The following is a 72,089-nucleotide window of genomic DNA, read 5'->3' as shown; positions in this document are numbered from 1 at the left end:
TTTTCTTTCTAGCAGTTTTCAGTGTTGTTAGGACAAAGATACTATAAACTAGATGAAGTAATGGTTTGCACATATTTTGGGCAATTCTGCCCAAGGTGATTCTAAAATGCTAAATGCCAAAATGCGGAAGAATTGAGCTTCCTTTAGTTAACAAAGATACAATCAATACAATATATTTTTAAAATGAAGACTTTTTTGGTTGAAAACTGAGAAAATCAACTTTGTGATTTTCTAAATTAAAAGTAGTCAACAAGATAATGGTTTTTGTTGTTGCTGTTACAACTAATAAAGTTTTATGCTTGCCTTTGGTATCAAAACTGACATGATCTGATATTTAACAGAATTTCAGCTGAAATTTTCTTTCCTTCTAAATCCTCTCTATTTGCTTCTTCACATCTTTGTGGCCTCTCCAAAAAGACTACTGTAATAGCCTTTAACTTCTTGTATCAGATTAGTTCTAATTTAATATTCCTTGTAGCACTTTGCCTGGTTCCTAGAGTATTTTGAAAAACATTCAAATGCAAATATAAAACTATGGCTTTATTTTTGGCATACAAAATCATTACTATAAAGTGTTATCATACTTTTATATTTTGACTGAAAAATTTTCCACACAGCCAGGTATTTATATTTAATTAAAGCATCCCTCTTATACTAAGCCTAAAATATATTTCATGAAAGCTTACAATCTAAGGTATAATGAAAGACTAACCTCCAAAGGTAGGATAAGTTCAGATAAATTCCAAGTCACCCAAATCACCATTCCTTTTGGGGTGATTCAATAAACTTCAATCTCGGGTTTACTTACTTTGTTTCCTTTTAAAATAAAAAAATAACACATAGAATAATGCTATAATTGGCAAACAAGCCAGCCACAACTCATAAGGTTTTTGTTAAACCAATGCAAAAAGTTGAACTTGTATTAGAGGAGGAATAAACTAAACTGGTTGTACAATGCCAGACACAACTGACTTCAAGTTGATTTCATCAGGCCCAATATTAACAAAACAGTTCAGACGCTCCAGATTAAGAACCCCTGATCTAAGGAAATGCCTACTCAATATAAGTATAACAAGGTGGTGGTAGTGGGTATCTCAAAGGGTTTGTAGTATTTTTCCTTCCTACCAACAAGGACAGTCAAAGACAGGTCAGCCTCGATGGTGATGGCTCAGTTACCTTGTCCAGATTCTTCTTGGAGGGGCACGGCACCCATAAGTAATAAAACCCCTATTTGCATTAGGGGAAGCAAGTAGGGTGTGTATGATGGGGAAGTGGGAAAAGCCCCAGAATAAGACAGGAAGGTCCTTTAAAGATGAAGCCTGGCTCATGAGCTCAGTGAATAAGCCCCAGTAGCACTGTGAACAGACATGGCAGGCAGCCACAGGTGCATCAGAGTTGAAGATCTCAGGTCCACCAGGAATGGAGGGCAAGGAGCGACCTGAAAAGAATGTACTACATTTGTGTTCTACTCTACCAATTAATTGCTATGTATACTCAAAATGATGGCTGGATTCTCTACCACAGGAAGTAAAAGGACTGGGAGGAAAATCTCTCTACTTTTAGGTTAATAGAGAGAATGAGGGTCTTCTTAAAAAATAATAATAATGATAGCATTTACATAGTGCTCTAAGGTTTGCAAAGCTCTTTACAATACTACCTCATTTCTTAGGTGCTACTGCTATCTCCATTTTACAGTACAGGGCAACTGAGTTAGATAGAGGTTAAGTGATTTGCCCAGGACCACACAGCTAATAAGTGAGAGTCTAGATTTGAACTTGGTCTTCTTGACTTGACTTGACATTCTATCAACTGAGCCGCATAGCTGCCTCTGTATTACTACTTCTATGCATTACATCTGAGCTCTTTCAAGATGCTTAGGATGATACGGCACAGGTTTAGAATAGGTGCTGTAGAAATATAACCATAGGGCAGCTAGGTGGCGCAGTGGATAGAGCTCTGGCCTTGGAGTCGAGAGGACCTGAGTTCAAATCTAGCTCCAGACACTTGACACTTACTAGCTGTGTGACCCTCGGCAAGTCACTTAACCCGATTGCCCCACCAAAAAGCAAAAAAAAAAAAAAAAAAAAGAAATGTAACCATAGTTCTTTCTCTGAAAGTCCTTCTCATCACAGACTCAGTTCTGGATGGAAAATTGACCTTTTTTGGGTCAATTTTCTTTGACTACCAGAGGACACCAGGCATCAAGGAAAGGGACACATAGACCCATAAACTCTCCCCTACTTGATTTCTAGCTAGTGAGTGTATTAAGGAAGAAACACAATAATATTACTCAAGTAGGGAAATATCCAACCTGCTTTGTTGACAGCTATATGTGTCACTATCAATATGCTGATTTTGTTCAGAGTATGCACTGCAGTTTACCTTTATTGCATTTATTTTTTTATTTATTGCTTTATTGCTTAGTCTGGATGATCACTTTTTGTAGAGAGAAATACTGCTTAGGTACAGGTTGGAATAGATGACCTCTGAGGGCCCCTCTAACTGAGATCCTGGAACCTCATAAAAAGAATAACTGTCCAAACCTCCAACATTCTCCACTCCCAAGACATTGGGCAGCTTACAGTGCAACCCAGAACGCAAGACTTCCCCAGGGACGCATATAACACACTGAGATAAGCACAGAGACACACAGGGATAAGCATCCAGAACAACAGATTCCTGGAACTTGATACTACACTGTGAAGAGGTCTCATGTAGTTCTTTAACTTTTCCTCCTTATATAATTAACTCTGCGACTATGGCTTAATGGGCCAGTCTCAGATTGCCTGTGAATGTTGATACAGAATTAGAGCATCCTTCCATGCTTCCAACAGTCTCCTTTCATTTTGGCTTATTCATAAGAATTGAAAAATCTTAGTTGGAAAGAACCATAGAGATTCATCTAGTTTGACCACTTCTACCATTCCCCTGATTTTCATAGGATATTACTTCAAATTCCCTTATTTTCCTTGTTGCCCTCCTCAGGGTATGTTATAGTTTATCAATGTCCATTTTAAAATGGGATTCTCAAAAATAAATGTGATCCTTGGGTAGTCTCCGGTCTAGTAACACTGGCCTTCCTGCACTTCCTTGCCCGTGACACTCCACCTACTGACTTCATTATTTTTCCCTATTTCCCTACACTTGGAATGTTTTTCCTCCTCATCTCTACATCCTTGACTTCCTTCAATATTTAGCTCAAATCCTGTCTTCTTTAGGAGGCCTTTCCGAGTATTACTGCCATTCCTAAAACCTTTCCTCTGAGATTATCTCCCATTGAAACTGTATTGTATCTTGCATGTCTATAGCTGTTTGCATGCTCTTTCCCCCATTAGACAGAAGCTCCTTGAAGGCAGGTATTTACTTTCCTTTGTATTCGCAGGACTTAGTCCAGTGTCGAAGTACCTGATAAATGCTTGTGGATGATGATACTCCATGTGTCCTCTGATTAGTAAAAAGGACAGCAGGACTATTACTTTCTTTATGGAATGACCTTTCTAAAGTACCTTAAGATTGTGCTGGTTTTCTCTGGCAACCACATTACACTGCTGACTCATACTGACCCTAAAGTTGATAAAACCCTTAAGTCTTTTCTTCTAAACTCCTGTGTAGTCATATCTCCCCCTTCCCATACTTCTACTCAACTTTTTAAAAATACTAACAGTCTCAAGACTAGAATAATGGGCTAATTCAAATTTTAGTAATTCAACATTTTTCCTCTTAGATCCCAAGTCATTTTCAAATTAGATTATCATGCCCCTGTCTTCATCTAATCACTATAAAAATGTTTAAAATGGGTATGCTGATGAGAGGGCCTTGTAATATGTTAAAAGAGAACGTTTTCCGGATTGCCAGTAATTCAGTGATAAATTATCTTTGGTTTTAGTCTTCCAACAAGTTCTGTGTCAACTTAATGCTATTACTACGCTACCTACATTTCTCTGAGGTGAATATAAGAAAAAAAAGATTGTTATTCCTAAACATATTATCAGACTTTCAATATTTTGAGAGCCTTCCATCTCTCTCTTGAGCTGACTTCCCTTTCAGAGTGACAGGTTATTTGATCCTACTTACCTTTTCTCAGAATTCTTTGACATTTACTTTCCCTGAGTTTTGTACGCACATCTGGCTGTGCCCAACATCCTCCTCTTTGTACAACACAGATGGCATATTGATCTGATAACTTCCCTCCAAAGTTTTCATTACTTCTATTTTACTAACCAATACCTTGTTCAACAGTATTAGGTTCACTGTTCAGTTTATCTCATTGCTTCCTTTCCCATTTGAGAAAGGAAATCTCTTCAACACAGGAGATGAATTCATCACACTTAGTGGAATGAAACTTCCAGATGTCTCGGAAGTTGAATAGCTTCCTTAGCTTTCTTCTGTAATCTTTATCAGGAACTCATATTTCATTTTCTCCATTTGTATGATCAGTCTGCAGTATTTTCCCATAATATTAGCGCTTTTGTTTCTTTCCTCACCCAAATACCACCCATGCTGCTTTTCCCCTAGGGTTCATGGATTTCCATGCAAGTGTTTCTAGGGATAGGGACAGGGACTGGACCTGAGTATATATTCTTGAAATATATTTCTCAGCCTTTGAAGAAGGTACAGCCTTCTTCGACTGCCAGATTGTAGCATTAAATTCCACTCTATCAAGTCCTGGCAATACCTAAGAGGTTATATTTCTCCTTGTTCAAAAATCTCAGGTTTACCTTAAAATAAATAGTCTCTCCACTGGTATATAGACATATATGGGGCGGAGAACATAATTACTCATTTTACCAAGAGAAGTTAGAGGCAACCACTCTCTCCTTCCTGTACTTTGCAGAAGTTCCCAGGCCCACTAGCTTTCCTATGATGCTGTGGGCTTGGGGTATTTGCCCAAAAAGAACGTCAAAAGGATTCCAGGGAGCCGGAAAGAGAAAGTTTCTGGAAAATGGTGCTATTGAGGCAGGTGAAGTGCCTGAAGGGGATGGAGACTATGCCTGAAAGATGAACATCTTAGTATGAATATATCACCTATTCTTTATGTAAGCAGAGGTAGGAGGGAGGTCAGGATTGGTATGCTCCCTCCGGCCTTATTGTTTGGATTTCAGAGACTGGGACTTGCTTCTATGTCATTAACTGAGGCAAAGTTGTTCAGATACTCATCAGAAAAGCAGCCCTCCCCTTGGTACCTTATTATATAAAAGTGAGTTGGGAACCAAATTGGACTGTTTTCCACTAAATTGGGTTGTTTTCCACTAAGCTTTCTGGGGTTTCCAGATTCAGTGTAGCAAGGGGTTGGGAGAGAATTTCTTTTTTTTCTCCAATGCCCCCTAGGACCAGAAAATGGCAATTTGCAGGAGAAGCACGTGGCAAACAAGCAGCATATACTTGTTCAAGTGAACTGACGTTACTGGACCCCATTTTTTTGTTTCTATTTCTAAGCATAGGACTGACTCTAGACATACTGATCGTGGACTTTTCCAGCCTTGAGGGTTATCTCCTGTGTAACCCCAAATTCCAAACTTCCTAAGTTAGAATTCAGGCACCAACTTCCTAGAGAGATTTCCTCAACAGCTTCCTTCTTAGAGAAGTAAGAAACTTGGCTAAAAAAAAATTTAAAAAAAAATAAAAAGGATTCCAGTCTGCCAAAACCTGTTCTTGACTAACCCATACTTTTTCTTAGTAATTGCTTCCCTTTCTAAATCTCACAAACCAATCCTTTATTAATACATTCTAGAATTTTGCCAGGAATAACTGTCATGTCTGACAGCCTGTAATTAGCAAATATTACTCTTTTCCATTAAAAAACAAAGCAAGACAAAACTTGGATATTTGCCATTCTGCAGCCCTGTGATACCTCTGCTGTTTTCCATAATTCTCAAAGATCAGTAAATGACAGGACAGTAATTAAGAAATCACATTTACCAGTTTTTTTTAAAAGTACCTTGTAGTTCATCCTGGCCTGGTAACAAACTCATTGAGTACAGCCAAGTACCCACTCACAATACCGTGGTTTTCAACTTTCTGTTAAATAGGTTTGTCCTATTCTTCCTGGTATAAAAATCATTTTCCAGGTAGAGAAAAGGAAAGCAAAAGAAGAGCCTGCCAGTTCTGCCTTTTCTTCAATGTGCATTATGATTGCTCCTTTACGATTTCTTCTTCAATCTTCCTCTTGCTCTTGACGTAGCTAAAAAAATCTCTTTGTCTTTTGAATCGTCCATCTCACTCACTCTGAGATTAGGGTTCCTGACGTTCTTCCTATAAAGCTATTTTTAAAATCACCTGGAACTTGCTCTCATTTCCATTTTCCATGCATAGGGACAGGATTAGACCTGTGATTTCTTTAGTTTAGGGAATTCTCAGGTGAGTAATCTCTCTCTACTAAAGCACATTAATACCTTCTCTACAACTTGGAGCCTTAGAGTATTTAGAAGTTAAGTGACTTGCCCAAGGTCACAAAGCTAGTATGTGTCAGAGGTGATTTGAACCTAGGTCTTCCTGGCTTTCAGGTCAGCTCTCTATACAATACCATAATGCCTCTTTTTTCTCTATACATATCCTTGAAATAAATATTTCAACTTAACTTAAATAAGTTAAGGTCTCTGTATATCCACATTAGTCTCCTTTGATAGCTTCTCTTTTTTCTCCTAAACCCCATCCATCCACAGATTTCCTTATTTGTGTTTATATTAATAAATATATACACATGTTTGCACATGGATTTATTTTAAGAAATACAATAAAGTTTAAAAAGATGATAAAGGTAAAATAAATATAAGGCATTTAAGGAGGAGGCCACCAGCTGTTGGGAGATCAGGAAAGGCTTCATGTAGAAGGTGGTACTTGAGCAGTGTCCTGAAGGAAGAGAGAGATTCTGAGGTAGAGGTAAGGAGAAGGTGCATTCCACGATTAGGGGATGGCTAGTACAAGGGCATACGTAGAGTAGATGGAACGTCCTGTATGAGGAAGACAGAAGACCAGTTTGGTTGGATCATCGAGTACAGAAAGGGAAAACAATGTATGACGAGTATATAAAGAGACTTAAAAGCTGAACATAGGAGTTTATATTTCATCCTAGAAGCAATACGAAGCTACTCAAGTTTGTTCAGCAAGGGAGTGACACGGTCAGCTCTGCATTTAAGGAAATCACTTTGGCAGGCTGAACTAGAGTTTGGAGACTTGGCCTAGGAAGACAAAGTAGGAGGCTATTGCAAGAGCCAAGGAGAGAGGCAACGAAGACTTGAATTAAGGTGATGGCTGTGTGAGTAGAGTGAAGGGGTAAGGATGTAGAAGATGTGTTGGAGGTAGAAACAGAAACACTTGCCAACTGAATGGATAGGTGGGTTTGGAGAGAGTGAGTTGAGTTCAAACTGATGTTATGGACCTGGAGACTGGAAGAATGGTGATGCTTTCCAAAGAAATAGGGAAGTTTGGAAGAGGGTGAAATTGGAGGTGTGTGTGTGTGTGTGTGAAGGTAATGCCTTCTGTGGGCCTGGCACAGTGCTAGATACTGGGAATAGAAAGACCTCACATTCCTCTTTAGGGAAACAATATATACAAAACACAGGGTATCCCAAAGTCTTGGTGTTGTTTTAGGCTCCTTAATCTATTAAGCTTGGAACTGCACAAAGACTTTGGGGACACCCTGTATAAATGCAAGATAATCTTGGGGTTGCGGAGTGATCGGGAAAGGGATCCTACAGGAGGTGGTGCCTGAGCTGAGCTTGGAAGGCAGCTAGAATTCTGTGTGGCAAAGGTGAGAAAGGAGACTCTTGCAGGCATTGGAGAGAGCCCGACAAAACCGCAGAGGAAAGCTATGGAACAACTCCCACTCCAACATTACCTGGTATGGGCACAAACACAAACAGAGTCCATGCAACGGAATCATTACAACATTCCTTTGGCCGCCATACTTGCCGAAAGCAATATCCTTGGTGTTCTCTTGTTCCTTTTGGCAGCTCTTGTGTTGACATGCCTCTCTGCGCTGGTTGTTTTGTTATAAGTGGAAATTTAAATCAATGTGTCTGATGGGAGAAGTCACAAGCATTGCTAGCTCCCAGACCTTTTCATAACACTGAGAAACGAGGGATACTACAGTGTTAAACATTTAACAACTGACTCTCCAAAAACACACAAAAGACCCTCTTAAAATTAATCTCCATTATTAATATTTTCTCCATTATCTTATTGAGTCCAATCAATCAACATTTATTAAGCTCAACACAACAAATCAAGGCTCTGATTTGTAGTATGAGCCAATTTCCAATGTGTAAATGCTCACACTAAAAATTCAACAATTTTTTCTCTCCAGCCAGTATGAGTTGGCTCCAACACACCCCAGGAGAATGTTTCTCTTAGGGTTAGAAAAGTAAGAGTTCAAATTCTGCCTTTGGTACTAATTGGATGACCTACGGCAGGTCATTTCACACCCCCAATTAAATTTTCTCCCTCTAGAGAACAGGAATAAAATCTACCTCACAGGGTTATTGTGAGGTTTAAATGAGATAAAGCATACAAATTACTTGGTAAACTTTAGAAGACTATGTGGATCAGTTATTACTGTGAGTTGGAGGTTAGTTCCAACTGTTTCCTTTGATGATCATTTAGCAGATTAGTACCAAGGTCTAATGCAAACAGAAGCCTAAGCTATTATCTCCAGAGACCTTTAAGCAGAAATTCAGTTATTGCAGGGCTTCAAAACCCAATTACTTACCTTTTCCTTCCAGAGACTTCAGAGACCATCCTGGCTGTTTTTTAGGTCACATCTCTACAGCAATATGAGGAACTCATGTTAAAACCTGCCATGGAATGTCCAAAGTTATTAGTTATTTTTTCACATATACATTTCTTACTTCCTCAACTAGACTGTAAACTCCATTTGGGTGGCAACTGTGTTTTATATTTCTTTATATTCACCTGTCTCCCTTCCCATTTCCCATACCCTTCAACCTGACATGATGAATTCTGGCATGTGGCAGGTGCTCCATAAATTTTTGCTGATCAAATTGATATTTTTATAGAAAATCTTTTCAAAAAATATAAACTTTTAAAATTTAAATATTAAACAATATACATTCCTTGGTCTAATTGGAGGCAACATGTCAGGGGCTTGCAGTAGGCAAGGGCTCGAAAGAGGTTGTTAATGTAAATATAGAAGAGCTTGTCATGTAGACTTTGACTCATCATTAAACCTTTAAATGTTCCTTGGGCTCAAAACTTGAATTGGCCAGCATCACGGTCCAGTACACCTTCCTCACACAACACAGGTAAACACAGCGAAAGCTACCCTGATGAGTCATGAGGAGTTTCATCTGAATCACTATCATTCTCCTTCCAAAATAAACATTTCAGCAAGAGCAGTAATTTAGGTAAAACTATTATTAGCAGCCAGATGTTCTACTTCCTCATGCTTTTTATCTGTTGCTTGCACGCAGCCACAGTGCGAAAGAGACAGTTGTACAGTTCTCACATTATTACCTGTAACTACCCTGCTGCCCCAGAGCTTGGCTGTTCTGGCTTCCTTAACCTGTAATAATAGCACATTGTATTGAAAGGAGTATTCAAGTAAGAGCTGGGAAATTGGTTTTAGCTCCAACTATGCTACTATAACCCAGGTTTCAAACCTGGAGCATTTTGCGTAAGAACTAAGTGTATAACCTTGGCCAAGTTACCTAATCTCTCTGTGTCTCAATTTTCTTGCTTGTATGATGAAGTGGTAGGCCTCTGCTATCAGAAAAGCCCTCTTCCAGACTTCTCTATTTCTGTCAAACTCACCACCCATTCTTTCAATCTTCCACGTTCATAGCCTTAGCATTATTTTTGACTTTGCATTCGCCTTCATTCTACACAACCCCAAGTTGCCAAATGTTATCATTTCTACCTCCACAACATCTCTCCCATCTTACTCCTTCTCTAATCATTATAGTTCAGGGCCTCATCTTCTTTCACCTAGATTATTGATTTCCAATTGGTCTCCCCGCCTTAAGACTCTCACTACTGCACCCTATCCTCCATGTTGCTACTAAGTAACTTTCTTTAAGCTTAGGCTAGTCTTCTACTCAGTAAACTCTAATGGCTCCTTATTGGTTCTAAGAAAAAATATTAACTCATTTGTTTAGTTTTAAAAGCTCTGTCCAAACTGGCCCCAACCTACTCTTATAAATTTATTAAACATTATTCCTCTTCCTGGACTCTTATGTTCTAGACACATGATTCTTTCTCTATCTTTCACCTCTGGCCTTTCAAGGGCACACATTCCCTTCTCACCACCACCTCACTTAATCCTTCTTCCTTCAAGACAGTTAAAATACCACTTTCTCCATGAAACCTTCGCCCTTCAGTCCCTTTCAGAAAAGCTTCTATTTAAGTACTTTGTATTTTGTTTCTGAATATCTGTTCTACAAATACACTTACAAATGTACTTCTCTCTCCAATTAAAACACAACCTTTTTGCAAGTAGGGATTGGTTCATTCTTTGTTCTAAGTGGTTAGATGGACAGAGCTCTGGGACAGGAGTCCAGAAGATGTGAGTTCAAATATGGCCTTAGAGACATGAACCCTTGGCAAGTCACTTAACCTCTGACTCAATTTCCTCAACTGTAAAAATGGGGATAATAATCACACCTACGTCCCTGGGTCATAGTGAGGATCAAATGTGATAATTTTTGTAAGCATACAGAATAGTGCCTGGCACACAGGAGGTGCTTAATAAATGCTTGTTGTCCCACTTCTATCTCCAGCACCAAGCACGGTGCATCCCACATAGGACTGCAATTATTAAATGCTTTTTGTTTGACTGAATTAACAGGAAGGTTATTCGAGAGGTTTTTCAAGAGGAAGAGAGGGCAAAGGATTTCTGGAATGTGCGAGGTTCGCTTTTGAAAGAGACTGGCCCCTGAGAAGCTGAGAGGTCTCGCGAGAAGGCAAGAAGTCTCAGACTATCTCGCGGGGCTTGCCAAAGTTCTCCTCTTCCCACCTCCCGCCCCTTAGGCTCAATCCCTGTAGAGATGCTGAGGGAGCTTCCGGGTTAAGAGCCTTAAAGAGTGAGCCTTCGGCAGCGACCAGGAAGGAGAGCGGCCCTCAAGCCCCCGCCCAGGTGCTGGCGCAGGCGCACTCTACCAAACCCCTCCCAGTCCCTCAGCCAAGCCACGCCCCTGACCACGTGCACCGGCACGTGACCGCAGGCTCAGTGCTTCACATCCACCTTCTTTCTATCAGACCTAGGCACAGGTGAGACTCTCCAGGTGAGAAACAGTGACAGTTTAGAGGGCCTAGGGGAGACTGAGGAGCCTAGGGACAGTGATGAGAGGGCGGGAATGAGGCTTCTGTCAGACATTGTCAGAGTTGGAAGGGAGAGGGAGGGGAAAGGAAGGAGCATTTCTGTAGCCCTACTGTGTGCTAAGCGCTTTACAAATATCCGAGCCCCACAGCGACTTTGCAAGGTGGGTGCTGATACTGTTCCCATTTTCCAGCCGAGGAAACTGAGGCAGACAGAGGTGAAGCGATTCAGTCAGGGTTCCAGCCAGTGAGTGTCTGAGGTTGAATTTCAACCAGCCACATTTTAAGGAGGACGTTGTCAGGTTGGAAACTGTACCAGAGAGGGTGATGAAGATGATAAAGGAAGGGGCGCTTCCTCCTTCCTGCGGGTGTTCGCAGAGAAGACTTCTTATTCTTGCCCAGACTGGACTCAGTAAGCTCTGGACTTCCAGCTCTTGAGATCCCTGCCAGTGCTTTCTCTTTCTTGAAATCACTTGTTTGTTACTTTGTAACAATGCTTTGATTTTTCCCTGTGTAAATCCTAGTAGAAAAGTCAATTTCTCAAGGACAGGGACTGTTTAGTTTCTTTCTATGGCCAGTACCTAGCACATTTCCTTACATTTGGGAGATACTTAATAATAATAGATTGTTGAATTGAATTTGGCCTTTTTCTCTAAATCAGATGTTAACTGCAGGCTTACCTCGTCTGTGATGTTAGTCATCCTCAGGAGCTGTCCGTGTCAGATAAACATAACCTCCTTTAAGTTTTAGTTTCAAGGTCAGTGATTTGACTTAGTGGGAACAAAATCTGGTATAGGGCCATTTGGAGCGTTTGATGCCACAAGTGAATGTGCAGAGGATATTCTGTAGAAGTATTCTTGTTTGTCTTTAACTTTATTCTCATTTTCAGGTTTTGGTGGATTCCTTTTTATTTCATCTGTATGGAAAACCCCTCAACTTTTTTACGCACAATACCGCACACTGTGTATTTTCTCATTATAGCTTCTTACCCTCCTCCTTCCCTTTATGCTTCCCATTTCTGGCTAAATTTAGGGACCAATCCACAAGTTGGATTGGCTTAGAGGAAAAGAAGACTGTTTCTCTCACAAGCATTTATTGAAAGTTCATTAGAAATCAATCATTTGAAAAAGCTACATCGCCTCTGTGCTTGTCCGGCCTCTCTCTCCCCCCTTTCAAATCCAGATGCATGTTCCACCTTTTCCTAGTGACCTTCTGGGACCACCCCAGCTTCAGTAATCTTTCCTTCCTGGGAGTTTTGTAGAACTTATTGTTTATACCATTTGCTTAGGAATTGACCACATACAGCCTGAAAACTTTTTTTCTACTATTGCATTGAATTTGTTATTTAAATCTCATTGTTCTTTAGCCTTTCACATTTTTCTTTTTACACTCCCTCAGTTGCTGGCACTGCTGTCATTACCACCAGTCAGTACCACCATCGAAACCTGCAGTAGATTTCAGGGAGTCTGTGAACTTGGATGGGAAAAAAAATGATGTCTTTATTTTCACTAACCTTTGGTTTCTGTTGTAATTCTATGTATTTTATCTTATGCATTTGAAAACATTATTCTGAGGAGTCCATAGGCTTCACTATACTGGTAAAAAGGTCCATGACACAAAAAGGCTAAGGATCCTTGATCTAAACTATTGAGTTTCTCAAGGGCAATGTCTTCTTTATCCTTGTACCCTCATAGGATGTTGCCATTCACGTAGTTCATAGTACATACCCAGTTGAGAGAAATGATTATGTCTTTCTTGTATTTAATAACTAATTATTGAATTGGGACCAAGGATTTTCCCCTTTTCTACTTCGTCAGCCCTGTAGGTTACTCAGGCAGCCTTTGAAGTGCAGGGCTGATACTGAGAGGGAGAACTCAGATCTGTTCAAAAGGTAAAGGTAGGTGAATGATGAAATCCGACTGATTGTGTTTTACTCAGGTCTGGGAAAATGTGGATCCTCCCTTTTGTCAGACAGGTGATAGTAATATAGATAAGTCTCTTTGACTAAGACTGAGTGATCAGAGTCAGTACCCCAGACCTTCATTAGAATAGGTCCACCTCTCATTATGATATTCATTCTATTAATTGTTAACCAATCATATGGCTTTCCCTTTTTCCCTAGTTTTCCTTGCTCGGGAATACCCACTCTTTCAAGGGCATATATGAGTGGGCTCCATGACTGGTCATTGATCCAAGAGAGATGGCCAAATAACCATCCTTTTATTAATAATATGCTAGCATTATTAATAAAATAATTACCCAGAAACTATGTGTCTTGAACTTTTATATGTCACACAGTGAATATCTAGGATCCTATTTTCTGTCCCAATACTTGCCTTCTCCTCTTGCCCCTTCTTTTTGAAGACCTATAACTCAGAAGTGTCCTGGAATACTTTAAGTCTTCCCCAAACAAATCTCAGGATTTTCCTTCATTAGGTTTATAAATTATTCCACCTTCTTTGTCGTTCAGAAATCTTTTATTTGCCTGGATGGACTGTATAACATGGATCTTGTACAATAGATATCCTTTGATTCGGCACTTCCAGGATTAAATTGATTGGTGGAAGCAATTTTTTCCTATTGGAGATAAGAGAAAATGAGGAACTGATAATGTAAAAGATAGGGAAAAGTCCTGGGAGTGGAGGACCTATGGACAGTAGTATTCAGTTCCATCCTGGCTTTGTTTGAGGGACGGCCTCACCTCCAGGATTTTTCCCACCTGTGGACAAGGGATAATTAATAGCCACACTGAAGCAGCTACACCTTAGACTATTGATCAGTCATTGAAAAAACCTTTAAGGAAGGGTGCTGCCCTTTGAAGGGTAATAAAGTCAGAGAATCAGAAATTTTAGAGCAGGGCATATAAAGAGATGAAAAACATGTACTGGGATTCTCCAGGGCACAGTCTTTGTGCTAGAGATGAGAAGCCTTGGGGACTGGAGGATGATAACTGTCCTCACTTTATTTTATTATTTAGGAAATGGCCAGTAAAATAGGAATTAAAATTATTTTTCCTGATCTCAGTGGGCAGGATTGAACCTGTGACTAGAAGTGGCAAAGAGGCAGATTCAGTTGTTTTATACCTTACTTTCATTCACAAACTGTACAATCCAATGACACTGGCTTTTTTTTTTTAACTGTTTCTTGAATCTAACATTCCATCTCCCAACTTTGCATTTTTATTGGCTGTCCCCGATATCTAGAAATCTCTCCTTCTCTCCATCCCCTAGTTTCCCTTCTTTCCTTCAAGTCTCAGTTAGAGTCCCACTTTCTGCAAGAAGTTTTTCACAGTCCTCTTTAATCTTAGGGCAGTGCTTGGCATATTGTCATCATCATCATAGGTAGCATTTATGTAGCACCTATTATGTGCCAGTCACTGGGCTAAGTACTTTGCAAGTATTATCCTTTTGATCCTTACAACCACCTTGGGAGATAGGTGCTATTATAAATCCCGATTTTACAGACTACATGCAATTAAAAAGTTTTTCTCAATATATTTTAAGGTGGATTGATGTCTTCAGTTTTTTCATCACCTAAATGTCTGACCATAGCCCCGCCCAACAAGCCATTCTTTGTAGTGAGAAAGGGGAGTTCCTCACCTTTTGATCTTGTGCAGTACTAGAGGAGGGGTGGGAAATTATTACTATCTAAAAACAAATTACCATTGTAAAACAGTCTGAAAAAAGAGCATATTTCAGATTGATGTAAGGAAAATTACCCTAACAATCAGATCAATCCCAAAATAGAGTGCATGGCTTCTGAAAGTAGTGAGTTTCTCCTCATCGTAGATCTTTAAGGTTCTGCTTGAGGATAGACATGGGGTGATATTATTCAAGACTGAAACCACTATCTGGCATGAAAAAAACAATGCCCCTCAACCCTCCAACAGCAGAAATGATTGCAGGAATGGCAAAAGTGTAGTAAATTCTCTTTTAAAAAGTACGTGTTGAGATAGATTGCCTCTTTTTGTTTTTTAAGATGTGCTTTATCATTTGTTTGATTAAGAACTCTTTCCCTAGTCTTTTTTGTAAAATATACATAACTTCTAACTTATTTATGGTGTAATCTTTTATTCTGAGGTCATGTATACATTTTGAGTTTAATGTGATATATAGTAGTATATTATGGTATGAAGTATATTCTAATTTCTACCACAGTGCTTCCTAGTTTTCCTAGCAATTCTTGCCAATTAGGATGTTCTTTCTTATATAATTTCTTTTCAGGTTTGTTAAATACTAGGCTATTTGGTTCAGTTATTTCTGATTCTTCCTTGTCTACTCTGTCTTACTGATCTACTTTTCTATTTTTTAACCAGTACCAAAAAACTTTTGTAAGTACTGCTTTATAATAATATAATAAAGGGTTTAAAAGACTTTTAATCTGAGGTCTGGTAAGCTATTCTCTCTAAATGCTTTTTCTCATTATTTCTTCCAAGAATTTGTACTTTTTGTTTTTCCAAATGAAAGTAATTTCAAATAGCAATGTAATCAAAATAAATATAATTTGTTATTTTGTCTTGTTCTGAAAAGCATCCCTTCATTAATTTGTTTACTCTACCGCTAAAGCTACAAATTAATTTGGTTAGTATTGCCATTTTTATTATATTGTTATGGGTCAACCTTGAATAATAGGTATTTTTCCAGTTGTTTGTATTCTTTTACGGCTTTAAAAAGTGTTATAAGTTATATGATATTTTTCCATTGCAAAGAAGTTAGTTCTTGGTTTTGAATATATGCTTTTGATCATGCTGAATCTTACGTGTGTCTTGGTATGTCATTTCTCAGATATTTCATGGATTTATTGTTATTATTTATTATTTATTTTGAATTTAATTTCAAGACATTGATTCTTCCTAGTTTTTGTCAGTACTTCGTAGAAATGTTGATTTTTGTGAATTATTTTGTATCTTTCCTGACGCTATTTGTAGTCTTCATTTTGTTGCTGTTCTGTGAGTTTTTCTTAGTATACTATCATGTCATCTCTTAATAGGGATAGCCTTTTCTCTTCTTTTCCAGTGTTCATACTTTTTATTTTTTTTTAATTTTATCTTACTGCTATAGCTACCATAATTGGAAATGTATCAAATAATTGTGGGGAGAAGGGGAATCCTTACTTTGTTCCAGTATGTCTTAGGAAATCTAGTGTTTCCCTATTGCAAACTATTGGTTTAAAAATATATATTTATAAATATATGAAAAGTGGACCTTTACAAGCCAATACTTTTTAGGGTTTTTAACATAAGCAGATCTGCTGGTCATAGCACACTCTTTTTCAACAACCCAAAAGGTGACTCTTCATATGGACATCACCATATGGTCAAGACTGAAATCAGGTTGATGGTATTCTTTGCACCCAAAAGTGGAAAAACTATATGTAGTTGGTTAAAAGAAGATTGGGAGCTGACTGTGGCTCGGATCGTGAATTTTTTGTTGCAAAATTCAGACTTAAATTGAAGAAAAGTAGGGAAAACCATCAGAACATTTAGGTAAGCCCTAAATAACATCTCTTATGAATAGATTTAAGGTATTAGATCTGGTAGAGCACCTGAAGAACCATGGACAGAGGGTTGCAATATTCTGTAGGAGGCAGCAACAAAAAACATTTCAAAGAAAAAGAACAAAAAAGGAAACTTGACTTGCTGATGAGGTTTAACAAATAGCTGAGGAAAGAAGGAAAGGGAAAGTTAAAGGAGAAAGGGAAAGACTTGCCCAGCTGAATGCAGAATGCCAGAGAATAGCAAGGAGAGATGAGGTTTTCATAAACGAGCAATGTAAAAAAAAAACAAAAACAAACAAGAGAAGGGGAAAGACAAGAGATCTCTTCGAGAAAATTAGAGGTATCAAGGGAATGTTTCAAGCAAAAACATGCATGATAAAAATGGTAGGAACTTAACAGAAGCAGAACTGATTAAGAAAAGGTGGCAAGAATATACAGAACTACACAAGGACAATGGTATGGTTACTGATCTAGAGCCAGAGAATGAAGTCAAGTGGGCCTTAGGAAGCATTCTAACAATAAGGCTAGTGGAAGTGACAGAATTCCAACTGAGCTACTTAAAATCCTAAAACATGGTGCTACTGAAGTGCTGCATTCAATATGCCAGTAAAGTTGGAAAACTCAGCAGGGGCCACTGGACTGGAAAAGATCAGTTTACTTCCCAATCCTGAAGAAGGACAATTGGGCTCATTTCACATTCCAGCATGGCTATGGTTAGGATTTTGCAAGCTGGGCTTCAGCGTATGTGAACCAAGAGTTACTAGAAATGCAGGCTGGTTTTTGAAGAAGCAGATGAGCTAGAAACCAAATTGCCAGTATTCATTAGATTATGGAGAAAGAAAGGGAGCTCCAGAAAAAAAAAAATCTACTTTTGCATGACTACACTAAAGCCTTTTACTGTGTGGATCACAACAAAATGTGGCAAGTCCTCAAAGAGATGGGAGTACCAGATCGTCTTATTTGTCTCCTGAGGAACTTGTATTTGGGTCAGGAAGCAGCAGTTAAAACCAAACATAAAATAACTGATTGGTTTAAGATTGGGAAAGGAGTGCAACAAGGCTGTATGTTGTTAACCTTATTTATTTCACTTATATGCAGAGTATATATATATATATATATATATACAGAGTACATATGTACAGAGTACAGTATTCCAAATCTGGAATTAAAGTTGCTGGGAGAAATATTAACAATTTCAGATATGCAGACAATACTACTCTGATGGTAGAAAGTGAAGAATTAAGTCTCTTGATAGTGTGATAGAGGAGAATGTCAATGCTGGCCTGAAGCTTGACATGAAAAAACTAAGACCGTGGAAACTGGTCTTGTCTCTTACTGGCAAATAGAGGGAGAAGAAATGGAAGCAGTGTCAGATTTTATATTCTTAGGATGGTGACTGCGGCCACAAAATTGAATAACACTTGTTCCTTGGAAGGAAATCTCTGGCAAAATCTGTACAGTGTACTAAAAAGCAGAGTTATCACCTTACCAACACAGGTCCGTATAGTCAAAGCTATTTTTTTCCAGTAGTAATGAATGGCAGTGAGAGTTGGACTATAAGGAAAGCTGAGTGCTTCAGAATTGATTGTTTTCAGTTGTGGTGCTGGAGAAGACTTTTGAGAATCCCTTGGACAGCAAGGAGGTCGAATCAGACAGTACTTAAATTAATCCAGATTATTCTTTGGAAGTACAAATACTGAAGCTGAAGTGTAAATATTTTGGCTACAGAGTGAGAAGATGGGGCTCATTGGAAAAGACACTGATGTTGGGCAAGATTAAAGGCAGAAGGAGAAGGGGACAGCAGAGGATGAGATGGCTAGATTGTGTCATGGAAGCAATGAACATGAGCTTGGACAGACTTCAGGAGAGAGTGTAGTGGAGAATGGAAAGGCCTGGATGCTATGCTCGATGGGGTCGTGAAGAGTTGGACATGACTGAACGATTGAACGACAGCAAAGTACCTCTAGGAAAGTCTACAAAATTAATGAAGTGTGTGAATAAATGATTTGGTAGTAGAAAATGAGCACGAACTCTAAGCGGTATGTAAATAAATAAATACATAAAGGTTACGCTATTAAATATACAAAGGGTCCAAAATCAGTTCCCTAAATATATTCCACAAATTTTAAAAACCATGTTTTGTTTTCTTTAAAGCTCGATCTTGAAAAGCTAAAAGACAGTAAAGAAAGTCTGTAAAAAGGATTCTTTTTTCCATCAACAACTATATGTTTGTAGCAAGTAATCAAAAGTGTGCCGAATGAGGCTAGATCTCATACTGACTTTGCATCTTTTGTCATCTTTACCAGTTTTGGGGTGTGAGGAGAAACCTCAGGGTTGATTTAATGTGCATTCCTGTCGTTAAGAATTTGGAACAGGGTTTGTTTTTTGTTTTTTGTTTTTTTTTTGTCAGTTTGCTGTTCTGTTTTGGAAAACTTCATAATTTTTGAGCACTCCTCTTTCAGTGAGGGGTGCTTTATCTCAAATAGCTATTTTAATTCCCCGTATATCTTGGATGTCAGACTTTTGTCAAAGATGTGTGATGCATAGATATTTTTAAAAAATTCACCAGTTGACAGGTTGCCTGCTTATCCTAGCTGTATAAATTCAGTTTGTGAAAAACCTTTTACATTTGATGTGGTCAAAATTTTCTATTTTCTGTTGTATCCTTCAACCTCTGTTTTGGCTAAGAACTCTCCTCCTAGCTGTTGTTGTTGTTGTTTGCCCTTCATTCTTAAAGAGGACCATGATAGCAGGGAAGTGATGCCATGACACTCAGATGAATTGATTTAAGTGAGGGAGGGCTCTGCAGAGTCACCAGCCTCACTTTCTCCTCGGGAACCATCTGGGTCCAGTGGCGATATATAGATCGGGGTGACTGGAGATGGCCTTGGATGTAGTGGGAAACCCTGGCCTTTTTAAGCTAAGGTCTTCTTTTTATTTAATAAATGTTTATTAAGTTATATAATTGAATTACAAATCTCTGCTGCTATCATGAGTACTAGATATTTATATATAACCAAACAATATTATCAGTAGCAATTGCACAAATATTTATGTGCTTTATGGGTTTCACATAGAGAATTATATGTGTGTATATAGTATACACACACACACACACACACACACACGTACATATATCCATTTAGATCCTGGTATTGGGAAAGATTGAAGGCAAAAGGAAAAGGGGATGGCAGAGAATGAGGTGGATAGATAGTGTCATGGAAGCAACAAACATGAACTTAGACTTACAGAGATAATGGAAGATAAAAGGGCCTGGTGTGCTATGGTCCAGAGTCACACACAACTGAACAACCGAACAAATACATACATATGTGTGTATATGTATACCTATCTATATAAATGTATATGTATGTGTGTGTATATATGCACATATATAATTTGTATTTATAATATAAATATATACTATATATGTATGTGTGTGTGTATATACACACACACACATATACACACAGTATCTACTTTTTTCTCATAGCTCAGTCAGTGTACTCCAGAAACATCTTCTCCTATCATAGGTTTAATCAAGTTTGAATCTAGAATCACCGATACAAATTAGACAGTTTGAAGAGATTTGAAGTGATCCACCCTTCTCCTTTACACCTTCAGGTAAGCAAGCTGTTATTTTATAGGTGAACCAGACGAGGCTGAGAGAGGCCATCTGATACAACTATATAATGATGTTCACTACCAAAGAGTTTTTAAACTGACCCATTTATAACTAGATAACCACAATTACTTCTTAGTAAACACAATTATTATGAAGTAACTAAATTAACCCATTTTAATTGTAGTGCTTAATCTTCTGTAATAAAAATATTTTGCTGAATGCCTTATGTTTTTTTATAACATAGATTTTTGTAATTCAAATATACCTCATCACATTACTGATCCCACTCAGTTTTCCCTTATAACAGAGAAAAACAGTTCAACAAAACCAGCTACCAGCCTCTGAAGGCTGATTATGCAACATCTGCACCCATAATTCCCCACCTCTCCAACTCAGGAAGAAAGGTATATTTCTTCATCTCTTCTTTGTTCCAAGATTAATCATTGTAGTTGCATAGCATTTGAATTTGTTTTAGTCTTCTTTTCATTTACATTATTGTAGTCATTGTTTATATAGTTTTCATGATTTTCCTTACTTAATTCTGTGCCAATTCATTAGTTTTCCCATTTTTTTCTTCATTTCTTCCATTTGTCATTACAGCACAATAAAATCCCATTGCATTAGTATAACTGTTTAGCTATTTCCCAGTTAATGGGCACTCACCTTGTTTCTAGTTCTTTGCTACCACAAAAAGTTCTACTGAAAATTGAAATAATTCATTCCTAAGCTTTCTGATATCTCCATCTAAAATAAAAGATTTAGAGCTGCCAGGAACCTTAGACAGGGGATTGAAATTTGAATCCTACCTTATGTATTTACTAGCTAGGTCCTGGGAAAACTGCTTCTCCATTCAGAGACTCTGTTTCATTATCTGTAAAATGGGGATAATAATACTTGCAGTATATCTTCCAAGGTTGTTGTGAAGTAAGCCCTTCATAACTCTAATTGTTTTTTTGAGTTTTATATCTGGATCTAAGAAAATTCTAATGTCTGTTGAGCGTTGCACAGATACTAAGTAGGATAGCTGGCTTTTGAACAGAGGTCTTCTGATTTCAAATCTAGCAACCTATTTACTAATCCAGTACCTCCAAGTGGAAGCATCCTCTAGAAGAAATGAAGATCACCTTCATTCTCCTGTGGACCTTTTGAACCATCTCCTTGTACCACGCAGAGGCATAGTTCTCTCACCCTCCATCTTTCTTCAAGCCTTCTGATGGGAACACATGTTTTCATCAAGTCTTCCATCATGTGTCATCAGCATCTTTTTGTTCTTATAGTCACTCATTTTATTCATCGCCCTTCATGGCAGGCAGTTAGAAATGTGGAAGAAGGTTGTCAGAGTGTGTCAACCATTTATGGAAATCAAGGACAAAAATAAGCATTCAGCATGGATCTACATAAAACTGACTGAGACAATGTGCAGCCCAGATCCACATCAATTTCAGTTTCCAAGTTCTAGTCCACAGCGCATCCCTAAACTCTCACTGCAGGGTGATAAGAACAAAAACAGCAGCATGAGTAATATTAGTGAATGGCAAACAGGCATATTAAGAGTGTATATACTATGCTGGCATTCTGCGGAGGGGGATAGGTTCTTAAATTTTAGAAGAAAGAAAATGTGTAATGGATGTTTATATTAGCATCTAACCTTTTTAAATGCATTTTTGGGCTACAAGTAGACCACTTTCACTGGCAAGCTTTGTCAGTTTGTAATGTTGCTTAGGAAGCATTTTTCAAAGAAATTAGGCTTTAATGAAAATACTCAGTGGAAATGCACTGGTGTCCTTGATATTAAATAGGAAGCAAACAAATAAAAGAAAAGGAAGACACTTCGCTGTCCTTTCACAAGTCTCTCTTTGCTTTTCAACTCTCAGTTCTTTGCCATGACAAGGGAAAAAAAGGCAGCTATTCAGTGACTCTCTAGGATTAAGGGGTTGAAAAGTCTGTCACAAATGTCATCATGTTCCCATTCAGGAAGAGGTAATGCATCGCTTTCTTCCTCCTGTCCTGGTTCTCACAGTTAGTCACACATAACATCAATATGCCTGGCAAGAGAAAAAAAGATAAAACAGTAGCTACAAAAGGGAGGATCAGTTATTTCAAAAGTTTTTTTTTTTTCCCTTTCTCCTGTGCCATCAATCTTTCATTATTTTCTTGGTTGGCTTTGTGATATGGAGTCCTTCAGGTTTTTGCAGGATGGAGAGGATCTCATTGTGAAAGGCTACAGTCTTATTGCAGATGGAGCACTGGGCCTAGAGTCAGAAAGAACTGGGTGTGAATCTCCACTCAGATGTTTATGTATATACTTCAGTTTCCTAATATTATGAAGAATTTCCAGAATGTTGGTGGCTCCTCTCTCCACATGTCTCTCCCAAAGAGTCTCTGAAGCCACATCTGTCTCTCTCTAAAGAAGCTCTGGCACCAACTCCATCTTTGTCTCAGGAGCACAGTATGGTATCAGCATTCTCTATACCAAAGGTGTCAAACTTGAGGCTGGCAAAACTCCTGAGTGGGCTTGTAGTTGAAGTCTATTACAGTGCTAATGGAGCAGACTTTCTTGAAGGACAGCCAGTGGTGCAGAGGATAGAATGAAGAAATCAAGAGAGCTAAGACTGCCATCCAGGCCTAGCTGCTTTGTTCTCCTTTCCAGTGCCCTTAAGCTTTAATTATTAATGCAGGTGCCACCCTGCATTAATGGAGGGTTTCTTCATCTGGGAGTCCTTACCAGTGAAACCTGAGATCCAGTCCCATACCCTTATCATAATGAATGTGGATTCCTTACTCTAGTAGTTTATATTTTTGGCTTTATCCTGAGTTTGATTGTTTCTCCTTGTTATTTATCTAATCTCTTTGAGTAATGTGCTCTTTGGTTTTGTAACCAGTACCAAATAGTTTCTTTGATTACTGCTTTATAAAATAGCTTGATAGAAAGTACTATGTCTTCCTCATTCCTACATTAAAAAAATTATTTCTCTTAATATTCTAGACCTTATGTTTCTCCAAATGAGTTTTATTATTATCTTGTTCAGTGCTATGAAATAACCCTTGGTTGTTTTATTAACACTGAATTTATAAATTTTAGTAGGTAGTATAATTTTTTTAAATGTTGGCATACCAATTATGAGCAATGCATAGTTCTCCAAAAATGTTGGAGAATCTATATATTTACTTTATTTATGCAAAAGTTATTTAGTAACTGCATTTATATAAATTTTGCGCATTTCTTGGTAGTATGACAATTCTGTATCATTTGTTCCCACTCTGTTTATTTTAAATAGATGTAGTAACAATTTTGTGGTTTTATTTTGTATCATTTCATTTTACTGAATCTGTTAAATATCTCATTTGTTTCTTTTCTGATTTTCTAGGGCTTTCTAAATAAATCAATTGTCATTTGCAAACAGAAATAATTTTGTTTCTTATTTACCACTTATGTCTTTAAATTTTTCTCTTATTTCTGTTGTTAGCATTTCTAGAATTCAATAAAATAATAGTAGAGGGTGTAATCTCATTTTAACCTCCTTATTTATTTTGAAAGCTTCTAGTATTTTCCCATTGCAAATAGGGCTAACATTTGGTGGTGATGTGATTGAAATTAATGTAAACTGAGAAACAAAGTTCTGTGTATATTCAGCTTATTGATAACGCTAGCAGTTACCAGTGAAAAGAGTCTTTAGCTCTTCAGCATGCCAGAAGACCCTGAATGAGGGCAGACAATGTTTTTCATTGACAAAAGGAGCGGCATCCCAAAATTAGAAGGCAGCATCATAGGTTGGGAAAACAATATAATTAGTTACAAAGCTTGTAGCATCACGGGCATGGGCTCCTGTGATTGACTGGAAATTGGGAATGCAGGGTAGCAACAAACCCATCTTGTGGTTACGGAAAGCTCATTGATGGTGTCTACCTGTGTGGCTAGTGAGTGTTAACAGTGATAATGGAGCAGACTTTCTTGAAGGACAGCCAGTGGTGCAGAGATAACAGACCAGATTCCTTGGCACCTACCTGCATCCTTCGGGGATAACATTTCCTTGACGCAAGAATAGAACAGTGATTAGCAGGAAAACTGAACTGATAAACTTAACTCAGAGAAAAAAGCTGAACTTCTGAAATTAATTCAGAGACAAACTTCACTTAACATATAAAATGTTGGCAATGATACAGAATGGAATCAATTACAAAAATGGAGACAATATCAATTTGTTTTTCTAGTATTAGATTTATACTTTTTACCATATTAGAAAAGGTCCCTTTAATGCTTTTGATTTTTAGTTTTTCTTCAGCATAAATGAGCACTGTATTTTGTCAAAGGCGTTTTCTGCAGGTATTGACATAATTCTGTGCAGTTGATTTTTAAAGTTTTCAAATAAACTTTTAGATCATGTTTTATTATTTATTCCTACTATAATTCTGTGTGTATTTGAAAATGATTTGTACTTCCTTGTTTTTCCATTAAATTATCTTCATGTATTTGCTGCTTAGCTTATTTTACCCTAAGATTTAGAGCTGGAAATCATCTAGTCTAACCTTCCCCCCTCCTTATTTTATATTTAAGAGGCAAAGATATTTGTGCAAGGATGTGTCGGTAGTAGTTGTGTAGTATTGGAATTCAGGTTTTTGACTTCACATATTATTCTTATGCTAAACCAGACTTATTCAGTGGTCAACTCTATAATTTGTTTATCTTTTTCTTGATTTATCATAATCTGATAGTATGAAATTGAAATGTTCACCTATTATTGATTTCTTATTCTAAAATTATAAGCTTCTCTTTGCAACTCTGCAAATGTTAGATACTACATAAATGCATTATTATTCATTTAGTTATAACTAACATTTGTATGGCACTTATTATGGACCAGGCACTGCACTGTATGCATTATCAATTATTGTCCCATTTGGATTTTCAAAGTGACTCTGGGAGGTAGGTGCTGTTATCATGCCCATTCTACATATGGGGAAAGTGAAGCAGACATGTTAAATGACTTGCTCAGGATCACAGAGCTAGTAAATGTCTGAGGCTGAATTTGAGCTCAGGTCTTTCTCACTCCAGTTCCAGAGCTCTCTTCATTGTGTTACCAGCTGCCTGTAACTCATCATAATAATGTAACTGTTCTGTTATTTGATAGGATTAAAGTCCTCTTGAATTTTCATCAGGCGTGCCACAAGTTTTGGCATTTAGTAACTTCTGGAAGTTTTGATTGTAGCTTGGTGATGCACCCTGACTATAGGACTTGCCTGTGTGAGTTCAGAGAGTATTATAAGGGGTCCCCACTTTTGCCTTCAGTTGTGATGTCAGATGGAAGCTTTTTGGATAAGAAATAGAAGAAGGCATCCCTCTCCTGCCCAGTTCCTACTGGGACAGGAGTGTTACACACATAGATCACAGGTTTGAGGGCACGAGTTTCCTTCATAAAATAGGTCAGGTCTCACTCTGGTCCCTAGAGAGTTAGCATTCCCCTCATTGACTAATTTTCATTTAAAAGAAAAAAAAAACTAAGTCCATAATTTTGCTGGTGTAGGGAGTTCCTGGTGAGATGTTCCCTCCAGTAGTGTAGATCAACAGCTCTTCTGCAACTCACATTCTTCAGCAGCTGCCTGGGTCACAGAAAAGTTAAGTGATTTGCATAGCTGGTATTTGTCAGGGGTAGAACTTGGACCCAGCTCTCCTGGACCCCACAGTTGGCCCTCCTTCCTCTGTGCCATTCTGACCCTTTGTTCTGTTGCTCTGTTCTGATAATCTCCACTAAATATCTTTCTCATTCTGCATGGTTATTTTGTGGGTCTGGCTTTGCTGGCTTCACATGGTGAAAAGATCCCCAGGAATCCTCGTGCCCTCATAGATTTGGGAATGTAGCAGATTAAATAGCTGGTGAAGTTTGGGGGTCAATTCTTCTTCTTATAGCTATTTCATTAACAGCTCCCTTGGCTGAAACACTCCTCTTGCCCTCCAAATAATTCTCATTTTCTTTATAACTGTTTTAGTGGACTCACCAAAGAGAAGAACCATTTTAAAAGCTTTTAGCTCCTTGCTTCAGATTATTTACCATCTTATTTCTCAATTCCTACATCTCTTAGAATCAAATAAAAACATATTTAGGCATATATATGAAAAATTACCTTTATTTATCAGCAGATAAAATATGAACTAATGAATGAAAAGTATGATCACACTTTTATATTTTTACCTTAAATATATTTCCCAAGTGTTTGTAGTTAATCCATTTATTCCTTTAACATTAAGTGTATAATTTGCTTTAAGAATGTTTGTGTCCAAATGTACAGTCAGTTCATGAAATTCAGAGAATTTTTTTATTTTGTGCTGATTTTGTTATCATTCCATCTTTGGTCTTGTTATCTGTTTTTCTTGTTCAGAACACACAGTGTGACACTTGCATGGCTATAACTGCGCCAACCACTGACAGCACTATTGTTGAAATGCTAACCCCACTAGGACTGGAAGAATCTTCTGAAGGAGGAATGGACTGAGATGCTCGAGCTATGTTCGATAAAGGTGATGTCAAGTTGACTTTATCAGCTGCCTTAATAGCAAGAAAGATGGTGGTGCCATTTTCTATTGTAAAATTTTCTGGTTTGAAAACAAAGACTTCCTTGGAGTTGGCATCACTTGGAATGAGGTCAGTAGTGTTCACTTGAAGAGCATTGTCGAAATCTTCTCTTAGTTTGATGATATCTTTACTCATTCTTATGATATACTTTTGAGCTAAAAAGAGAAGAGACTGTTGACTCAAGAGCAGGACCATGGGCCATGTTGGGCACATAGGGGTATTCACTGGGAAGTTTGTCAAACAGAGACCAGAAATAAGCCATATGGAAAAACTGGGCATGTGCCTCTGGGCAGTGTTTAATGTTATATAAGGACCTAACCAAACTGAATGGGTTTGAATCCCCACCTGTGTAGATAGTAGATGTCAAGTAGAGCTACCCCAAATACTGTCCTTACTTTGTCTTCAAAATCATGGCTAAAGAAAGACCTGTAGAGACTGTAATTCTGGGATCATGGTCATCTGTCTCCTGCTCTCAGACCCTTCCCACACACGTGCTATGAATAAGATGTGGGTTAGATCTTGGAATTATTTCCTTGTCAGCATTTCAAGTTTAACTTGGATTTTTCAGGGCTCAGTTAAGAGAAACCTTTTATTTCAGAGTTCTGGAATGGCTTTTTTTTTTTTTTTTTTTTTTGGGTGAGGCAATTGTGTTAAGTGACTTCCCCGGGGTCACACAACTAGTAAGTATCAAGTGTCTAGTCTGAAACCAGATTTGAATTCAAGTCCTCCTGACTCCAGGGCTGGTGCTGTATCTACTGCACTACCTAGCCACTCCTGGAATGGCTTTTTCTTAAATTAGGTATTGTTGATTTAGCTAAAGAGCTTTAAGAGTTTAAAATCACAGTTTTTAGAATCTGTTAATTTTATTCTTTTAAAGCCAATCTCTCATTTTTTTTTCCTTTTCTGCATTGCCAGTATGAACCTTTTGTCTCTGAGTCAAAACTAAGGGGCACACTTACCTCGTCCGTTATCATAGTCATCCCCAGGGGCTGTCCAGGTCAGATTAATGTGATCATCTTCAATATTAGCCTCCAGGTCGAGAATTTGATTTGGTGGGAACACATCAGCTATACAGCCACTTGTAATATTTGATACTATAAATGAACCTCCTAAAGCTGTTCTGCTGAAACTTTGCATGTTTGCTTGAATTTCATCTTCACTAATTTCAGGTTTTGGTGGATTCATTTTGATTTCACCTGAATAGAGGGAAAGAAAAACACTAATAGCCTTGTCCTTGATAGTCAATTCCACACAAATGTTGTGTCTTTCTGTTGTTTATTATCCTAGCACCTAGCCTAGGCAGCTAGGGGAATCCATAATGCACAGAGAGGTGGGCCTGGAGTTAGACCTACCTGAGCTTAAATGTGGCCTCGGACACTTACTAACTATTTGACCCTGGGCAAGTCACTTAACCGCTGTCTGCCTCAGTTTCTTCAACTGTAAAATGATGATGATAATAGCACCTACTTCCCAGGGTTGTTGTGAAAATAAAGTGAAATAATATTTGTAAAATGCGTAATGCATAGTAAGTGCCATATAAATGTTAGCTATTATTATCATTATCATTATTATCATCCTCATCATCATCCTCATCATTATTATTATCTCACTGTCCTCTTATCATCCTATATATTCAGTCATTTTTCTTCTGAATAAAGCCATTACTTGCATGGGACAAACAGAGTGTTGATCCAGGATGTTTATATCCAGGGGAACATGCTTCTTCCCCAGATGGATGTACTTCCTTCTTGGGAGGGCAAGCTTCCTCCACATAGTCTGCTGTCTCTAAACCTCTTGTGTCTCCACTGTGTGGCACAACCAACCCCACACTGACACTGCCAGGGCAGTCACCATGGTGCCCCTTTTCTATCTTTTTCTCTTAATGCCCATGGGACAGAACTCTATGGGAGACAATCTCCACATCTCCTGATACAACTACATCCACTGATGGACTGTTGTCTGTTGTGTTATCATACCCCACTATACCCTTCGGCCCCAGTGGTTTTTGCCCAAGGAGAGAATTCTTGTTGAAAGCTGCATTGGCTCTGTGGCAAGGTGACCCAGAGGTGGAGAAGAAAAAAGAAGACAGCATTTTGGCTGATGAACCCCTGGGAATTTCAAGGATATGAAAACTCATTAAAATCTGTTGTTTGTAACAATTATTTTGTTGGCATGGACCCTAGAATGAGTATGATTGCTGATATCCCCAGGGCCAGTTCAGTATCATTTATTGTTATTAATAGCCATACCATCCACTTTCTGTTGCTCAGAAACCTTATATTGGCCAAGCCATCACCCAGGGCAGATCTTCCTTTGCCCATTTTTCCGCTAGTTTGACCTAATAACTCCCTGTTCCCCTTCTGTGGGTGGGTGAGTGTGGAGTGGCAAGAATTGACCTTATTTTGATCAGTGTGGGTAAATGTAAACTACAACACCAAGGTTGCAATAAAGCAATTAAAAGTATTCTTAAATAGACTAGACTTCCTCAGTGGATTGCTCCATCACTAGAGATCTTTAAACAGAGGATGGAGACAGTATGTTGTAGAGAAGACTCTTGCTCCAGGAATGGGTTGGTCTGGAAGGCCGTGGATATCCCTTCCCATTCTGAGATGCTGTGATACTTAGCCATCACCTTTTTACTTCTACCCAAATATTTGTGTCTGTGGACAGTACTGGATTATTTAAGGCTTACAAATCTGATTCTTCTACCAGTTACAGATACAGTGGGACTGATCCTTGTGTTATATTGGTCTGTTGAATTTTCTATGTAGGACAGACATACTGGACTTGCAGTAAGATGCACTTGGTAGGTAGCCTCTCCATTGCAGAATTGCAGAACCTCAAAGTTGCGAGGGACCCAAATGGCCATGTAGCCCATATTATGTGAAAAGAGCCTCCCTCTTCAACAAACCTGAATAGTCATCCAGACTGGACTTGAAGTTCTTCAGTGATGGAGAGCCATTTAGTGAGGAGAAACTCTTCTTGTTGAGGCAGCTCATTTCACTATGGGAGAGCAGAAGGTTTTTCCTTCTACATAGCCTAAATCTTCCTCTTTGCAACTTGTACCCCCTGAGCCTGGTTCTGCCCTCCGGGGTGAAGCAGAACAAGTCTAATCTCTCTTCCTTGGGAGATCCCTTCAACTACTTGACAGATAAGTCTTCTGTTCTCTGGGCTAAATAGCCCCAACTCCTTCAACAAGTTCCGTAATGTATGAAAAATCTTTAGTTTAATATCCAAGATGTGTCAAAATTCAATTAGATCCCCTCTTGCCCTTGATTCAAGACAGAACCTTATTTTTGTTACACGAGGTTCCTTACCATTCTCTACCCAGCCTGGTATGTATAAGGCTCCATTCACTTGGGGTCTTGACCTTTGGGTGTTTGCTCCTTGCAGAGCTCTCACTTTTAAGCTATATCGACCATTTGTTTTGTAGGCTGTGAAATACCTTGAGTAGACACCATCATTCTTGTAAGCATCAGCACCTTTGTGTAAAAACAAAGGAGTTAATAAGCAGTGCCATAATTAATGAACATATAATTCCTCAAAAATACACTTGGACATTGGAAGGTAATAGTAGATACTTCCGTGTGTGTGTGTGTGTGTATGTGAATGTATTCCTCTGTTCCATTTCTACACACAAATATGCATATTTATAAAATACTTGAGAGTTTTCAAAGCTTATTACAAACATCATCTCTTTGGAATTTCCCAACAACCCTGTAACGTAAGTACTTTAACAGTGGTGTGCTAGAGTCAATTTGTGCTAGAGATAGCTGATTGTTCAGTTTTCAGTGTGAGTATTCACACCTGGGAAATATCTGCAAGTTAGAGTTTGATTTATTGTTTGGTTGATTGTCTAGATTTAAGAAAGTGATGGAGATTAAACTTAGAAGAGTGTTGTGTGTACTTTTCCCTCCCAGAAATCCTGTTCCTAAACATTTACCAGCACACCTCAGATGAAAAATATTATTGTACCCATTGTACAAATGAGGATACTGAAACTTAGATCAGTTAAGTGACTTTTCCACAGTCACTAGTGTAAGAGGCAGGATTTGAACCCATGTCCCTTCCTTCTCTCTCAGTCTCCAGATCCAATCATTTGCCAAGTCTGGTCAGTTCCACTTCAGCGTCATCTCTTGCATCAATCTCTTTTTCTCTACTCATCCAGCCTCTCCCTAATTCAGGCATTTGGATGATTATAAGAGCCTCATAATTGGTCTTCCTGCCTCCAGTGTCATCCCTCTGCAATACTCCTAAAACATAGATCTGAATATGTGATCTCACTGTGCAAAAATCTTCAGCTTCCCCCTATTACCTCTATAGAAATTTTATCAGTCTTTTAAATCCCTCCTTAATCTGGCCCCCACCTGCCTTTGCAGTATCATTTTCTATTACTCCCTTTCATGTGCTCTCCATTCCAGTCAGACTGGCGGGCTAACTGTGCCGTATACATATCCTTCAATCTCTCACTTCTCTGCCTTTGCTTAAGTGACCCACTGGCCTCCCAGTTTCCTCACCTCTGATTCTTGGAATCCTTAGCTACCTGCAAAGCATAGCTCAGATCCCATCTCCTCCACAAGGCCTTTCCAAATTCCCCTTATTTGTTAGTTCCTTCCCTATCCTCTTCCACACCCAAAGTACTTTGAATTTACCTTGCATATACTCTGCCTTTACCTATCTGTGCCCATGTTGTATTCAGCCTGTTTGATTTTAAGTTCCTTGAGGGCAAGGATTGCTTACTCTTTGTTAATGTATCCCTAGCTTCTAGCATTGTGCCTTACCTTAGTAGCAGTTTAACAAATGCCTCTCAAATGCACACATTTTTATTAAATGGATACCACACATAGTGCCAAGAGGGTCCCTTTCCCATAGTGCACAGATATTTCAAGGAGTAGAGGAGACATCATTGCTGAAGGCTGTCTGCATAGCCCATTCCCTGGAGGGGATGTATTGGGGACAGAGGCAGGGTGGTACTGATGTTTGGGCAGTGTGATATTGTCCTTCCTCCCAGGGATCATGGAAAAATTTGGGAGCCACTGCTGTCAAGTATTTCCCTATAGTTTAATGACTTTGAATTTGCCTTTTACCAAATACCTTTTAAATTTGTTTGATATCTGATTACAGTCTTCTGTGGGCTCTTCTCTACTCTGCTATAGGGGTTCACCTAACCCAAGTTACTGGATTTCTTTGTGATCTAAAGGAGAGCCTTGATTGCTTTTCATAGGTTATACACTTTCCCTATAACTAAAAGATTCTTAGCTATCTTTGTTAGGTAAGCGGGGGACCACTTAATGTTTCCAAGTAAACTGTCTTCCTGGACCTCAAGCCTTATGCTGACATTCATTCCATTCAATTCAGTAAGCTGGAGACATTAATAGGAAGGAAACAGACCCTGTCCTCAAGTAGATTACATCTAGCTTGAAAGACACAATTCAAACCAAGATAAATAGTGGAAAGGTCAATAAAAAGTCTGTACTAGGTAAATACCAAGGAGTTTGGTGGGGAGAAGATTAGAGAGGGAAATAGCTTTTAGGGGAAATCAGGAGAAATCTTGTGTAGGAGATGGTACCTGATTTGTATTGTAAAGGAATCTAGGGATTCCAGAATCAAGTGAGGAAGGAACAGATTCCTTATTCATGAAAGGGGATGGGGAAGAAAACTTTTGCATAGGCCCAGAATTCCTTTCAAAGGGCATAAAGCATGTTTTTCATGGATCATGAGCTGGAAGGAATCTTTGGTTTCATTGAGTCTGGTCTCTTACTTTACAGTTGTAGACACTGAGATCTAGTGGGATTGTGACTACCCAAAATCAAACAGCTAATAAGTTTCAAAAGTGAATGACCAATGCTCTTTTCATTAGATCATGCTAATTTTCATTTTATTTTGTTAAGGTTTTTAAATATAAAAGTTATGAGCCTGACTCTTCCCTTTTAGCATGAAAAGGTATTAATGATTTCCTCTCAAGAGTGTCACTCATGCAGATGTTTTAAAGAAAATACTAGCAAGGAGATTACATCACTATATGCCAAAGAGCATATACTATGACTAGATGAGATTTATACCAGAAATGCAGGACTTGTTCAACATTAGGAAAACTGTCAGCATAACTGACCATATCAATAAGAAAAATAACAAAAATCATATGATTGTCTCCATAGATGAAGAAAAAAGCTTTTGATAAAATACAATACTCATTCCTTTTAAAAGCACAGGAAAGTATAGGAATAAATGGAGCTTTTCTTAAAATGACAAGTAGTATTGATCTAAAACCGTCAGTAAGTAAGTATCTGTAATGGGAATGAGCTAGTAGCCTTGTCAGTAAGATAAGGGGTGAAGCAAGGATGCCCATTATCACTGCTGTTATTCAGTATAGCACTGGAACTGCTAGCTATAGCAATAAGAGAAGAAAAGGAAATTGAAAAAGTTAGAATAGTAAATGAGGGGAAAACAAGTGCTCTTTGCAGGTGATATAATAGCATATTTAGAGAATCCTACAGAATCAGCTAAGAATGTTGTTGAAATAATTAACAACTTCAACAATGTTGCGAGATATTAAATAAGCCCCCATTAATCATCAGCATTTCTATGTATTATCAACAAAGTCCAGCAGCAAGAGATAGAAAGAGAAATTCCATTTAAAATAACTGCAGGGGGCAGCTAGATGGCGCAGTGGATAGAACACCGGCCCTGGATTCAGGAGGATCTAAGTACAAATCCAGCCTCAGACACATAACACTTATTAGCCGTGTGACCCTGGGCAAGTCACTTAACCCCATTGCCTAGCCGCCCCCCCCAAATAAAATAAAATAACTGCAAATAATATAAAACACTTGGGAGTCTACCTATTAAGAAAAACTCAGGAACACAATTACACAATTATACAACTACAAAACACTTTTCACACAAAGTCAGATCTAAACAATAAGAGAAATACTAATTGCTCAGGGTGGTCCAAGCCAGTATAATAAAAATGACAGTTCTACCTAAATTAATTTACTTATTCAGTGCTGTGCCAATCAAACTACCAAAAATTATTTTTTAGAATTAAAAAAAAATAACAGTTCATCTGGAAAAGAAAAGGTCAAGAATAACAAGGAATTCAATGAAAAAATTGTGAAGGAAGGTGGCCTTATTGTACCAGATCTCAAACCAGATTACCAAGTGGGAATTATCAAAACAATCTGGTATTAGCTAAGAAATAGAGTGGTGGACCAGTGGAATAGGTTAGGTACACAAGACACAGTGGTAAATGACCATAGTCATTTAGTGTTTGATTAACCCAAAGACCCTAGTTTCTGGGACAGGAACTCAACATTTGACAAAAATTGTTGGAAAAACTGCAAAGCCATTTGGCAGAAAGAAGGTATATAGACCAACATCTTACACCATATACGAAGATAAGGCCAAAATGAGTACCTGATTTAGACATAAAGAACAATAACCTGAAGAGATTAGGGGAGCATGGGAAATTTTACCTTTCATATCAACGGATAAGAGAAGAATTTATGACTAAACAAGGGATAGAAAGGATCAAGAGAATTAAAATGGAAAATTTTGATTAAGTAAAATTAAAAAGTTTTTGCACAAACAAAATCAATGCTGCCAAGTTTATAAAGAAATCAGAAAATTGGGGGAAAAATTTACAGCAAGTATCTCTGATAAAGGCCTCATTTCTCATATATAGGGAAATGAGTCAAATTTATAAGAATACAAGTCATTCCTCAATTGATAAATGGTCAAAGGATACATGAATAGGCAGTTTTCAGATGGAGAAATTGAAGTTATCTATAGACATATGAAGAAATGCTCTAAATCATTATTGTAGAGAAATGCAAATTAAAACAACTTTGAGGTCCCACCTCACACCTATCAGCTTGACTAATATGATAGAAAAGGAAAATGATAATGATAAATGTTGAAGAGGATGTGGGAAAATTGGGACACTTACGCATTGTTGGTAGAGCAGTGAACTGATCCAACCATTCTGGAAAGCAATTTGGAACTATGGCCAAAGGGCTATAAAACTGCATGCCCTTTGATCCAGCAAATACTATTAGTAGGTCTATATCCCAAAGAGATCATAAAAAAGGGAAAAGGACCTATGTGCACAAAAATACTTGTAGCAGCTCTTTTTATGGTGCCAAAGAACTAGAAATTGAGGGGATGCCCATCAGTTGGGGAATGGCAGCACAAGTTCTGATATATGAATGTAACGGAATACTATTGTGCTATTAAAAAAAAGGTGAGCAGGGAGATTTCAGGAAAACCTGAAAAGACTTACATGAACTGATCCAAAGTGAGGTGAGAAGAACCAGGAGAATACTGTACACAGTAACAGCAACATTGTGTGATAATCAGCTATGCTTGACTTAGCTCTTCTCAGCGATACAATGATCCAAGACAGTTCCAAAAGACTCATGTTGGAAGATGCTATCCATATCCAGAGAAGGAACTGCTGGAGTCTGAATGCAGATCAGAGCTTACTATTTTCACTTTCTTCATTTTTTTCATGTTTTTTTTTTCTTTTGCAAATTGTAATTTTTTGCAAACTCTTCTTTCACTACATGACTAATAGATTTTACGTGATTGCATACATATAATGTATATCAAATGCCTTACTATCTTTGAGAGGTTGGAGGGGAGGGAGGGAGAAAATTTGGAACTCAAAATTTTATAAAAAATATTAAAATTATCTTTACATGTAAAGCAGAAAAATATTATTAAAAAATTAAAAAGTATCATACTTCTTTCTTGAAAGAGAAAGAACTCTAAGGTTTTTATGGGTTATAAGTTACCTGCACCATTATCTAGAAGTTCCAGAGTCACTGTTGTGCCATCAGCTGATTCAATGAGGGCTGTTACAGTGGCTCCTGTGATAGGCAGGGATCCTTGGCGAACTTCTGCATAAACAACCATTGGATTAGGGAAGGTGTTGGTGTCTTTATTCATTTTAGAATCCACTGTAATGGGGGGTACATTAGGATTTGCAGCACGAGAAGTTACTGTCAGAGTCAGAGTTTGTGCACTTGACGTAAGGCTGTAAGTCCAAATTCCATCCTGAAAAATCCAGTACAAATTCATTAAAGCAAAACAGTGTTAAGACCTGCCCTACCTGCCTTCTCTGTTATCCATTGTCTAGATTAACATCTTATCCGATTTATACACGTGAAGTTCAAGAAAATCATCTGCTAGAGAGTTTGTATGACTTTGCTTCTCTATTAGCTGTGACAATCATTTCAAAGCATTCTTCCCTAGGAATGCAGCATCTAGAATAGAGCTTTCCCTGGGATTTACATACTACTGATTATTTTTGAAACATTTGCTATGAAAAATGTGATTTGAAAGGTTTGCCCCTGCCATAGTCCTTTCTTCTCAGAAGCAAGGCAGATTTTGGATGTCAGAACACATGTGTTTTAAAATTCTGGATGGGGAAATGGGGTATCATAAGTATGTTTACACCAATCAGAAAAGGTTCCATGACTTCCTGGCTTGCCCACCTAACCTCCCTTGTGTTCTAGCCCAGATTTTGCCTTCCTGATACTCTTTATAACAGTTCCTTTGTTGCTACAGTATGATTTTTTAAAGCATTTTTAAGCATTTTTTAAAGCATTTTTAAAGCATTTTTTAAGCATTTTTAAACATTTGACCATTATTGTGGTCAATTCATCACATTTTAAGAGAACATGTGGAATAAGAGTGTATTTTTTTTTTAGTAAAAAAAATTCTTCTTGTCACTCCAAAATAGTTACAGAGTTATAATACTGATGTTAAAATCTTGGTTCCATTTTCTGAAAATCTTAAGAACCCAAAACAGAAAAAGCTCCTCACCTTGGCAGTGTTTGGTATTTGGAGGTATGCCATTTTGAAATTTGCATCCACTGAAAAATTATCATAGGTTTTCCCACTGGGGTCTGAGACAAACATTTGGGGTTGTTGTTCTGTCCATGTGACAAGAAATAGTGTGTCATTGCCTACTGTGTTGTCAACAATAATTGTGCCATTCATCCACTCCCCATTACTCAGAGTGGCTCCCGTACTCTCAAGCTGTTAAGAAAATACAACAAAACATTTAGTGACTGGGCAAAGGAATAAGTCATCCACAAGTCATAGTGTAGTTATTCTGAAGGACATGCCAATGGACAAAAGATTATAAGTTCCAGAGAAGTAACCAGCATGCATTGGTAGAGGGAGTTTCCTTACCTGAAGTTCCCTAAAACAATTAAATTAGAGGCCCTTTTCCTATCAGTCTGGTTAGCGTGCATTGGAGATAGGATGGTCAAGAAAGGAGACAAGTGTCATAGTTATACAGACGTGCATGAATAATATTCCTGGCACAAAGGACATGAAAGGCAGGGCTAGAATGAGATCCCTTATTTTTAGCCCAAGGTAATATTCAAGTTTCCCTTATTCACTCTCTCTCCCTCCCTTCTTTTTTCTACTCAACTTCCCTTCTAAATCAAATTCCCTCCATTGTGAGTGGGGAGAGAATAAAACTGTAGTCTCAGCCAGGTTCTTAATTCAGCTCCTTGATTTTGAGTCACCTTCTCAGCGGTGAAGACAGGCAGGATTTTTGCTGACTAGAAGGAACATCTTGAGCAGAAGCACAGAGGTTTAGAGTAGTCTCACTGCCCACAAGGAGCTCACATTCTGACTAGGGCTGGGAGCAACATTAAAAAAAAAAAAAAACAAAACAAAACTGCGTAAAGATACATACCAGTACAAATGGAAGATAATCTGAGAGAGATGGCGTCAGCAGATAAAGAATCCAGATTTCTTTCCACTGAACCACCCTGCCTTATTGGTCTGGCCTGGCCTGGTCCTGTTGTCCATTTATTCCTCCCAATTACCTCATTCTCCCACTCACCACAGAGGCTGCTCCAAACCTTTTCATCTCTCCTTAAGCCTCCATTGATTCCTTCTGAAAATCTTGCCTCATTCACTGGCAATAATTGAGGTCTTTCTCTGAGAGCTCCTTTTCCCCAATCTTCCTTTTTATTTCATATCTCCCATATGCCTTCTATCACCATATGCCTTCTATTACCTCAGAGGTCCTTCTAAACTCTAATCACTGATCCTAGAATGCTATGATCCTATATAACACAAACATGGGAAAGGAGAAATGGAAACTGACCTGGATGGACCGTTGAGTGATCAGTCCATTTCCTGATGAGAGGGCACTGAATGCATCAATGAGCCCATTGCTCTGGGTAGTGTCTGTAGAAAATGTCTTCACACCTCCTAAAGTAGGATTATATTACCAGAAATTAAATAATTGGCACAGGTTAGTGACAAATTAACAGTCTTACCAAAGTCATTCTTTCATAAAGTTTCATATTGTTTCATAAACTGCAGTCATTCTACAACCAGTAAAATTGCAGCTTCACTCTAGGAGGTCAATGTAAAATTTTGAGTCTTGTGTATAAAGTATACATTATACAATCATTAAAGTCATTTACCTGGAACACAACCAAAGCCTTGGGAAGACATAAAAATTACTGATGAGGAGTCAAAGAAGTGTCACAGAATCCATGATCTAAACCAGTTCATGTATTTAATTCATAATTGAGCTTCTTGGATCCTCACTACTTCAAGAATCATCAATTCAACTATGTAGGGACTGCCTCTACCAAAGCTGACTATAACCCCTCCAATGCCTTAGTAGATGTTTCTGTGGCCAGAAAAATCCATTGCTTAGTGGACAATCTTCTGGTGAATTGTCTTTCCAGCTTTAGCAATGTTGGTCAATTCAGTTCAATTAGACCAACATTCATTAAGCCCCTACTCTATGTCCACTACAAAGAAACAGTCTCTAACCCTCAAGGATCATACTTTCCCTTTTGGAGTTGGGAGTGAGGCTAGAGAAGCTATAAGTACACAGGTAAGTAAATTCTGGGGAATGAGAGAAGAGCTCCTGGAACAATGGACATAGCACCCAGAGCCTTTCCATCTTAATGGTGCCCTCAGTGGCACAGCCATTGAGACCATATGGTCACCTTCTGAATGAGGGATCAGAATAGGACTTTTATAAAGGACTTACTCTGATTTCAAGCAAAATTTAATAAGCTTGATTGGACTTGCAGCCCACAACTGAAAATAACAAATTAGATGAATGATGAGGAAAAAGGAAGATGGGTACTGCTAAGGCAGCCACATTAGTAGCATCAGGATAGGACAGTGTGACATCAAGGGAGGGGATGAAATTTTATAAAAAAGAAACAAGAAATCAAAGAATACACTAGCCAGGGAAGCAGGGTTTGATTGAAAATCCTAGTCTGGTTTCTGGCCCTGGTCAACCATTCATAGCCCTGTAATCTCACATGAGTTCCTTCTTCTCTTTGACCTTTGACTTCTGTGATTAATGGACAAGGTGCTAGACCCTAAGTCAGAAAGGACTGGTTTAAATACTGCCTTTGACATATATTCTTATTAGAATTGTCATATAATCTGTCTGTGCCTCTCTCTCCTCATCTGTAAAATTAAGGAGTTGGAATAGATCCATGATTCTATTAACCAATGACTAAATGGTCTCTAAAGATCACTTGTGTATGAGCAAACAGACCCATATACACAAATGTTTAACAACTGGCTTATCAAAACAGTATATATTCATGACACACTTTAAAGTGAAACCACCATTATGAACATTTTCTCCATGTCTTTCTTAAGTGTAGAAATCAATAAAACAAAAAATCAAGGCCTGATTTGTAGCATTTGCTGATTTGTGAGGTGTAAATATTTCCAATGAAAATTCAACAATGGGCTCTCACAAGCTGGTACAATCTGGCTCTAGTGTACCCCTTCCTATGTACCTTAGTAGTACAATATCATAACTGATGATGTTGAGCCATCAATAGAAAGGTTCAGGGAGCTCTGATTAGTAATTTAGGGAAATGCATACTATATCTTAGATAGTTTTTCATCCAAATTGGTTCAAATTGAAAAGCAGTCCCTCAAAGAGGCAAGCTTTAGTTGTCTGGAAAGTTTACTCATTCCCCAATGATGCTGACAGGCATTGATTGACTTAAGACAGTCAAGCACTACTTTATTCAGTATCTGCTTCTTATTTCTCCTCATTAAGGGAATGATTTGGCCCTTGGATTAGGAATAACAAGTCAAATCCTTTTGGCATCTTCTTGTCCATGTCTCATTCTCTTCCTCATCTCCCATTAAGACAGTTAAGTGATGATGGCAGTGACTGTGTCATTTTTCATCTATTTGTTTACCCACAATTCCTAATACAGTGCCTTAAATGTAGTGGGCTCTGAATAAATGGTTGCTGAATTTGTTCAAATTGAATTCAATATTTTTGTTGTGGTCTTTGAAAAACCCGAGAGACCACAAAAGTATGACCATTTGTGGGAAGATTCTTTTCTTGGATATAGGTTAGACTAGATGGTCTTTGATGGACCTCAAAGGCCAGCTTTGAGATGCTGTAATTCTATCATTGGGTAGACAACCTTTGAGACTTATTTTAGGAAAAAAAATCATCCCAGAGCAAATATAGAGATGAATCTCTCTCTGAATGTGGCTCAGCATGTCCTCAGATGACAGATGTTCAGGCTATTGTTGGACTTTATGTGAAGTCTCTCCAGTTTGGTAAGAACAGTCATTTTATTCCTTTCCCACCTGGCTGCCCTCCTCAGAACATCTCCATCCTGCCCCAGGAACCTCATCAACCTCCAAGTTCACTTCAGTTCTGGAACTTGAACTTCATTGGTCTCCCCTGCCCCAGGGGCTCCTCCCCCTCTCTGATTGGAGGGGATGGAGTATGGAGGGCAGAAGGGGCAGAGCAGAGAGCTTCTCTTGTATGTTCAGTTCAAGTGAGGTGCCCTAGCCAGTCATCTCTTCATTTCCCACCAGGCTTCACTCCTCTGCACTCCATCACACTCCTGCTGTGGGTACACTTTTCTCCCCTTCCCCCTTTCAGCTCCTTTTTGTAGGTTATCTTGCCCCCACTGCAAATGGACTTGAGCTTCATGAAGGTAGAGACTTGCTTTTGCCTTTCTTTGTGTCCCCAGCACTCTGTACCATACCTGGCACATGGTGGGCACTTAAATGTTTATTGACTGAACTTCCACAGTCTGTGCCCCACCTACATAGCCTTTAGAAACCCCTGGTCACCTGTGGATCTTAGAGGAGAAATTGAGGGGAGGTTTATATAGAAATAATTTTTGTGTCTATTGAAGAAACATATTCTCCAGGTTATGTTTACCTGTCATGTCTGACAGTTTCTCCAGCTCTTTGGCTGCAGAAGTTCCCAGAGCAACTGTGTGGATAATGGCCCCACTTTGTTTCACTTCATCAAAACATGTGCTGATTGTATTGTCTTCCCCATCAGTCAGAAGGACGATTTCGGAACCATCTGTTGAGAATTTCTTTCCTATTACCTGAAAGCACATATTCACCCCAAACATTGGTAAGCAGACTTAGTGTTATCAGGTAACCCTGAGTGAGTGGATATGGCCAGGAATGAAAGAAGAAAATAAAGGAAAGACCCCAGGAATCCCGGGAGGATTTTCCTGCCTTGAAATTTTCAAATATGAAATGTATAACTTTCAGAAACTCAGTCCAAGCTCCTTTTCTCTTGATCTAATCCAGGAAATTTGTCACAGCTGATGCTGCCAGTGGGAAGCAGAGCTGCTCTGGTGAAACTGAGTGACCCAGCTTCTGCACACTGGTATTCAGTCCCAGCCAGGGTATCGGTTCTTTGTGGCTCTAGCACACGTTGAGGCTGATGAGACACTGGACAGATGAAGACCCACTATGTGCATGGAATTGTTTTGGATTCTTTCGTTATTCCTGGGAGGGCTAGAGAGGAGGAAGCTTAGGAACCTTAGAGGAGACATGATATGGTGGGAAGAGCCTGAGGCTCTGTGGGTCTCAGTTTCCTCATCTGCAGAAGGAAGAAATAGGTGGCCTGTGAGGTCTCCTCCAGCTCTAACTCTGTGCTCCTGTGCTCCCTCTGGCCTGCTTTATTTGGCTAATACCCTTCATAATAAAGAGTGTTCTCCAACAGAGGCTTTGGAAAACCGTGCTCTACATGAGCTGCCAAACTGGCCACTCTGAAACACAGGCATGACTAATAACCCTCAATTCAGGGAGTAGTATACAAATCCTGGGGTAGGAACTCCCTCCACTAAACCAGATGATAAGCCTTAGGGAGTTGTCTGAGATACTTTGATATTCAATGACTTGTTCAGGGTCACAGCTAAAATGTTCAGTAGCAGAAGTTGAGCTTGGGTTTTTCTCAATATCTGTGAAGCGATGCTGACTTTACAGTAAACATTATATATTCTAATACACCAGTGGATCTGGAATTCCATCTATGTGAATATCCCCTCCAATGATGCAAATCATAATCCATCCAATTCTGCCCATCTTATCTATATGAGGCTGGTAGGTAGGGCAGTGGAGAGAGTTGGGCTTAAGTTCAAATCTGACCATCCTAGTTGTGTGATACTGGGCAAGTCATTTAACCTCAGTCTGCCTCAGTTTCTTCATCTGTAAAATGTGGCTAATAGTACCACCTTCCTCCCAGGGTTATTGTGAGGATCAAATGAGATAATATTTGTAAAATGCTTAGCACAGTGCCTGGCACTTAAGAAATGCTTATTACCTTAACTACCTGTATGACTCTTTTCTATATTCTTCTGCTTGTTTACCACAAGGAAGCCATTCAATGTGCTGGGGGCCTTCCTTGAGTTCTTGAGACATTGGGATGATACCAGTGGAGCACAAAGGCTGCTACTCCTAAGTGTACCTGTGTGATCAGGGCATTTGATCATAATAATGATTGGCATTTACATAGTGCTTTCAAGTGTGCAAAGTACTTTATGTCTGTGATCTCATTTGAGCTTCCCGTTGATGCTATGAAGTATGTACTAGTACTACAGGTACTACTATCTACGTTTTACAAATCAGGAAATTGAGGCTCAGGGTGGTTGACTGATTTGCCTGCAGTCGTTATGGGATCAGAAGCAGAGTTGAACACAGGTTTCCCACACACTGAGACCAATACTCTATTCACTGTGCTCATTGCCTCTTATGGAGAATATCATGCAATAGAAAACAATATATTTATTAGACGTAAGTATTTAATTTTTGTCAAAGTGGCCCTACTCTAGATGTTTCCATTGTTTGAAATTGCCCCATGTAAAAAACCCCTTAGATGTGAAGATTTTTTGTTTAACCACAATCTCATGTACTTCCACATCTCACTCACAGACACTCCTCCTAACCCTGCTCTTTTTCTGTGCTGTGCCCTCTTAACTCTTAATCCCTCTCTGACTTCTCTATCCAATGCTCAGCAATCTCTTGCCCCTTTGCCTTTCCACTGTCATCATCCTGTTACTCGCCAACACTGACTAACTCTCAACACATCTGCTTCAGCTCCTGAGCAATGGAGGACTGGGACATAAAGTCCTGAGACAGTGGTCCCCCTAGGAATGTATGCTACATGCACTTCAACCAGACCTTTGCTATGTTTGTTGCAATTACTCTTTCTTGATTCTCTAGCACATCCCTCATAGCATCTGTTCCAGCCATTTTCTTAACTCTCTGAGACCAGCTTCTCATCCATATCTCTCAACTCCCAGCACATGACATCATCTCTTACTTTGCAGAAAAAGTCAAAGCCATCTGCCATGTTTTCTGGTCTTTCACCTATTTCCTTCCTCCTTTATAAGAGGAAACTGTACTTACTATAGAAATGCCATATGTGGTATGTCCAGTTCCCATCCACTAACTTACCTTTTGTTTCTTTCAGCTCCCTCATTGGTAAAATGAGGCAGCTGGGATGCAGGATCACTAAGATAATTCTATCATTTCATTTCGCATCAAGGACAACAATCTTCAGACAGAATTAGTGCATCAAAATGTGGAAAATCCTCCATAATAGGAGTCAAAAAATCAATTCATCATTCTTTGTCTGTGTTATAACATCCCCCTAGTGGATAACTAGCACCTCCTTGTCTCATTGTGTTCAAATAAATAACAGAAATATCTGGCTTTGCCAGAATGGAGCCCAGATTCAAGATCATTGCACCTGGTTGCCCCAGATGCTTCTGCTGCATGCCATGCACCTTTTTATATATCATACACAGTGCTTTTCTCATTGGTTCTATAATTGCACAGCCTGTATGGGTTAGAGAAATATAGATTTAGAGTTAGAATGGACCTCAAAGGTCATCAACTACATTCCGCTTATTCTACACATGAGGAAACTGGAGCCTGCACATATCAAGCATGCTGCCCAGGGTCACAAGGCTAATAAGTTTCTGAGGAAGAATTTGAACTTGGCTCTTTCTGACTCCAAGTTGAGAGTTCTATCCACTATTACTTTGTTGCCTCTCAGGAGGGACTTGAGCCCAAGTCTTCCTGGGTCTAAGGTTGACTTCCTTCCTTCCTTTCTTCCTTAGTTCAGCTCTAAGTGCTTACTATTTGTTGGGCTGAATTTAATTAGGATTTCTCCACATCTCCATTTGTTGATATTCTTTCCCTTCCCTGGAAATACATTCAGTTTTTAGAGACATCAAATTCATACTAGACAGTAGGCAAGTGAGGGACATTCAGAATAGGAATTCACTTTTAAAATATCCACGACAATAGAGACAGTGGGGGGGAGATGATTTCACCGTGAATGCTGATCTGAGTCCAGAGCAGATGGATGTTCCTCCTGAGGCGACAGCAGGTAGCTTGCTAATGAGAGTGTCCCTCTGAGCATCGGTCTCTATCTGTACCAGTTCACTTTGGACGGAGGCTGCACTGTCAAATGTGACCATCCCAACCCAGGATGCTTTTTCAATGATCTGAAGCAGGAAGAGTTTGGAGGCTTGATGCAGGCGATTTAGCCGATCCTCAAGCTGCACGAAAAACACACATCAAATTGGTGAGTGGTCTTCTACAAGCAAGCTATAGCAGGAGGGACTAAGCCCATATATGGAACTCTAGGGCCTCTGAGTACCATGATGGAGACTCTGGATTCTCCAAGACTAGGAAATAGAACACAAGATCTGGAGTATTCTTCTAGGCTAGAAAGGATTTGAAGATGGGCTTGGAGATAGGCTGCATGTTTGCTATCTGAGGACAAGTATAAAATTTGAGCTGCATTTTTAGATAGGATGTTTGATGACTTTGCACAATCATCAACAAAGAAGGAAAATATGAAGTCATACAAAATTGATTGTTTAGTTTTGTTTACAGGGACTACAGATTCTCATGGACTGGGAAACTAGCTGTAGAGCAAATTCTTAGCTTAGTCACTCTTTGACAATCAAAATGTCATCTTAATTCAGAGGATAATTCACCATGAATCTTTATTGGAGAAAGAGGAGGAGAGGGAGTATGAGTATGAGGGCTTAAAGGGAAACTTGGTGAAGGGCGAGCGATTCCCTGCTCTTAGTTTCTTTTAAACCATGAGATCAGTGTGGTTTCCAACAAGCCCAAGATTCTATGGGTCCATCATATGCTGTCAACACACCCTTCCCTCCTCCAGGAGAATGAGGTAGGTTTGGCTTACCGACATGCTTCCAGACTTATCCAGAACTAAGCACAGGACCCTTTCTCGGATCTGTTTCAATGAGAAGCTGGGCTGGGGTGGCTGTGCTTCTGTCATGGGAGTGGAAGTCTTGTAGTCTTGGGAATCTTGGATCACTTCCCACGTGCTCCTGAGGTCGCACTTCCGGTTGTGAGCATTTGGAGCTTCTTTGTTATGATTCTTTTCTGTACAAAATTCAACCACCTGAAAAAGCCCAATTCCATGACAAATATGAAAACTATAAATCAGGGCTTCCTAACCTGGGTCTATGAACTAGATTTTGAAAAGACAATTTTTATGCCTTTTTAAATACAATTGGTTTTGTTTGTCATCCTGAGTATTTTATTTTATGAATTTAAAACTTGATTATGAGAAGAGTTCCAAAAGCTTCACTAGAGTACTGAGGGGTCCATGACACAGAAAGGGTGAAGAATCACTTTTGTAAACCATTAATACAATAAATACAGCTAGTAATCCAATGATGATTTAGGGGGGAAAAGCAACTCATTTGAAAAACTCAACACTCCTGGAATTCTAGCCCCTTCCACTGTCTTGGCCAAGTCATTTAACCTTTGTTTCCTCACCTGCATAGTGAAGACATTGAACTAGATAAGTAGATCTTGGGATTCTTTTCTACTAAAATATTGTTGAGGACTCTTCCTCTAAGACGTTGTGTTTATGTTTGTTTTACCTATTTACATTTACCACATTAGAAAGTAAATGCCTTAGTATTATTATGAAATAGTTTAGACCTGGAAGACCCCCCCCCCCAAAAAAAAAGGTCTCAGGGACTACAGGCTGAGTGTGCTTGAACCAACTCTAATTAGCTGTCAAGAGCCAATAGTTGAATTTTCAGTATGAGCATTTATACCTCAGAAATCAGCAAATACTACAAATCATGGCTAGGTTTATTGTTTCACTGATTATCTAGGAGTGACAAACAGGCAGCCCATGTGCTTGGAAAACAGGTAGGGAAATATTCAAAATAAATAAAAACCAACAAAATATGGATAAGATTACATTTTAAAACCAAGTTGTTATACAGGTAAAGGGATCCTTCTGTATGAATCAGTGGGCTTATTTCTATTTCAGTTTGACACACTGATGTAGACTTAAAAAAGTGAAGGAGATAATGTTAAAAATGCAGTTAACACTTAAAAATGTGTCTTGTGTGTAGTTTTTTTTTTCAGAGAGCCAGTTGTTAAACATTTACCAGCATACTTTTTCCCACATTGTTCCTCAGTCCACAAATTCAGAAATGGACTATGTGATTTCCAGATTCCCTTCCACCTAGACTCTTCTCTAAGTCTAGAATTCTGACGTGTGTGTGTGTGTGTGTGTGTGTGTGTGTGTGTGTGTGTGTGTATGTGGGTGTATGTTTTTAGGCAATTGAGGTTAAGTGACTTGCCCAGGGTCACACAGCTAGTAAGTGTCAAGTGTTTGGTCTGAGGCTGGATTTGAACTCAGGTCCTCCTGACTTCAGGGCTGGTGCTCTATCCACTGCGCCACCTAGCAGCCCCCTAGAATTCTGAGTTTGATTTGAGTATGAGCACTTACAAAGGAAAGAGACAATGACTGAAAGCTAGCAGGGGCTCCTGAAGAACCAGTCATGTCAGACTTTGATTCCATTTGTTACCAGCTCACTAGCCAGATAGATCATGGCAACATCTTAGGCAGCTGGATTTCAGAAAAATGTTTGGCTAAGTTTCTTTGGGAAATGTTGAAATGTAGAAAGAATAATAATGTAGCTAGAGGTTCAGCCCTGGTTGAATGATTCCAGAAGTGGTGAATAATGTAGTAATACAAAGGTGTCAATATGGCAGGCTACATGTAGTGGAATGCCACAGGGATATTCTCCTGCTCCTGTTCTATTATATTTTTTTAATCAGTGACTTGGATGAAGTCATAAAGAGTATCTGTGTCTGAAAATCAGATGTTTGTGAAACTGGGTGGGGTAGTGAATACATTGAATGGCAGTATGGAGATCCCCCGAAACCTCAATAGGCAGGAACAGAGAGTGAGGTAAATCCCGTAAGATCAGGAGAAGTGGAGTCCTTTGCTTGGGTTCAAATATCACAAGTACAGAATGGGGAGATGTGTCTAGAAAGGAATGGTTGAAGAGAATAAAAGGAAGCATTTATCAAGTGCCTGCTAGGTGCAAACTTCGGTGCTGAACACCTTATAATTATTACCTCATTTGATCCTCATAGCAACTTTGGGAGGTAAGTGTTGCTATTATCCCCATTTTACATATAAGGAAACTGAGGCAGGCAGAGGATAAATGACTTGTTCAGGGTCACCTAGCCAGGAAGTGCCTGAGGCTGGATTTGAGCTCAGGTCTTTCTGAACTCCAGGCCCAGCGTTTATCCACTCCACTACCTTGCTGTCTCAATGAGAAAAAAATCCTACTGCATGTGTTATTTAGTTGTTTCAGTCATGTCTGACTCTTCCTGACCCCATATGGGGTAATATTGGCAAAGATACTGGTGTGGTTTGTTATTTCCTTCTCCAGCTCATTTTACAGATGAGGAAATGGAGGCAAACAAGATTATGTAACTTGCCCAGAGTCACACAGCAACTAAGTGTCTGAGGTCAGATTTGAACGCAGGCAAGTGAGTCTTCCTGACTCTAGGCCCAGCCCTCTGTGTGCTATGGTACCACGCATTTGCCCTCATGGTTATAGGGAACTGCAAAGTCAGCATTAGGAATCCAGAAGAGAGGCACCATACTCATGGAGAGAGTGTTGGGTTTCTATGCAGAGGTCCTGAGTTTGAATTCTGACTCTGCCACTTGCTACTACGTGATATGAGTCACCCAATCTCACTTAACCTTACTGTTCTTTATATTTAACATCAAGATAGATAATTTGGTCATGATCACTTCTCAAAAGCATGTAAGTTGAAAGAAAAGAACCAATTTAGGAACATGTCTTTATGTATGTGTATACATGTATACGCACATACATGCATGTCATATATATGTGTATATATATATATATGTGTATACACACACACACACACACACACATATATATATGTAAAACAGAAAGTTAAACATTAAAAAAGAGCTATTGAGGCTATCCTGATTCCTCCACTCCACCTTACTTCCAAGAAAGCATTCCCCCTCAAAGCCTCAAATTTGATTTTTTTATTTTAGGGTTTTAGAGGGTATTTTGAGTAATTTCGAGATCCTAAATTCAAAGAGAATGGCCCAGAGTACATGTGTGGGACAGTGGCGTTATGAGAGGATTGGCGTAGTGAAAGTGCCATTCCCTTCTGTTCTCTTCTTTATCCTCAGCCTTCCCTTTTAGAGAAGTAATGGCTCACTAAGGGGCTGCCTCAGTTCATCTGGGCAGATGTTCTGATAGGGGATGTAATGGAAAGAGTGCTGAGCTAGCAGTGGGAACATACACCACTCACTTCATTTCTCCAATTCTGTTTCCCCATGTATGATATAGGAATGACAGTTATGGCAAATGAGGTCATTATAAGCATCAAATAAGAAGGTAGAGGCAAAGTGTTTTGCAGACTTTAATACTAATAAATGCTGTTCTTAGGGTTAGAATAGACACTCTGTCTTCTGTTTACAAATTTCAGAACCAATGATCTAAAATTCTAAATACTTACAGAATCGATGCTTTGCATGAACATGATGGAGGCTTTCTCATTCTGAACTTTATCAGGTACAAATAAACATTCTTTTTTAGGTTTTCCCGTTTTGGGATCTGATCTGCATGTTCCGAATGAACAGCTGCCTCCAGAACATGAATATGCCCTATTTATACCAGTGATAGCTTCAGAACATCTGAAAACATATTAGGATTAGGATTAGATTTTAAAAACATCAACTCATTTAAAACCACCCCAACCTATGTGTGTCCCTCATGTTATCACATTAATTTTTTCTTCATCACAGAGAGTATGTATCAAGCAACCCATTTAGGCAGCAAAGTCTCAGTCAGCAAGACACATTCTATTTGGCAGAGAACTCCTGCAGGGAATTTCAGGTGGGCTTCTTGGAATATCCTAATGCTAGCCTGTCTGCAGGGAGTACCAGGTCAGGTTTACTGGTATCCCTGACTGGGACACAGGGATGGACTCCAGGCTCCTTACTGTCACCTTCATGGGAATTAAGAGGGAATCCTCCTCACTTTTGGCAGCTATAGTAGCTATTCAGTGTTGTTATTGCCACTAAGTTGTGGGGCAGCTAAGGCTCTTCATTTCTATTCCTAAAAATCCAATTTGCTTTCCATTGATCTTTTTCATAAGGTTTATTCATTAGATGAAAAGTGCTCAACAGAGCATCTCTCAGAGCTCTCTGGCCCAGCCAAGCATGTAGAGGAAATAAGGGCACTGCAAAGACTGGTGTCCCTCTCAATTACCTTGCATTTACTTCACATCTTTTTTTTTGTATATAAATATGTATATGTATATGTACATAAGTATATGTATATAAGTACATGTTATTTCCCCCAAGGTCTTTGAGAGCCGAGACTTTCACTTTTCCCTTTGTATCCCCAGCACCTAGGACAGCACCCAGAACATACCAGGTGTTTCATCAATGCTTGTGGATTGACTGATGCTAAACCTTCTGTGAACCCAACAGGGAGAACAATGTAGGTTTCCTGCAAAGACAGGAAGAGAACAGTAGCCTGCACAAGGAAGGATACTGGCATTTTCCCTCCTTGAGAGTTGTAATTGTATTTAAGCACTGAGAAGTAATAGAATGTTGCTTGTGCTTCCTCCTAAAATCATTCAATACCCTGAGGAAATAGACTGATTGTGTATGAGGAGAAAGAGGAAAAGGACCAGGTAGGTCCTTTGGGGCAGTGAGGGTGTGGTATTCTAACATTTGGGGGGTTTCTACTATCTCTGTCAATGTGTACTGCTGATGTCCCGAGGAGGCAGCAGGGACATGTGCTAGGTCTATCTCTCTAAGGGTGGCTTATATCTGAGGCCTTGTTTGCAAGTCTCTCTGTGTTCTGGACATACATAGCAATACCAAAGAGTTGGTCTGTGATGATTTTGTGTCTCAGATTCAGAAAAATTTCTGTGCTTTCATGTAACTGCCTCTGCTTTGAAGTATGCTGGGGTAGGAACCTGTCACATATTATATAAAAAAGGTTATAATGAAATTGATGATACACACAACATTGTTGCAGACTATAGATAAAAAAACTCAATAACCAAAATATTTTAAAAATTAACTCAAGAAAAGACAATTTCAATCTGATGTGGTTCACAAAAAAGTGAAAGGAAGATAATCATACTTCACTGGTACATATTTTCCACCAGACTGGTAGAAACGCTCCTCTTCGTTGTACTCCTCAAACACTCCCCACCGTAAATGGGCCCATTCATGAACTAAAATTCTACCTGTGGAAATATATTTGAAATGCAAAAGTATAATTACTTCTACAATTCAATGGTTCTGTGAGTATTCCCTCAGATCTATGTGGGTATTCCTTTCATCAATGCAGATCTCACCCTAGTCATGCTTTCTTCTCCTGTGCAATTCTTATTCATGGTCTTCCACAGATCAATTGTAGATAATTTACCTAGTATATGGAGGTCTTTCTCCTAGAGCTTTTATATTTCATGACTACCAGTGTGCTATTCAGAATAGCTAGGTGGTACAGTAGATAGAGTGCTGTGTCTGGAGTCAGGAAGTTCCAAGTTCAAATCTGGCCTCACACCTTTACTAGCTGCGTGACCCTGGGCAAGTCTTTTAACCTTTGCCTCATTTCCCTCAGCTGTAAATGGAGAGCCTAAGAGCACCTACTTTTCAAGGTTGTTGTGGGGAACAAAGGAGATGATATTTGTAAAGCATTTAGCACAATGCCTGGCACATAATCATTCATTCATTCATTCGTTCCTTCCTTCCTTCCCTATTATCCCTTACTCTTACTTAAATAATTGGATAGATCTATGATCTCATTAATTCAGTTGTAGTCATCAGTGGTGAAGATTTCAGTTCATCCATGTCTGATCATCTTATGTGTCTCTGGTCCATATGCCCCACATGAGTCTATCAGAGGGAGCCTAACTAACACTCTGAGGGAGTGGATGTTTTCATAGATTTGACATTGTATAGATACCAGTAGGCTACCCCTCTGTTTTCCTACACTCAGAACATTCTACATGGTGTCAGTGTTTTCAGTCCCTTGGGTATTTTGTGTTCTGTGTTGGCCCCTGGTACATTTATTACATTTAATACTAGTAGTCCTCCATGCCTAGAATATCCTCCTTCCTTATTTTTGCTTTTCAAAATCTTTATCTTCCTTTAAGGTTCAGCTCAAGCATTCTTCTCCCTGGTTGCTAATCCTCTCCCTTTCCTCACATTACTCTGTATTATACTTTTCCAGGGACATGTTGACTAGCAATGTGTTGTAGTGGGATGAATATTGGTTCAGAACCAGCTACTTATGTAACCTTGGACATGCCACTTGATGTCCCTGGGCCTTAGTTTCCTCATATGCTAAATGAAATGATTGGATTAGGGGAATGGCTGAACAAGTTGTGGTATATGAATGTAATGGAATACTTTTGTGCTATAAACAATGATGAGCAGGCAGACTTCAGAAAAACTTGGAAAGGCTTGTATGGACCGATGCTGAGTGAAGTGAGTAGAACCAGATGAACACTGTACACAGTAACAGCCATTGTGTTAACTTTGATAGACTTAGCCCTTCTCAGCAATGCAAGGATCTAAGAAATCTCCAAAAGTCTCATGATGGAAAATATTATCCACATCCGGAGAAAGAACTACGGAGTTTGAATGCAGATCGAAGCATACCATTTGCTCCTCTTTTTTTCTTCTATTTTGTTTTGTTTCCTCTTTCTTGTAGTTCCTCCTATTGGTTCTAATTCTTCCTTACAATGTGACTAATGTGAAAATATGTTTAATAGGAATGTATATGTAGAGCCTATATCAGGTTGCACACCATCTTGAGAAGGGAGGGGGGAGAAAAATTTGAAACTCAAAAGCTTACGGAACTAATTGTTGATAACTAAAAATAAATTAATAAAAAATAAAAAAATAAACAATGAACAATCTAAAAAATAAATAAAATAATCTGAATCAAAGGAAGAGTCCTTATGATCCAAAAAAAAGAAATGATTGGACTAGATTGCCTCTAAGGTCCCTTCTAGCTCTAAATCTACAATACCATGAGCCTGTATCTGTCCGTGTCACTCCCTGGTAGACTAGGATGACATTCAGACCACTGAATCTGATCTTTAAGGCCTTCCAGATTCTGACTCCACCTTCCCTCTTTCCTATGACTTCCCTTTGTGCCCTTTCTCTTCCAGTTAAATGGAATAATCCGCAGTTCTCAGAGTTCAGCATGTAATCTCCTGTCTCTAGATATTTGCCAAGCCCCGCCCCATTCCTAGTACTTCCTTCTTATCACCTGCCTTTCAGAACCCTTATCTTCATTCACATTTCAATTTCAGTACCACCTCTTCTGGGAAGTCGTCCTTGATCCCACCACCTATTAGTCCACACTCAGTCTCTTTTGCAATAGTCCTAAAGCTCATTGGCTGACCTCTCTTGTTCGCTCTTTACTCCTTGCTCTGTTTTCTAATTCTCTGTGTCCATCTTGTATCCTTCCAGTACACTGTGGGCTACCTGAGGGTAGAGAATGTTTTATTTTTATCTTTGTATCTTCTATACCTTATGCAGTACCTCACATATGGTAGGTACTTAGTAATATTTGTTGGATTTATTAAAAATCAAATTAGTCCTGTTTGACTCCTATCATTTTAATAACTAGTTATACTTAGATGCCTAAATCCATATGGAGAAATTTTAGATTCTTATGTTCATATTGGGTGTTACACTGATTCATAAAATTTTGATGTGAGAAATACTTTAATTGGATATGTTCTCTAGATGACTGGTCTCTAAGGTAGATGCCCAGACCCCAGGGCAGCTAAGACAGTAGCACAAGAGGTGATCCTCAGTGTTCTAAGGTGGTCCCTCTTCTCCCTCTGTACTATTTCACTTGGTGATCCATCAGACTCCCAAATTTAATTACCATCTGTTTGCTGATGATTCTCAAATGAACCAATTCTGCCCTAATCTCTCTACTGACCTCCAGTCTCACATCTTCAACTGCCTTTCCGACATCTTGAACTGATATGCAGTAGACTTTAACTCAATGTATCCAAAACTGAATTCATTATCTTTTCCCTCATACTCTCTCTTCTTCTTCCTATTATTGTAGAGAGCAATACTGTCCTCCGAGTCCATCAGGCTCACAACCTAGGTGTCATCCAGGATTTGTCCCTCTGTCTTACTCCCAACATACAACCTATTTCCAAGACACACTGATTTCATCTTTGCAGCATCTCTTGAATATGGCCCCTTCTCTCATCTGATGCTTTCAGCACTCTGGTGCAGGCCCCTTATCACCTCATACCTTGACTATTGTAATAGCCTACTGGTGGGTCTACCTGACTCAAATCTCTCCTCAGCCCGATACAACCTCCATTCAGCCACTAAAATGATTTTCCTGTAGCACAGTTCTGATCATGTCACCATTCACGCCCTGTACCTTTCCCTCCAAGCCCTCCAAAAAACTCCAGTGGCTTCCTATCACCCCCAGGATCAAATACAAAATCCTTTGTTTGGTATTCAAAGCCCTTCATAACCTAGCCCCCCCTTACCTTTCCAATCTTCTTATGCTTTACTCCCCAACACATACTGTTCAGTCTAGTGACACTGGCCTTCTGGCTGTTCAACCAACAAGACTCTCTATCTCTTGACTCCAGGCATTTTCTCTGCCTTTTCCCTGTGCTTGGAATGTTCTCCCTTTTCTGCTCTGACTAATGACCTCTCCCTGGCTTCCTTCAAGTCCCAAATAAAATTTTATCTTTTACAGGAAGTCTTTCCCAAACCCTCCTAATTCTTTTGCTTTCCCTCTCTTAATTATTGCTTATTTATCCTATATATAACTTGTTTGTGCTTATTTACTATATATCTTCCCCATTAGATTCTAAGCTTCTTGAGAGCAGGGACTCTTTTTTATATCCCCAGTGCCTTAGCGTGGTTCCTAGGACATAGTAGACATTTAATAAGACCGACCAGAAAGAGCTGGGACCTGACCCTAAGTGGTACAGAATCAGTCAACCTGAGGGTGAGGAGATAGGCCACATCCCACCCTTTTTGCTATAGTTGTATTTCCAACACAACTGTACCTACCTAATCTCCCAAAACTCCCCCATTCTACACTCTCTCTCTCTCTGCTGTTCAAGCTCTCAGCCTTCACTTTGTTGAGCGGGGTGTCAAAACCCTTTAAGCAGTCATAAGCTAAACTAACTACACTACCCACATCAGTTGTCCAGACATCATTGGAAAAATTGTGCCCAAATCCTAATCCCCCCTCCATTTGGGCATAATGCCCAGTGAGTAAGAACCCCACTTCCCCCCTTTCCTTTTTCGGTGGTGCAAAGCCCACATAGGATGAGTGGGGATTGGTCAATCGTATTTTGGCTTGAATATCTTTGTTACATTAGCTTTTCTCCCAAACCAACTTGTCTTTGAAATTCTCCTATTCTTTCTCAGAGATATCAGCATATCCATGTATGCAGTCAGTTGCCATATATTGTTAGTTCTATCTCCACATCTGTCCCCTTCTCTCTACTAACACTGCTGACACTCTGATTCAGACCTTCATCACCTCATATCTAGATTCTTGCAATAATAGTCTTCTGGTAAGTCTCCTGCCTAGCCTTTGACTTCTCCCACTCCAAATGATCCTCCACAAACTCTCAGTGATCTTCCTAAAGTGCAGGTCTGACTATGTCATTCCCATACTCAATAAACTCTAGTGTCTCCCTATTCACTCTAGGATCAAATAGAGATTAATTCTTCTCATCCTTTAAAAATGTCTATTTTATGTAAGTTTTTGAGTGTACATAATTTCTGCAGTTAATTTGCAGTTAAGTACATATCTGCATGTTGAGAGTTATGCTCAAAATTTTTTTATTGATGGGGAGGACAGTCAAAAAACTTCAGAGACCACTGGTCTAAAACATTTCCAAAGGAGAAGTAAAATACTGCTACACACATTTTTAGATGAAAAGAAGGAATGCCCTTGCAATCTTTTTGTCTAATCTGTATTTTCAAATCAAGAGAATCATATTCTGTATATATTGTGAAACCTAAGTTATGAAATATGCTGCAGATATGATGCAATACTATACCTGGTGGTCCATACGCCTCCAACTTTTTCCCCGATATGATGTCGGGAGTTAAATGAATTCTCTCTCCCATCTCTCCACACTGTCCAAACTGGTCAGTTCGTGGAACATCATTGCCTGGGGGATTAGGGACTTCAATGAGGATGTCTGCCTAGAAATATTTTTAAAGTTTTTTTTGTTATGTAGAGCTTAAACAAAACTTGCAATGTTTGGATTGAAAGATTCTGAAAAAATTTTCATTATCAAAGACTTGCATTTAAAAAATTAGGTCACACATAACCTAATGTTTAATAAAGATGTTATTTAATAAAAATAATTCTTAATAAAAAGGAGAGTTTGATGATCTTACATTTTTGTAGGTCTCAAGTTTTGGTGGCTCATAGTCTGGTTTTGTCTGCCATGTCTTAGGAATCAAGATGGATACTCCTTTGAAGTAAAATCTTTTTTCTGTGGCCTCATACAAGTAAGTTGAAGCCTCTGACACCATGTCCTGTGTGGAAAGAAGAAATCCATTAGGAAATCTGACAGCTGACGGAGGGATAAACAACAATCATTTAACTTCACAAAGAAAATTGCTAATAAAAAAAGACCATAGCATTTTAATCAAGTGAAAATGGAGAAATGAGGACATGCTTGTACTGTTCAGTCTGACTTACACTATCACCTCTTTAGTGTCCTGGTCATGCACGCTGTTTAAGAAGAGGCCAGAGTACACACATCCCTCCTCATGGATCCCAAGTACCCTGGAAAGCATTCCAATCTAAGCTTGTCCTGCCCTGTATTTCTTTAAGTTAAACACATACTGGTATAGTATGTATGGAAATCTGAGAATCAAGTGTGTACCATGACAATGTAAGGGTTTTATTAAAAATTGTAGTCAAGGCAGTTTTCAGATGAAGAAATTAAAGCTATCTATAGTCACATGAAAAAATGCTCTACATCAGTATTGGTTAAAGAAATGCAAATCAAAACAACTCTGAGGTACCACATCACAACTATCAGATTGGCTAACATGACAAAACAGGAAAATGAGAAATGCTGGAGAAGATGTGGGAAAATTGGAACATTAATGCATTGTTGGTGGAGTTGTGAACTGATCCAACCATTTTGGAGAGCAATTTGCCCAAAGGGCTATAAAAATGTGCATACCCTTTGACCCAGCAATAGCACTTCTAAAGCTGTATCCCAAAGAGATAATAAAAACTGGAAAAGGATCCACATGTACAAAAATATTTATAGCAACTCTATATGTGGTGGCAAAGAATTGGAAATTGAGAGGATGCCCATCTATTGGGGAATGGCTGAACCAGTTGTGGTATATGAATGTAATAGAATACTATTGTGCTATAAGAAATGATGAGTGGACTTCAGAAAAACTTGGAAAGACTTGTATGGACTTATATGGACTGACGCTGTGTGAAGTGAGCAGAACCAGGAGAACACTGTACACAGTAACAGCCATGTTGTGTGATGACTAACTTTGATAGACTTAGCTCTTCTCACCCATACAAGGATCTAAGACATTTCCAAAGGTGTCATGATGGAAAATGCTATCCACATCCAGAGAAAGAACTATGAAGTCTGAATGCAGATCGAAGCATACTATTTGCTCTTTTTTCTTTCTTCTGTTTTGTTTTGTTTCTTCTTCCTTGTGGTTCCTCCTATTGGTTCTAATTCTTCTTTATCACATGACTAATGTGAAAATGTTTAATAGAAATGTATATGTAGAGCCTATATCAGATTGCACGCCATCTTGGGGAGAGAGGTAAGGAGAGAGGGGGAGAAAATTTAAAACTCAAAAGCTTATGGAAGTGATTGTTGAAAACTAAAATTAATTAATTAATTTAAAAATGTACTCAAGATAATGTTTCTTTAAAACAAATCAGAACTCCAGCATTGTATCACCAGTGAGGTTGGGGCTTTGTTGTAGTGACTTCCATATTTCACTGGATCTGATCTCTTTAATGTGGATTTTCTGTCCACCTGCTGATAGATCCCATCCATGTGAGCCCCTTGTCTGTGCCGTCCCATAAATTCTCTTTGGGATATCCCCCAAAATGGTAGAGGTCTTTCTCTAGTACTCCTCTGGGGGTATGGATAGAACACAGGGACTCTCCACCAGTGTGGTGCCTTTTAAGCTCTCATCATCAATTAGAATAGAAATGGATTGTTTCATTCCTTGTGTTTGTATCCTCAATGCCTAGCACAAAGTAGTACTTAACAAGTGCTTCTCAATTGATTGGCTGTGTGATAGACTCACTTTAATTTCCAGGAATTCATTTTTCTGTTGGTACTGTAGTTATTATTTACATTTGTGGACTGTTAATTATCTAGATTGACTTAACTGAGGCTAAGATAGTATAGTAGGATGGACGATGTACTGGAGTGGGAATCAGGTGTTCTGGGTTCGAGGGTCAGGCCTGTCTTCCTAACACCCTCATAAATCCTGTAATTTTAAACAAGACATTTAACCAGGCTCTCAGTGCTCTCATCTGTGAAATAAGGGCAAATTGCCCTCCTTGCCTCACAATTAGACAGCTTTTCAGGGAGTACAGGCTAACTGGGATTCTTTAAGGGTCTTTGCTAAAACTTTTCTAGCCTTTATCATGAAACTTTGTAGCTTTGTAAGGCAGTGCCAAACCATCCAAGGTTTGATACATGTCCTAGTGGAGTCCTGACATTGTTCTTTCTCCTCCTTTCTCCCCACTAAGGGGCTTTGCTGTTGACAGGATGCAGTTCAATTAAATTCAGTTCAACAAACAGCTTTTAAGTACCTAACATTTGCAAAACACCACTGGGGACCGAAAAATGGCTACAACACACCCTCCATTTAGAAGTTTGCAGCCTAATGGGATGTGGGAGAGGGCAGGAAAGCCATGTATGCGGAGTTATAATGCAAGGGGAAATGTGATAAATTCAAAGAGATGAGGGTAAAGAGTAACTAGTTCTGCTGGGAAATAATCAACAGAGAAAAAGCACTAGAATTAAGAGAGATCAGGAAAGGCTTTCCGTAGAAGCAAGTTCCAGGCATGGGGAACAGCCAGAGAAAGGTACAGAGTTAGGAGACGCAATGTGTCCCTGCATCACAGAGTACACTGAGAGTGAATAAGATGTGAGAAGACTGAGAACGTAGGAAGGAGCTAGGCTGTGAAGGGCCTTGAATGCCAAACAGAGCATTGTGCATTTGGTCTTGGAGGTGACAGGGAGCACTGGAGTTCATGGGGGGGGGTGGGAGGGTGCGGCATGGTCATACCTCTGTTTTAGGAATACCACTTTGACAGCTTAGTGGAGAATGGGTTAGAGTGGAGAGAGACCTGAGGCAGGCAGGCTGGCCATCAGGCTCTCATTGCAAAGTTCAGTCTTCAATCTTATTGAATCTAGGCTTAAATACAAACTCCTTAGCTCTTCATTTGGACCTTTCACAGTCTGTCTCCCACTCTGCCCCTCCTGGCAGAGGCTGGCCATCCCCCTGCCTAGAAGATACTTCCTCCACTTCTCGGTGTCCTCTTACCTGCCACTTCTTTTTTTTATTTTTATTTTTTTATTTTTTCAGTCAAAGACAAGGTTTATTAGAACATCCTTCATATTAGGCAGACTCTTAAGGAGTCTGAATATTAGTAAGCTATTGGCTAGATTTTAAGAATCTAAGCACCTTAATGGAGACAAGATGGACCTTATATACATTAAGACTATGGGAGGGATCTAGGAGTGGCCAAGTAGTCTATGAGGTAATAGAATTCCAGGGACCTGGACCACTCGGCCAAGGCGGGGGGTGGGGGTGGGGGGGGGGATGGAGCCTAGGTAGGATTAAGGGTGGGAGGTGGCCTGGAGCCACAGGGAGGTCCACAACGAAAGACCACTTGATGGGATTATAGCCTAAGGACAACACCAGACATTTGACCTTGTGGGAAAGTCCAGAGTTTTTCCTTTTTTGGGATCTAGATCCCATCCTCATCATTCCCCCCTCAAACAAATGGGACCCAAATTCTTTTGGGGTAAGGGGTGAAGGTGTCAGCTTCTGAAACTACTTCCTGTTGCAAGGGGCATATAGCTTAGTCCCTGCCTTGAGGGGGTCCCACAGAGGAGGTTGACTGGAACCGAGCACAGGCTGCATCCAGGGAACGATGGGGGGACATTGGCTGGTTTGTTTATCAACTGTAGGTGAATGGCCTGTAGTCTGGAAGACACAAATCTGACAGAAAAGACTGCAGGGCCCAATGTGACAGGATAAAACATCCTTAGCTCTGTTTGGATTCAGATAATTAAGTTTCCCAACCATGCAGTATCAAATCAATCTCATAGCCAGACTCAGGAATAGCCAGGTGGGTAACATTCCTTCTCAAAGGAACATAATGGGGAAACTGAGCCAGGAGGATCCCATCTTAGACTGAGGCTAAAATTGCAATCTCAGCTTTTTCCCAGTGCTAACTTCCCACCAGTATCACATTCTCTCAGAGTGGTTTGTGGCATTTCTCAGATTATTGATTATCAATAAATTATTATGATCCATCAGACAACTCAAAATAAAATCCTATGAGAGAGGGTTCTATGAACTATAGACATCAATTCCTAAAACTATCTTGTTACAGGCATAACAGACCTTTAGGAACCTTTCAAGAACCCTCTTTTCCCCTCCCCATGGTTTCCAGTAGTGAATGACGTCTGTGACCAAGGTTGTGTGTTAACACCTAATTAGCATACTTGCCACATAATCCACTACTTTTTCCAAATAAGCTTTAGTATCATTCCTGTTAGGTTGCAAGTTCCCTAAGGAGCTCTGTCCACCATGGCAGGTTCCTTGAGAATTCTTGCCCACGGTATAACATAACAATAAATCTTTGCCACCTCGACTTAAAGAATGCTTGAGTCTATGAGTTCATTCCAGACGACCTTGTCCTATACTCTGGTCCTTGAGGGGTCTAAACCTCTCAGACTGAAGCATCCCCAGCACTTAGCACAGTGCCTGGCACACAATAGGTACTCATCAATGTTGACCAACTGACTGACTGACTGACTGAATTGAAACGAATCTGAGTGGAAAGTATTGGCTTCATGAGCAGGTGTAGGGGGAGACTGAGAGATTTGAGTGGGACTTTGACCCTGCAGACCACGCCTTGAATCCCACCTTGACCACTAGTCTGCTAGTTGGCCAGATACCAAGCTCTCCAGTGAAAGCTGGAGACAGAGCCTAGTGTTCCCATGAGAGTCTGTCACCTGTAGCAGCCTCCCCAATCAGTCCATTTCCTGAAGGGAAGGAGGCACGTGGATGTGCACAAAGGGTCATTTGGGGAGGCAGTGTGTGTGTGTGGGGGGGGGCAAGAGTGGAATTTCCCACAGAACAAGGTGCAGTATGAATTATGAGAATGCAAAAGACTTCTGCCCTACAGAAATCGTTCTCAGCAAATAGAGGAAGGCAAGCCCATCAAATCACCAATATTGGAACAATCGCTTATACCTGTAACTGCCACCTTAGGATAAATTCCTCAGTGGAGGCAACAGTTAGTGAGAGAGAATCTGGTCCTAGCTCTTCCTCCTGGAGTTGTTCTCCCTCTGCTGCATGCCTGGGTCCTAGCTCCCTCTCTCCATCTCTCCCTCTCTTTGATGGGCATTCTGTCCATTCAAACTATGTGGAGAGGGCAGTGCTGGAGAATGCATAAGATTCTTTCATTCCTGACAATCTCTGTTCTGGAGCCGTTGCACAGTTCCCTGTTTTTAGCTAGAATGAATTTGAGTACACAAAAACGTTAAAACGTTAAATCTTTCTATCAGGAGTCAGAATGTGCTCTTCAGTCCCATTCTCTTTTTTTGTTTGTTTGTTTATTTGTTTGTTTTCAGCAATGTCAGTGTCCTATTTTCCCTTAACCTGAAATTTGCAGGTTTTCTCTAGAACAGGGATTCTTAACTGCAGTCCACAGTTAGATTTCAGAGAGTCCCTGAACTTGGATGGGAAAAAAAAATCACATCCTTATTTGTACTAACTGTTGGCTTCTTTTGCAATCCTCTGTATTTTTTATGCATTTAAAAACATTTTTCTGAGAAGGGATCCTGGCACTTCACTAGTCCACCAAAGAGATTCATGACACAAAAAGGTTAAGATTTCCTATAAGAATCATGGGCTAGTGAGAGGTGTCACCCTGTAATTGAAGAAATCCTGGACTGGACATTCAAATTCTGGCTCCTGCTTGACTAGCTGTGTGATTATAGGGAAGTCACTTAGCCTTTCTGGTCCTGCTTCCGTATTTATAAAATGGAGGTTTGATGCTTGAATGGCATTGTTGTTCAGTTGTGTCCGACTCTTTGTGGTCCCTTTTTGGGTTTTCTTGGCAAAGATACTGGAATGGTTTGCCATTTCCCTCTCTAGCTCATTTTACAAATGAGGAAGCTGTGGCAAAGAGGGTTAAGTGACTTGCCCAGGGTCACACAGCTAGGAAGATTCTAAGGCCATATTTGAACTCATGTCCTTTTGACTTCAGTCCTGGTGCTGTAGTCACTGTGCCACCTAACTGCCCTTAAAACAGCATGTAAATGTCAATTGTGATATGAACATCTCAAATGCCTACATTAGGTGACAGGCACTTCTGAAGCATCTGTTCTGTGCCAGGCACCGTGTTAGGTGAAGAGGGTACAAAGGCAAAAAGCTAATAACCTCTGCTTTGAAAGAACACTTGCTACTGATGGAACACAGATAAGTAACTATACAATATTTACAGCGAGTAATTCCAATACTTGTTGGGGGCAGAGGGCAGTGCTCCAATAACTGGCATCTAGCAGGTGAGGACAGCAGAAATTCCTTTGCCCTGTCCCCCTGAAACTAAGATATTCCCTGGTCTCTAGCAGAGAACAGGGAACTATAAGACAGAAGGCTTCTGTGGGTTGTGACAACCCCAAACTGGGAATATGGAATACAAAAACAATGGCATTTCTTGGTGGTAGGGACTGGCAAAATAGCTTACATGACTGTTCCAAACATATTATCTGGCCCATTAGAGTATCCTCTGCCATTGGGAACTCAGAATTTGTCATTAGTAATACTTAGTTACTTCTGAAAAAAGATCTCCTTTCTTACCCTTTAAATTTATCTAATATAAATACAAAAGGCATCAATTAAAAAAAAAGTTTAAAAGGTTCTGTTAGTTTTCTTGCTTGACACCTACTGTCAGTTCCTATGGAGCTTGCGAGCTAATGAGATATCAAGACCCTTTCAAATAAAAAATTGTTAGCAATAAAGATTCCCCCCTTACATGCACAGACGCATTTGAAAATTCAAATAAAACTGAGGAGTAAACATTTAACACCTCTCCTACCTTTATTTGCTGAATAAGATTTTCATCCTCTTCCACATCTGGGTCGATTGCAATGACCACGTCTTCATAGCCATTGTTATTCAGCTTAATGAGGGATGTACCAGCCCCCTGAAGTAGGTACAGGGCCAAAGTTAAAACAAACATTTTAAATGACACCATGACTGACTGTCTATATCCACTTCTTCTTTGGGAAAAGTCCAGTTTAGGAAACTTGTCTCCTGCTGCTATATATATGCTCTTAAAAGTTATTGCCAGTAACTTACCCAGGACTTTGAGCTTGTTTCTAATAAAATATAACTTTGTTATCATTAGTCAGAAACAACTCACTTCAGTAGTACTTAAAAAAGCTTGCTTATGGCCATCATAAAGGAACATAGTATAAAGCAAATAGTTGTTTTATACATCTATATGATATGTAGGGAGAAAGGCAGCATGATAGAATGGAGAAGAAGCTGACCAAGGAGCTAGGAAGACCTGGGTTCAAGTCCTGACTTTGACACATAATGCCTGTGTGGAACAGAGAAGTCATCTCACCTTTCAGTGTTAGGCAGATCTTTAAGACTATAAGTCATAGAGAAGGTGTCAACCTACATTAGCAGAGGTAATTTTCTCATCTGGGAGTTCTTTTTTTTCAGTGAGACACCAGGTCCAATCCTTCTCTCTCTCTCTCCCACTCTCACACACACACATCTATGTATGTGTATGTGTACATATGTATGTATGTCTTTCATATGTTTGCCAGATGGCAAAACATTGTTCTTAACTATGAAAGCTGATTTCTTAAGGACATAAGTATATGGATGTGTTCTTTAGGTAGGAATTGTATGAATGTAAAATTATTTCAGTGTTTGAAGCATTTGTGTTTTCTTAAATGTGGGTACTCTCTTCACAAGTTTCGAAAACCTCTTCATTTGGAGGTTCTTAACTTGAGGTCTGTAAATTTTTTAAAAAGTATTTTAATGACTGTATTTCAATATAGTTTGTTTCCTTTGTAGACCTATATATTTGTATGTGTGATGGGCAAGGGTTCATCATGTAAAAAAAGAAAAGTTAAGAAATCCTGCTTTTGGAAGGGATCTTTGTGAGTTGCCAGAGGCCAGAAATTTTATCAACTTGGAGCTAACTAATAAATGAACCTGAGGCTGGTTCTCAGAAAACAATACATCCAGTCTACCAATTGGCCCTAGCTCGAAGCCTTTCCAGCTTGGTAGAACCTGCCACAGCTTACACTGTACTGACAATGTACTTTTAAGAGCTCAGGGTCATCAACTCCATGCATGAGAAATCAGAATGTGACCTTGGTGGAGATTTATTATCATTGTTAAAATAAAGATGATGATAAAATTTAAAAGTATGAACTTTATTTTTTTTAAATCCCAAGAGTTTATTGTAAATCTACCACTTTACACGTCTGGTAATAGAATAGTATGTATATTCATTACAATACTAATGACCTCTAATGTGGGCAGTAACTTGGGAAATTAAACTACAGTGTAAAATGCTTATGATAATGCAGTTTTAAATGATTTTGATAAAGTGGGAAAGATAATTGATAATAATACCGACAATCATAATTATAACAACAATAATAACTCATATCTATGTAGTACAGAGATTCTTAACCTGTGGTCCATGGATGGATTTCAGGGAATCCGTAAATTTAGATGGAAAAATAAATGACATCTGATAAAGATGTACTACCCTGCACCTGAAATTTTATATTTCCTTTAGTTATTTAAAACCATGATTCTGATGAGTCCATAGTTTTTTTTTCTAACCAGATTGCCAAGGGGCCCAAGACACAAAAATGTTCAAGAATCGCTATTAAATAGATACCACTTCTTCCATATCCTTTACTCTTCTTATCCTGTTGACTCCTCACCAACAGCCCAGGAGGTAGGTGCTGTTATTCATTCCACAGACATTCATGAATCATTAAGTACCAGTTCCACCCTATGCCCTGACCTAGGTGAAAGGTATGGATAGAAACTCACAAAAGGCCCTTCTCCGTGCCAAAATAGGATCATAAAAAGAATCATGAACATAAAAAGAGGGAGAGAAGAAAGTAGAGTCAGGAATCAGCCTCACTGGTCAGGAGGTGATGGCAGACATTGGACTTCTTTGTTTGAAGAGGGAGTCATATAACCTTGAGTGAGTCAGCTTAAGTTTGATGTCAAAGCATGCATTCTGACCTGCCCTTGCCAGTGCCTGTTAACCTATTACCAGCCTGGCTTTGCACTACAGCTTCACCATTCACTGTTGTTCCTCCTGGCCTCTGTCTTCACTGTCAAACCTCTGCCCACCAGGACAGTAAGTGCCCTAGAGCTGAAGGCCCTAGAACTGACCTTCAATCTTAGGTCAGTTGATGACTCATTGTGTGACTTTGTACAAGTCATTTAACCGTTGCTCATCCACATGGATGGGGTTCAAGGTCCTGTTCTTCTACTGTTTCCATTAGCTACTGCTGCCAGAACTTTTGACAGTTGGCCAATTAGATGCTGAGAACGACCCAAACCAACAAATGAAACATATGTTAATTTCTTCATTAAGGTTATTTATAAACCATATAGAACCAGGAGATATATGGAATATGAGGAACATTTCTAACTCAACACAAATATGTAAATCCATTGAAAAACAGATTTGAGAGTTGAGAATATACTCTTTAGTACCACCCCGTCGTTGTTGTTCAGTCATTTTCAGTCACATCTAACTTTTTGTGACCTCATTTTTTTTTTTTTTTTGCCAAAGACACTGGAATGGTTTGCTATTTCCTTCTCCACCTCATTTTACAGAAGAGGAAACCGAAGTAAACAGGGTTAAGTGACTTGCCCAGGGTCACACGGCTAGTAAGTGTCTGAGGTTGGATTAGAACTCAGGTCTTCCTGACTTCATGCTGCCTCTCTATCTATTGAACTATCTAGCTGCCCCTACCCCCTACATGACGTGTGTATGAGGTGTTCGGGGGGGACTAGCACCTCTGGTGTGAGGGCTTGCCAAGCCCTTTTCAGGGCTGCTTATCCACCTTTGGTGTCCAACTGGTCACCCAACTCTTACCTGTGGCTCCAAGAAGCTGTACCGGCCACACCCTGGTAAAACCGTCTTGGTAGACAGGCTAAACCAAGTGGAGGGTAACCAACAGGCCTCAAGCTCATCTGTGAGATAGGGAGATGTCTATCCCAAGCATGTGAAGACTTCCCTTGGCAGAATAGGCAGATGCGAACAGTTTGTTCAAATGGCCATGAAGGTGGCTGAAGCAGGCACTTGGATCTTGGTCAGACATTGAAGACACCAAAATTTTCTGCTGCATCCCGGGCCATTGTCAGTTGTTTTGACTTTTGTCCTGCCATTGGACTTAACTGACTGTGGAACAGTGAACCTGACAACTTTGTGCAACTCTGCCTCACTTAAATCCAATTCACGAGCAAGTCAGGTCATCACCCTGTGATGTCATTGGTCCTCTTTGAAAATGAAGGACGAACAACAACCACCCCCTGCATGTACAAATACGTGTATTCTAGTGAGGAAAATGGAACTGGAGCAGTCCATCCCCTAGACCCTGCTGGCTTGCAGGACCGCACTAACAGCTTCTAGAGCTAAAAGAAGCAGGGGAATGGAGAGGGAGAAAAATTGGGGAGACCTTGCTGACAAGGGTCTATAGGAGGGTATCCTCTCCTTGCTCTCCTCCATGCCAAGAGTGCCAAGCATGTTGAGCCTTAAAACTAGAGAGGCAGCCAGGTGGCCCAGCGGAGAACATTCTATCTCATGGGGTTGTTGTGAAGACCAAATGAGATCGTGTGTTTCATTTTTTATTATACAAAAGTATTTTGCAAACGTTAAAGTGCTATGTAAATACTAGCTATTGTAGTCATTTTTTTGGGGGGGGAGCAAATAGCAAGTTTATTTGGTGAAAGCAGAGAGCAAATAGGCCAAAGAGGACATATGGTAGGGGTTGGAAGTAAGAATGTTGGTAACCCTGAAAATGTAGTTAGTTACTTCAGGGACAAGAGGATGATTTTCCACACTGAGAAAGTTAGGGGGTTCATTGTGGAAAGGGGAGTTGTTCTCAGCCATTCATCACCGTCTGGAGTAGCTCTTCATACTTGATCCAACCATTGATGTCGTCATACCCTACCCTGCAGTCGCTCAACTGCAGTACTAGAGGGAGTTTCCACACTAGCATTTCTACGTGCTAGCAAAACAGGTAATCTGGATCATGGATCATGGATCCCTCCATGCCTTCCCCAGCTCCCAAGCTTATGTTTTAAACAAGTCATCTTTTAATACACCAACACTGCTACTTCTTCCTCTGTCATTTTCTTACCCAGGGTGATGAGTATTTCGGCCCCTGTGACTTTGCTGTTCCCTTCTTTATCAAACACCCGAAGCCCTTCTACATAGTCTTCATATGTGCCCTGGTCCTTATTCTTGGCTACCATCTGCAGCATTGGCAGAAAGTGTTCAAAGTCCAGCACCTTCACATTCATCTCATCACTCTTGGGATTCCCTAAGACCTTGAGCACCTCAACATTGGTAGGGTTCTGGCCCAGGGCTCGAATCGTGTCCCCACACTAGCAGTATAAGATCTTTCCATCCCCTGTTTGGTCAAGCAGCTGGAAGGCTCCTTGAACTCTGCTGTCTGATCTTCCTTGAAGTTACACATTTTGACTGTGCAGCTCACTCACTAGTTCTGCTGCTGCTGTATGTAATGTAATCATTGTTATTATTAAGAAGGAGGAATTTGACTACCTGGTGCAGAAGAGGGAAAGAGGAAGAAATTGATGCTATCCACCTCCAGAGAAAGAACTGGTGGAGTCTGAATGTACCTTGAATCATACTTTTAAAAACTTTATTATTCTTGTTTCATTTTCTTTTTCAGTCTATTTTCTTTTGTAACATGTTTTGCATCACTGCACATGTATCATCTATATAAAATTGCTTGCCTTCCCAAGGAGGGGGAGGGAAGGAAGGGAGGGAGAGAGAAAATTTTTAAAAACTTATGTTAAAATTTTTTGTTTATGTGTAATTGGGAAAAAATATAAATAAATAAAAGAAGCAGTTGAGAACTGTTGTTTGTGGAGAAGAGGAAAAAGAAATCAGAGCAACACATAGCCATCCGGCTCTGGGCCTTCAAAATGGAGGAAAAGAGAACAAGACAAGCTCTTTAGGGGCCATTTGGACCACAGGAAGAAAGAGCTCGGCCTAGTAGCTGAGGTCCTCAATGGCCACCTATCTCCCCCACCCGTTCCCAAAGAAAGAAGAACTGCTTTATGTCTAACCTCTCCCTGCCAGCTCAAAGTCAAGGATCCCTGCTGCTCTCTTAAGAGGCAGGCAGTATTGCATGGTGGATAGAGGGCTGACTTCAGAGTTTAGAAAATCTGGGTTCAAATACTGCCTCTGATGCAGCCTGGCACCCTGGGCAGACACCAAACCAGTACCTGAGACTGCTTTTCTCAGATTGTAAGTCATAGACAAGCAAGGTTGTGTGGTGCAGTGTGCGGGATCTAGACCCAGAGGACCTGGGTACAAATTCTGACTCTGCTCTTAAATGTCTGAGTGGCCTTGGGCAAATCATTTGACCTCTCTGGGCCCCAGATTTTCATCTGTAAAATGAAGAGGTTAGACAAAAGGGCCTCAGGTCTCTTCCAGCTCCAAATCTATGATTCTGAGTCGCTAAACTGCAGTACTAGAGGGAGTTTCTGCACTGGCATTTCTACATGCTAGCAAAACAGGTATGGATCCCTCCATGCCTTCCCCAGCTCACAAGCTTATGTTTTAAACAAGTCATCTTTTAAGTTAGTAAAAATTAGCTTCCAACTGGCTGCTCTATAGACTGTCTTCCTAGCTCCCCCTGGAGGACTTGAGAAGACAGTGCCATGTCAACATTTTGACCTCAGCCAAATCTGATGGGGACAGAAAGCTGGGCCTGGGATTCCAAAAGCCTTGCTCCCCCAGCAACAGAACACTGACCTTTTGATCACACACCCCTTGGCTGCACCCCCTCAAAATGCATGGTGCAGGGGAAAGAAGGCTGCATTTCCAAGGATTTGGCTTCAGATCTTGACATGGGTGACTTTGGGCAATTCATTTAACCTTTTAGGCCTTCATTTTCTCATGTGTAAAATGTAGGGGTTGCCCTAAATGACATCTCTGTCTTCTCATTCTAAATCCATGATCCTGTGACCTATGAGCCTGTCAGGAGCTGAAGAAAGGGACTGGCTGTTATTCCTCACTCTAGAGCATTCGACTAATAAATAGCAATTTCCTTTTGGTATCTAAGTATTAATCATCAGTGAGCATTTGTTAGATGCCTACTCTGAGATAGACTTTATATGCTAGGCTCTGCAGGAACAAATTCAAAAGTGAAACAACATATAACTTCAAGCCGCTTACATTTTACTAGGGGGAGACAATATATTCACAGATAAGTACTGGATGTAGAAAATAGATATATACCCCAATGACTGAGGGATTCAGGACAGGCCTCTTGAAGTAGGGGACACTTGGGCTGAGCCTTGAAAGGACCTAGGGGTTTTGAGATGCTAAATCCCCAGCACCTCTCAGCTTTATTTTCCTCGTGGAGGAACTAAGCAGGCTGGACAACATGACTCTTAATATCTCTTCTTCAGTTCTAGCATGCCATAGTTCAGTTTGGGTTGCTTATTTGGGATCACAGGAACATAGATTTAGAGCAGGAAACGATCTTAGAAGCCCCTCAGTGCAAGCCCTTTGCCTTAAGAATGAGGCCTCTGAGGCTCAGAGGTGACCTGAGCTGATCGGAATCCTTTCCTGGTGTCTGCCCAGGATGCCAGGCTGCATCAGAGGCAGCCTCCATTTTGAAGGCCCAGAGCCAGATGGCAATTTGTTGCTCTGGTTTCTTCTTCCTCTTCTCCACAAACAACAGTTATTTGTTTTTTCCCAGCCTTAATGAGATCCCACCTCCTGCAAGTCACATTGTATGAGGGTCCTGACCATGTGGCTCTGGTTGGGTCTGAGGGAGACCAGGGAAGATGCACAGGCATGGGGAGAGATCATGAATTCCTCCCTCCCTGTCCCTCTAGCGTTCTTGCTTTCATTTTGTATCCTTGCTTAAACAAACTATAGGATTAGAAGACAGAAGTCCTAGAGCCTGCCTTGTTGGCTCCATATTCAAAGACCCCAGGGTAGTTGGTTGCAAATACATTTTTGCCCCCAATAAGCTGTATGTGTGTCTTACCTCTGCCTTTACTTCTCCGTGAGTAGAGTATATTGGCTCAGAAAAGAAAAGGGGAGCTGTGAAATTTTTCTAAATAGTTCCATTCAACAAATCCCTATGAAGCACCTGTCTAGCATGGCCCTAGACAGTGAGAATACAAGGATAAAAAATCCTTGCTCTTGGGTTGCCAAAGAGTTTTACATCTTGGATTATAAATCCTGAATCTGGATTCTGATACATATCAGCTTTGTAACCATGAGCAAGTCATCTAACCCCTCTGAGCAACTCTAAAAGTAACCAGTAAGGTTGTTAATTGGTAAAAAGGGAGTTTTTGCGCTGACAATTGAACCTTGCAGAATTAATGTTTCTCATGAAATGAAGTGATTTCTATAGTCTCCTCCAGCCTTGAAACAAAGCATCCTAAAACAAACAACAACCAAAAAAGGGTCATAATAACAGCAACAAATCCTAAAGGCAAAAATGAATAACCAAGATTGATAAATTCTTATTTTAATTTGATTGCTTTTCTAAGTCCATAGTTTTTGAAGCTTAAGTAAATTCCGCGTGCCTTGGTCAGCTCTTTTTGCCTTACCAGAGATGTCTCCCTGACTTCCTGCTTCTGAGTTGAGTGGTGTAGATTTAGAAGATCAGATATACTGGTCCCGGGAAATACCGTGGAAATTGTTTGGGGTGCTATATTCCCTAAATGAGCTGGCCCTCTTTGACCCTTTTTCAAATGGAGTACAAGAAAAATCTAGTTTTTAGAGGATGTCAGTGAGTTGAGTACTATCTGTTTAATGGAAGTTTTACCCCTGTTCACTGTGTTCCATTAGGAACATTTGCATGTAAGGAAACCTCATGGCATTTGTTACAAAATAGATTTCTCTTGCCACCTTTTATTCCTCTATTAAGTTGATAGGCTGTTGAAAAACATTTTGGGGTGAATGTGAATAGTTCACAGAATCTCCAAGTTGGAAGAGACTACAGAGGCAGCCTAATCCGAACGTAAAGGGGAGCCCTTCTGCAACTTGCCTGACCGGTGGTGATCCAGCCTTTATCTGAAGAGCTCTGATGAAGGGAAAGCCACAGTCTCTGAAGGCAGCTCCCTTAGTGATGACAAGCCCAAATAGAAAAGGAGCCTTGCAGACTCACATATTGATTTAGAAAACCACAGATTAGTATTATCTGTGTTTTACTGTATTTTTGTTTATTATGTTAAACATTTCCCAATTACAATTTTATCTGGTTCAGGTGGAGCGTGACTGAAGGGCCAAGTTTGATGCTTCAGTCCCACTGCACTCTTGGTTCTCTCCATTTGTTAGGAAAAGAGATAGATTGGTAAATTGAACCCAAGTTGGGTCTTAGATTTGAGAAGACCTGGCTTCACTTCTGACTTAGTAGTTGAGTGATGATAGGTGATCACTTAACCTTTCAGTGTGCCAGGCAACCTCTAAGGAAGTTCTAAACTGGGAGTTCCTATGCCAATAAGATGTGGGGGCAGAAATGGTATAGAGTTTCCCTTTACTTCAACCTGAACTTGCTTCTTTACATCTTCCGCCTGTTGCTACTAGTTTAGTCTTTTGAGGCCAAGCAGAAAAAGTCTAATCCCTCATCCATGTGCTAACCCTTCATATATCTCAAATCAGGTATAATTCTCTCACCTCCCTTTCCTTTTTTTTTTTGAGGCAATAGAGGTGAAGTTATTTGTCCAGAGTCACACAGCTAGTAAGCATCTGAGATCAGATTTGAACTCAGATCTTCCTGACTCCAGAGCCAATGCTCTATCCACTGTATTACCTATGTACCCCAGTTATTATTCTTGATGTAGTATTCCCCAATCTGAACTCCCTAAGTTCCTCCCATCTCATATAGTATGATTGTGAGGCCTT

General features: G+C 39.6%; 1 protein-coding gene and 1 pseudogene across 1 annotated transcript; both read right to left on the bottom strand.

The window, feature by feature from the left end:
• Positions 1–26,746: 26,746 nt before the first annotated feature.
• Positions 26,747–63,164, bottom strand: LOC114030707 (calcium-activated chloride channel regulator 1-like). Its single transcript, XM_027845575.1, is given in 15 exon segments — positions 26,747–26,787; positions 26,790–27,116; positions 27,921–28,157; positions 30,279–30,443; positions 35,757–36,018; positions 36,790–37,005; positions 38,093–38,199; positions 41,174–41,348; positions 44,595–44,822; positions 45,479–45,700; positions 49,123–49,300; positions 50,766–50,871; positions 55,705–55,852; positions 56,051–56,191; positions 63,006–63,164. Coding segments are annotated over 15 exon segments (2,712 nt in total).
• A 3,907-nt stretch (positions 63,165–67,071) lies between these two features.
• Positions 67,072–67,668, bottom strand: LOC114030735 (annotated as a pseudogene).
• Between the last annotated feature and the right edge of the window lie 4,421 nt (positions 67,669–72,089).

The sequence above is a fragment of the Vombatus ursinus genome, unplaced genomic scaffold, assembly GCF_900497805.2.
Source record: "Vombatus ursinus unplaced genomic scaffold, bare-nosed wombat genome assembly UNPS02005264.1, whole genome shotgun sequence".
Lineage (NCBI taxonomy): Eukaryota > Metazoa > Chordata > Mammalia > Diprotodontia > Vombatidae > Vombatus > Vombatus ursinus.
Note: the sequence above shows the minus strand (reverse complement) of the source record. Positions and strands in the feature narration are given on the sequence as shown.